Genomic DNA, 71,169 nt, shown 5'->3' on the forward strand with positions numbered 1-71,169 from the left:
GTGAAAGAAAGGAAGAACTGAGTCTCCAGCATGGCAGGGCAAGGGGGCTGGAGTGAAGCTGGAGGAGGGAAGGGTTAGAGGAGAGATTAGGGGGAAGTTCTTTGCAGAGAGAGTGGTGAGGGGCTGGAACAGGCTGCCCAGAGAGGGGGTGGATGCCCCATCCCTGGGGGTGTTCAAGGCCAGATTGGCTGGGGCCCTGGGCAACCTTGTGTAGCTCCAGGCCTGGAGGTTGGTGTCCCTGCCTGTGGCAGGGGGGTTGGAGCTCTGTGATCCTTGGGGTCCCTTCCAGCCCAGCCCAGTCTGTGACTGTATGATTCAGCATGACTCCATGGCTGCTCTCAGGAAGGGCACTGTGGATCCAGCTGCTTTGCAGTGAAGGCCAACAGGCCTCACCTGGTGTGCAGAGGTGAAAAGAAATAAAAACTTCTCATCTTTAGGGGTCCAGGGATGAGCAAAAGGGGTTTTTATCTGCTTGGGAAGGGTGATGCATGGAGCCCCTGAAGTCACTCACCAGTGGTTTTACTGTATCCACTAGCCTGACTCAATGTAAAGTTCTCTTCTAGACCCATCACACCAGGATGGCAGTTTCCCCAGACTGACAAAGCAGCAGGAGTGATTTAATAACCCAGTTACCTCCTCCAGCACCGAGGCAACCACCTGGAGCATGAAGCTGGCATGAACACAGGCTAGACGGAGCTTGCTGGCCCTGAAACCACCCCGTCCTCCAGGTTCAGCCCCAATCCAAGGCCTCCCTGATATGGCCCAGCTGGATAACCCTGCCTAGGAGCTGAGGACATTGCCAAATTGTGAGAAAGAGCACAGAGCCCAGTGAGATAAGGAAGGTAAAACCGAGGACAGAGGGAGGGTTGGTGAGACGTGATAGGTAGAAGCTCAAGTGTGGAAGAGGAAAAACCTCAACGTGGCATAGCAGAAAATCTTAAAAGGGGAGAAAATCCAAACCCAGATAGAAAAAAAACCACCCCAAAAAGACAACCTCTCAGCATGTTTGGCAATAACATCAAGCTGTGCAGTGTGGTCAACACGCTGGAGGGAAGGGATGCCATCCAGAGGGACCTGGACAGGCTGGAGAGGTGGGACTGTGTGAATCTCATGATGTTCAACAAGGCCAAGTGCAAGGTCCTGCACGTGGGTCAGGACAATCCCCAGCACAACAGCAGGCTGGATGGAGAGCAGCCTGAGGAGAAGGACTTGGGGGTGCTGGGGGGAGAGAAGCTCAACATGACCCAGCAATGTGAGCTCACAGTCCAGAAAGGCACCCGTGTCCTGGGCTGCATCCCCAGCAGCAGGACCAGCAGGGTTGGGAAAGGGGGAATCTGCCCCTCTGCTCTGATCTGGGACAGAAACCCCCCCTTGCAGTGCTGCCCCCAGCTTGGGGGTCCCCAGGACAAGAAGGACACGGAGCTGTTGGAGCCCAAGTCCAGAGGAGGCCATGGAGATGATCCAAGGACTGGAGCCCCTCTGCTCTGGAGCCAGGCTGGGATAGTTGGGGTGGTTCAGCTGGAGAAGAGAAGGCTGCTGCTGGGGAGAGCTCTGAGCCCCTTCCAGTCCCTTGAGGGGCTCCAGGAGAGCTGGAGAGGGGCTGGTGCCCAGGGCAGGGAGGGCCAGGCCCAGGGGAACGGCCTTCAGCTGCAGGAGGGGGATGGAGAGGGGCTGGGAGGCAGAAATCCTTCCTGGGGAGGCCCTAGCACAGGGTGCCCAGAGAAGCTGGGGCTGCCCCTGGAACCCTGGCAGGGCTCAAGGGCGGGTTGGATGGGGCTTTGGGCACCCTGGGCTGGTGGGGGGTGTCCCTGCCCATGGTGGGGATGGGCTTTGAGGTCCCATCAAAAGGGGCCAAACCATTGTGGGGTTCTCTGATGGATGATGGCCTCTCAGCCATACCAGCAAGCAGCCAAGGCCTGCCTCTCACCTGATGGGTGCTGTTTGGGCAGCAGAGGCCCTTTGGGTGTCTTTACATGTGGTCTGCACAGCCGTGCAGCTCACTGGGCCTTACCTGTATGTACCTTGCTCACAGAGTCCCTGCATGACAAAAAGCAGCCAAAAAGCTTCTCCAGGGAGAGAATCATACCACAGAATCACAGACTGGTCTGGGTTGGAAGGGACCCCCAAGGATCACAGAGCTCCAACCCCCTGCCACAGGCAGGGCCACCAACCTCCAGGCCTGGAGCTACACAAGGCTGCCCAGGGCCCCATCCAACCTGGCCTTGAACACCTCCAGGGATGGGGCATCCACCCCCTCTCTGGGCAGCCCCTTCCAGCCCCTCACCACTCTCTCTGCAAAGAACTTCCCCCTAATATCTCCTCTAACCCTTCCCTCCTCCAGCTTCACTCCAGCCCCCTTGTCCTGCCAGTCTCTGCCCTTTAACAAGCCCATTCCCCTCCTGTTCCTCTGCTCCCTTCAGGGATGGGAAGGCTGCAGTGAGGTCCCCCCACAGCCTTCTCTTCTCCAGGCTGACCCAGCCCAGCTCCCTCAGCCTCTCTCCATAGGGGAGCTGCTCCAGCCCCCTGAGCATCCCCGGGGCTCCTCTGACCCCTCTCCAACAGCCCCACATCTTCCTTGTGTTGGGCCCCAGCTCTGGACACAGGACTCCAGATGGGGCCTCTCCAGGGCAGAGCAGAGAGGGACAATCCCCTCCCTGTCCCTGCTGCCACCCCTCTGCTGAGGGTTACAAACTACTGAGGAGCTGGGGTGGTGTGTGATTTTTCATTGTATCTGGATTTAAGGTTGGGTGGTTGGTGGTGGTGGTGGGGGGGGGGTGGGGGGGAGGTTGGTTTGCTTGTTTGCTTTTAAATCCATGTCTGAGAGGTGGCAAACAAGAAAAGCCAGTCTGAAGTTCAGAAAATGCTACACACTAACAGGGGAATATTAAGAGCCAAGGGGAAGGGAGCAGGACGTGCTCCAACAAGCTGCTCTGCCTTTCAGGGCTGTGATGGCAGGGCAGGGAAAGTCAGATCTGGGCCAGGTGCTGAGGTGATGTTCTCATCAGAAAAAAATCCAGAGAAGCTAAAGAAGTGGAGAGAAGACAGAGAAAGATTGGGTGTAACTCCAGGGGGATGGCATGGTCCTCAGCACAGCACCCTTCCTTCCCCACTCACACCACAGGTGTCACCCTGTAACAGCAGAGCTGTGGATTTCAAGATGCTCCTGTTTTGGAGAGCAAGGAAGCAGCCAGCCTTTAAAATGATGTCATTTTTTAGTAGTTAACTCTATTTCTTTCCTTCCCCTGTCCCCAGATGGTTCCCAAACAGCAGCAGTTTTAACATGGTGTCACTCAGGTCCAGTGCAAGCCCAAGCAAGGGCACCATTCCCTTCACCAAGGACCATTCCCTTCTCTGTGGGAGGGCAGATGGTCAAAACACAGCCAGCTGGCAGAGCCCAGAGCATCTTTTGCTCAGCACATGGTGAGGCTCTCCTCCAAGCTGGCACTCCTACATACCATTGTGAAGGACCAGGAGCTGCTGGGGATGGCTTTTTGCTGTTGAGGGTCTCCAGTGGCAGATGAGACCCACACACACCTCCTCTGTAAGCCACACAGTTCCATGGAGCTGATGGTCGCTCTCCACACTTCCCACTGCTGCTGCCTTCCTCTCCTTTTCCACGTGGCACCCAGACCTGCTCCTCATGCTCAAAGCTTTCTGCAACAGCCTCTCCCAGAGCCCCAGGCCTAATCTCCCACCCACCCCCTCCTACTCACCGGAGTTTTGGTGATCTCACCCCTGTTCCCTTTCCACCCACCTGCTGAGTTTGCACGCCTTCCTCCCAGCTGTGGATATGGCTGAGCTACAGGAGCACATCCCAGCCTCTCAGGACATCACCTGGAGACACAACCAAGCTCTGGCCTGAGACATGCTGTCCCTTTGGTTTGTGGCTCTGCACAGGACCACGTGCTGGGCACAAGCCTTGGCATTTCTCTAGGCAAGTTAATGTCAGTGGTGGGCATGGATCAAGGGATACCCTACCCTCTCCTCTTCCCTTTCACCTCTACCTGGGCTTCACCACAGGCTTGGTAGCTCAGAGGTGAGTCAGTGCCTAGAGCTTTGGTCAAAGCTGTAGGACAGGGACTGCTCAGCTACTGCAAACAGAGGCACATGAGAACAGGGAATGTCACCCAGACTCACTCAGAAAGCTCGCTGCTTCGGGCAGGACTGATGCAGATGGAGCAGTGAAATCACAGGGGAGGTTTAGGCTGGGTGTCAGGAAGAGGTTCTGTGCTGAGAGGGGGATCGGGCACTGGCACAGGCTCCCCAGGGAAGGGGTCACAGCCCCGAGCTGGGCTGAGGTCAAGAAGCATCTGGACGATGCCCTCAGTGCCACCTCTGACTTGGAGCCTGTGTGGAGCCAGGAGTTGGACTGGATGGTCCTTGTGGGTCCCTCCCAGCTCAGGGGATTCTGGGATTCTGTAAATCCCCTGCACTCTGCAGCAACGTCAAACAGTGTTCAGGGCAAAGAGGTTTGGGTGAAGTGCTGTGCTCACTCAAACCCATCCCTATAGCACATCTCACCCACTGCAGGCTTCAAGGTGCCACACCATGGAGGGTACAGACATGGAAGCTTGGATGCTCCACACCCCACAAAAAATAGCAGCTGAGGAGACAAAGCACAGTACAGAAAAGGCAGGCAGTTCTTGGACTGATCTGTTGGGGAGCAGCGTAGGGGAGAGGGACCTGGGGGTCCTGGGGGACAGCAGGATGACCATGAGCAGCAATGTGCCCTCATGGCCAAGAAGGCCAGTGGCATCCTGGGGTGGATTAGAAGGGGGGTGGTTAGTAGATCAAGAGAGGTCCTTCTGCCCCTCTGCTCTGCCCTGGTGAGACCACACCTGGAATATTGTGTCCAGTTCTGGGCCCCTCAGCTCAAGAAGGACACAGAACTCCCTAAAAGAGCCCAGCACAGGGACACCAAGGTGATGGAGGGAGTGGAACCCCTTCCTTATGAGGAGAGGCTGAGGGAGCTGGGCCTCTTTAGCCTGGAGAAGAGGAGACTGAGGGGTGAGCTCATCAATGTCTATCAGTATGTAAAGGGTGAGAGTCAGGAGGCTGGAGCCAGGCTCTGCTCAGGGGTGGCAGAGACAGGACAAGGGACAGCGGGTGCAGCTGGAGCAGAGGAAGTTCCATGGGAATGTCAGGAGGAACTTTGTCCCTGTGAGGGTGACAGAGCCCTGGGACAGGCTGCCCAGAGAGGTTGTGGAGTCTCCTTCTCTGGAGACATTCAAACCCACCTGGATGTGTTCCTGTGTGATTTAGTCTGGGTGATCCTGCTCTGGCAGGGGGGTTGGACTAGATGAGCTTTCGAGGTCCCTTCCAACCCCTGACGTTCTGGGATTCCCCATGCAGTGGACTACCCACCTCCATGCAGGAGGCTCCCCTCCTCCCTCACATACTTCCCATGTGAAGGTGTACATCCCAGGCACACACCCTGAGCTCAGACTATCAGAAAAGGCATCACAAGCATTAAATCACTGCCAGACACGGGTAACTGCTCGGGAACTCCTGGAGCTGAAGGCATTGGGAGCTTACTAGGTAATTACCTCTCCATACAACAGCAGCTCCTGTAAACTGTTACACCCTAACTGCACAAGCTCTACAGACCTGGGTTTAGTTCCTACACAGTGTCTAAGACTGACAGAGGATGGGTCTTATTGCAGTAAATGGCTCATTTAATGGACCTTCTGCCCTTACGGCACCCATCGCTTGCCAAACTGCACCCCCTGAAGAGGTCAGTGCCTTAGGGCTTATGTGATTCTCTTTCCACAGAATCATACAAGGTTGGAAAAGACCTTTAAGATCATCAAGTCCAACCATTCCCATCCTAAGGTAAACCATATCCCTAAGTACCTCATCTCCCCATCTGTTACACACCCCCAGGGGCAGGGACTCAGCCCCCTCCCTGGGCAGCCTGTGCCACAGCCCCACAACTCTGCTTTTCCCTCCCATCTGAGCTGACCCTGCCCTGGGGCAGCTTGAGCCCATTGCCCCTTGTCCCATCTCCTGTCCCCTGGCTGCAGAGACCATCGCCCACCTCTCTGCACCCTCCTGGCAGGGCAGGGGAGGTGGGGAGAAGGTCTCCCCTCAGCGTCCTCTTCTCCAGGCTCAACACCCCCAGCTCCCTCAGCTGCTCCTCAGAGGATTTGCCCTCCAGCCCCCTCCCCAGCCTGGTTGCCCTTCTCTGGACTCGCTCCAGGACCTCCATGTCCTTCTTATGGTGAGGAGCCCAGAACTGGACCCAGCACTGGAGGTGCAGCCTCCCCAGTGCCCAGTACCCACACAGCCACAGCCCGGGATGCTGAAGGCTGGCTGAAGGGTGATGGGTAGCAGGAACAGGCTTCAACTCATCCTGTTTAAACAGGCACAGAACTCTGTTTTTCCTGAAAAGCAGCAGGAGCAAACACTGAATTTAGGTGACGAACCTGGTGAATTCCCACAGGAATTCAACAGCAGCTCCGGCTTGTTCCCTCCCCCTAAATCCTCCAGTATTTGTATGAGGAACAGGTTTTCTTCTCTTCTGTGTAGCAGCCAGGCTGTCTGGCAGATACTGAGGGAGCAGATTTCCAGCTTTAATAGGAAACCACCCGTTAGCACGATCTGCAGCATCACTGCCAGCAGAACATCCCAGGATCCTCACCTCCAGCTCTGAAAGACCAATGCCACAGGCTTGTCCTGATATTTACACAGCAGGAGAAGCCTCGAGTGACCCAAAACAGTCTGGCACCCTTGAGTTATATTTAAGGCACAATAGTTCCTCATTATTCTTTTCCTTTGCTGCTTAGGGGGAAAAGCTGGCAGCACAGGAGAGCCCCCCCCAATCACAGAATCATTGAATGTGTTGGGTTGGAAGGGACCTTTAAAGGTCATCTAGTCCCACCCCTAGATCAGGTCACTCAGAGCCCCATCCAGCCTGAACTTGAATGTCTCCAGGGATGGAGCCTCCACCACCTCTCTGGGCAACCTGTGCCAGTGTCTCACCACCCTCAGAGGGAAGAACTTTTCCCTAATACCCAACCTAAATCTCCCCTTTTCTAGTTTAAACCATCCCCCCTCATCCTAGGGGTAATCATGGCATCAAACAAAACCACTTGGGTTTTCAGAAAACAAATGACAGCTGCTGAGTTCCATCTTCTCAAGGTCTGTTGGTGCCACAGCTGGGACACGATACTGGGATCGGGATGCTGCGCAGCCACCCCCAGCCAGAGGAGCCCAGTACTGAACCAGGGGAGCTCACAGACATCCCATCAGCAGGGATTCACTTGCTTTCCCTGCCAGGAAGGGTAATCACCTTCCTCCTCTCTGCACAGCCTCCTGGCAGGCGGTGAGCAGGTGAGAAAGGGACGAGATGGGACAGATCCGATGACTTAGAGGGAGGTGGGGAAGCCAGGCTGGAGTGCAGCTGAGTCACAGCCCAGGCGCCAAGCCGCCTCCCTCTTCTCCTCTCCCATCAGGTGTTTCCACAGGTTGGATTAAAACATCCATGTTTCTCACACAGGTAACAGCAGCCAAAGAAATCCATCACAGCCTCTCCAGCTCTCTAAAGACATCGTGTTTTCCTGAGCAGCATCCCAAAGGTTTGAATCCAACACCCAGCATCGCAGCCTGTTAAATACTCCAGAGCCTTCATGGGCTTGGTTTTAAACTGCTGGACTAAAGATGCCCTCTGGGCCAGGCTCAAATAAAAACATACTAACAAAAGTTTTAATAAAAAGCAATCCCAACACTTTGATCAGATGGTTATTTTCTCCCCTCCAAAATCAGGCTGCCCAATTACAGCGACAAATATTTTCCCTTAGACCCCCTGTGCCAGCTTCTGCAATCTCTTTGCAAGAGGGACACAAGTAAGGACCAAATACCAGTATTTTCACAGAAAAACCTTCTGTACCCTTCACTGATTTATCATGCAGCTCTGCACAAGCTGCAGGGTGGTGCACAGACCCTGAGTTTCCACCTGCCCAAGTGCCAAAAGCTACAAGAACTCTGCACCATCCAGAGGAATCACAGGCTGGGCTGGGTTGGAAGGGACCCCAAGGATCACAGAGCTCCAATCCCCTGTCACAGGCAGGGCCACCAACCTCCAGGCCTGGAGCTACACAAGGTTGCCCAGGGCCCATCCAAATTGGCCTTGAAAACCTCCAGGGACGGGGCACCCACCCCCTCTCTGGGCTGGTCGTTGGTTAGAGTGTGGTGCTGGTAACACCAAGGTCATGGATTAATCACCCTACAGACAACAGCTTTTGCCCCTCTGCTCTGCTCTGGGGAGACCTCACCTGCAGTGCTGGGTCCAGCTCTGGAGCCCTCAGCACAAGAAGGACATGGAGCTGTTGGAGAGCATCCAGAGGAGGGCACAACAATGATCCAAGGGCTGGAGCAGCTCTGCTGTGAAGCCAGGCTGGGAGAGCTGGGCTGGTTCACCCTGGAGAAGGGAAGGCTCAGGGAATCTTATAGCCCCTTCCAGTCCCTGAAAGGTGCCTGTAGGAAGCTGGGAAAGAACTGTTCCTAAGTGCATGGGGTGATGGGATGAGGGGTGATGGTTTAAACTAGGAAAGAGGAGAGTAATGTTTATCAGTGTCTGAAGGGTGGGACACAGGGGGACATGGGCAGCCTCTGCTCAGTGTCTGTGGGGACAGGACAAGGGACGATGGGCTCAAGCTGGAGCACAGGGAGTTCCCCACTAATCTAGGGAAGAACTTCTTCCCAGTGAGGGTGAGGGAGCCCTGGGACAGGCTGCCCAGGGGGTGTGGAGTCTCCTTCTCTGGAGAGATTCCAGCCCATCTGGACACCGACCTGTGTGACCTGTCCTAGGGACCCTGCTTTGGCAGGGGGTTGGACCTGATGAGCTCTGGAGGTCCCTCCCAACCCCTGTGATTCTGTGAAAACGAATGTTTGGGTAAGATCTCACATCCAAGTCACTCACACCCCCCCCGCCCAATGGAAAGCCATCCCAAGGAAGAAGATTCTGCACTGTAGTTAAAGAACTTTTTTTAGAGTCTTCAAGGTTTTAATTTGAACAGACATTCCTACTGTGTTCTCAACATATCTACAGCAAAGTTTACAGCCACTTTGTACCCAGTTTTCTCCCCTGACACAGCTATGTGGTTTGAGCCATGGTAGTTTCTCAGATTTTGTTGCCTTTTCCTTAAATATACTGAATACCACAGGGGCTGGGATTCTGTACACATACAGCATACATCTAACAGCAGCACACAACCCCCAGCCCTGGTAGTTCATTAAAAGGTAAATAAAACCTAAAAGAAATCATTCTCAAGCCTGATGCAGGTCCAGCTGTTTGGGCAGGAGTGGGGTTGGGAGTAGTTAACAGCTACACATCACACAGTGCTGTTCCCTGTCACGCACTGGGCAACAGGAGTGCTACCTGGGGACAGGTTTCCCTCTGCCAGGAACCCACCCCTCCAGGAGAGCACTTCCCAAAAGGCTTTAGCAAAGCACATGTTAGACACCAAGATGCTGTACAGTGCAATTGGAGTTCTACCAGATGCAACATGGACAACAGTGCACTTCAACCAGGTCGCCACATTCAAGAGTTAGGTCAATACAATCAAAAGAGCCAAGGTAGGTATTTCCCTTATGAAGAGTGTGCAAGTTCCTTTTTTCCTTTTTTTTTCCCTTTATTTGGCAGAGTATCTGCAGTGATTTGAGCCCAGAGTTTGGGGAAAGGGACCCCTCAGTGTCCAGTGCCTTACACAAGCAGCGATGTGCAAAAAGAGCAGCAGCAGGGGAGGCAGCAAGAGCGTGAGGCAGCGTCAGGCTGGGCTCAGGGCATCAGGGACAGCACCTGGCAGAGCCCAGCAGACATCCCCTCTAAGTGGGAACGAGCCCAACCATCCACATCAATATGGGAATCAGTGTGGTGGACACACAGTTAAGCAAAGAACTGAAGTGGCTCCACAGTATATTCCATCAGGAGCCCCAGGCTGGAGAGCCTGGGAAGCACTGGGAATGAAAAGGCTTGGAGGAGAAGGTGCAAAGAGCCTGGCACAAGGTGTCTGCAAGCTGTCTTCTCCCAGGAGAAGGGCAAATTCCACGTGTGATGTTGTAGGGCTGCTCCAGGTAACGTCTCATGAAGGTTCAGTATGTGCAGGTTCACTTCAGCCTCCAGCTCCTGATGATAGAAGCGATGCAGGACAGAGGAACTGGGCAAGGAATTGCCATGGCTGCTCCCAACACCACTAAGGTTTTCACATGAAGGCCATGATCCACACTGCCACTAAGCCCAGGCAAAAGGACACAGCACTGGGGTGCAAATTCAGGCCCAAAACACAAGCTGAGGATGAAAGACCAGCTCAGCATTCCCTCTGCCTTCTGTGAGCTGTCACAGCTGGTTACCCAATTCCCCCTGGTGCCTGTGGTTCACATGACACACTAGAGCAGCCAGGCAATTAGATCAAACCCCCTCTCTGCTTCTCTATTATTTAGCTCACTTTATAATTACTGTGTTAGGAAATTGCATAACCTTTAAGTGTGTTTTATGTATAGTCTATGATGGGGAAAATAGTGCCTTCTGAATCCTTCCCAATCCTGCCAGTGATAACCCATTTCAGATGCACAGGAACAGTACAAATTCCAAGCCAGAGGGGGATACAACATCCAGGCAGGTGCAGATCCCATCACCATAAAGGGGGAGCAGTAATTTTTAGGGTTTACATTTGCAATATAGCCAGAAAGCAGCTCCAGGAGGTGATGGCTGGAGGTGGGGGGGGGAAGGCATGACCAACTTGCACCTTCTCTGTTACACCAAGCAGCATTCCCTATGTCAGGCTCTCTTTAGCAGACAAAGATTGTCACTCTCCAACTCTAAGAGGAAACTGAGATCACAAGCAGGGGGGAAATTATTCTCCTGCCTTGGTGAATAAGAGTTTAAAAGGAACCTTTTTATTTTTTAAGTGACAAGGACTAAGTTTAGGTTCCTCAGGAATAAAACAATAAGGACTGTAGCAAAAAGGCATCAAGGTTGCACTTCATCACTCCCATGTAACTGTAGAGTTTCCATGGTTATAGAACTTTTAAAAACATATTTAGTGATTATTTTTTTGCAGATGACTCTCCAGATACTGCAGCTGAGGTTCCTCCATTATCACATCTATCCTGATCTGAAGTGGCTTTTAAACCAGCATAAACAGTCACAGAAGCTCAGTTTCTAAGAGAGCAACACCAACCTAATGCAGCTCCATCCACTTCAGTGGAAACTGGCTAAAAGCAAGAGCCCTGGAAGATAATCCCAGCCACATGCACTGTTGTTAAGTCTTCTCAACCATGTTCAGCTACCAATGGAATGGAGCTCAACAAACATCTAGGTGAGTTGGTTTTTCAGACCCACTCATATCTGGCTTTTTAAAGGAGAAAAAAAAAATCACCTCTGGGAAAGTTTGCTTTCATAAAAGGAGCAGATTGCAGCCACAGAAGCAAAGATCAGCTACAAAATACAGAGTTACTTGGAAAAAAAAGCTTATCCCTAAAGTCTTTAAGCAGTTTTAGCAGCTACAAGTGATCTAAACTATTAGCATTCTTGTAGTGTGCCAGCCTCAATCTGCAGCAGCTGCCTGATGTGTTAAGATCACCTTAACTTCCAGCTTCTGCTTGTTGATGCTTCACAAGATCTGTAGTAAGAGAGGAAAAAGTGCACCAGGTGGAGCAGAAGTGTTTCATCCAGCTCAAGTGCTGGTCTTGCACCTTGGTGATGCCATAAACCTGTTGGAGTCCACAAAACCAGCCAGTGCAGTTCAAAAAAAATCTCATGAGGGCAGCTTGGCTCTAGTTAGGAGGACAGCCCTGAGCCACTGCTTTGGAAGTGAACACCACCAACAACTACTTAACCTTCTTGCTTTCCCAGGTAGAATTAAACAAAACCCCCACAAGTTCATCATTCATTCCTCAGGTGATATTTGTCCATGAGGGACAATTCCACCTGAAGGTCATGGCTTCAATATTAGCAGCAGAACCCCTACTTCAGTTCTGTATTGCACTGAAACTTCTTGCTCTGGTTTGGTATTCAGCTTACTGTTCCCAAGCCAATGCTTAACTCAAGCTCAAGTGTTAGATGTGAAGGCTACTGAGAGTATCAAATCAGACTGGCAGAACCTGTAGCTAAGTTATCCCATTTTCTAGGTTTTTCCAGGAAACTAAAGAACTAAGCTGCCTTCCTTACTCTTGGAGAGAGAAAAAAAAGTGCTTTCAGACAAAATGCCTTTACCAATGTGTACCCAACTTTGTATTTTGAATCCTGCTGAGTGTGTTCAGAGTGTTCACAACCAGAAGTAGTCCAAAATAAACCTGAAACAGCCTGTCTCTTGGCCCATCCTGGTCATCCATAGGGTTAGGTCCAGCTTCTGCTGACACTGTGTGCAATTTTGAGACAGAAAAGCTGCCAAGAGAGGACACTGTGCCCAGCTGTGTGTGTCTCTCCCATGAACAAAACAGAAATCCCTCCCAAAAAGCAGGGAGGTACATTGTGTGGAGTGAAGGTTTCAGCAGTGGGAGGACTGAGGGTCAACTGAACCCAGAGGGCTCTGCACAACATGCACTTTCCATGTCTTTAATGGAAAAGGGACTGGAAAGGGAAGCCCTGCCAGCTCACAGGTTCTCCTGCATCCTGTCATCTGTTTCCATCTCTGCCAGCTGCCTCCTCAGGGCGTTCACCTTCGCCTGAAGTGTCTTGTTGTACTTTATAATGTTGATCATTTCTTCATGGGCTTCATCTAGGAACTTGGAAGGCCTGTTCCAACGAAGGAAAACACCTGAAAGCCCAGAGACAGCACAAGTCAGTTGGGTTTCTTGTTACAAGGAGGAAGCATGCTCACAGAATCACAGGGGTTGGAAGAGACCTCCAGAGATCATTGAGTCCAACCCCCCTGCCAAAGCAGCTCCCCAGCTCATATTGCACAGGTCAGTGTCCAGATGGGGCTGGAATCTCTCCAGAGAAGGAGACTCCACACCCCCTGGGCAGCCTGTCCCAGGGCTCCCTCACCCTCACTGGCAAGAAGTTCTTCCCCAGATTGGTGGGGAACATCCTGTGCTCCAACTTGAGCCCATTGCCCCTTGTCCTGTCTCCACAGACCACTGAAAAGGGGCTGGCTGATTCCCCCCATGTCCTATACTTAAGATATTTATAAACATTAATAAGGTCCCCCCTTAGTCATCTTCTCTCCAGGCTGAACAGCCCCAGCTCACTCAGCCTTTCCTCACAGGGGAGATGCTCCAGGCCCTTCATCATCTCTGTCCCTCCTCTGGACTCTCTCCAGGAAATCCCTGGCTTTTTTATCCCAGGGAGCCCAGCACTGGACACAACACTCCAGGTGGGGCCTGACCAGGGCAGAGCAGAGGGGGAGGATCCCCTCCTGTGACCTGCTGCCCACACTCCTCCTGATGCCCCCCAGGATCCCATTGTTTCTCTCAGCCCCCAGGGCACACTGCTGGCTCATGGCCAACCTGTCATCTACCAGGACCCCCAGGTCCTTCTCCACAGAGCTCTTCTCCAGCAGGTCACCCCCAGCCTGTCCTGATTCCAGCAGTTATTCCTTCCCAGGTGCCAGACTCTCCACTTGCTTTTGTTGACCCTCATCTGGTTTCTCCCTGCCCAGCTCTCCAGCCTGTCCAGGTCTCTCTGGATGGCAGCGCAGTGTCCTGTGTGTCAGCCACTCCTCCCAGCTCTGTATCATCAGGTACTTGCTGAGGGTGGATGCTGGTCCCTCTTCAAGGTCAATGAAGATATTAAACAGGACTGGACCCAACACTGAGCCCTGGGGAACACCACTGGTCACAGGCCTCCAGTCAGACTCTGCTCCACTGATCACCACCCTCTGGGCTCGGTCTGACAGCCAGTTCTCAACACACCTCTCTGTCCTCTCATCTATCCCCTGCTCTCTCAGCTTTGCTATCAGGGTGTCATGGGAGACAGTATCAAAGGCCCTGCTGAAGTCAAGGCAGATGACACCCACTGCTCTCCCTCCACCCACCCAGCTGGTGATGACATCACAGAAGGCTGTGAGATTGGTTGAGCAGTTTTATAGCATTATTCCTATTCCACCAGCTCCAAGTAACACCCATATGGTTTGTGCATTTTTTGTTCTCCTTACCCCCCCCAAATAGCATTTATACATACTGAGCCACCTCTCCAAGTTCTCCATTCTATCAAAAAAGTGTTAATAAAAAAAAATGAGACGTTTTCATGCCTTTTCCCTCATTCCTTCTCCCTCAAGGGGGAATGGGTGCAGCTGGAGCAGAGGAAGTTCCATGGGAATGTCAGGAGAAACCTTTTCCCTGTGAGGATGACAGAGCCCTGGGACAGGCTGCCCAGAGAGGCTGTGGAGTCTCCTTCTCTGGAGACATTCAAACCCATGGGGATGTGTTCCTGTGTGATTCAGTCTGGGTGCTCCTGCTCTGGCAGGGGGGTTGGATTAGATGATCTTTCAAGGTCCCTTCCAACTCCCAACCTTCTGGGATACACTCAGACCAACCCATATTCAGTCTCCACCCTGCCATGACAGCCTGCTTGCTTCACTGTAACTTTTTCTCCATCCCAAGAGTTTCTGCAGCAGGGAACCTCCTGCACATGGAACATCCTGGCCACCACAGTTGGTAACTGGGAAAGGAAGTCTTGGTTGATACAGAAACAAATCTTTAGGCTGGGAGAACACCTACAGATCAGGCTGTGCCACTGCAGAAATACTGAGCTAAGTTACAGGGTATTAGGAAGGCTCCAAGCAGGTAGTAGCACATCAAACCTCAGAAGCATTATGCCTCTGGGGATGGCACATGCCAAAAATATTTTGGAAGGAGGTCTCAAAGGACATGAGGCCACCATCAGCTGAGACAGACTAAGGACAGAGCAGAGGTAAAAGGAGTGAAGACTTAAAGTTTTACAAGTAGCCACAAAATACACATTGCCTGCAACAGAAGAGAACTAGCACAACTTACCTTCCCAGAGCTGCAGGCTCTGAGGGGCAACAGAGGGCCAGATGACAAGGCTGTTGGCCTCAAAAAGAGGATTCTGGAATTTGCTCAGCTCTTCAGACCTGTTCACCCAGGACCACAGGGACATCGTCTTCTGTGGCAGCTTCAGTTTGGACCTAAAAAAAACCCCAGAAGAACAAGTCAGCTTTTCCCTCCTGCACTGCAGAGACTGGTTTTCTTTGGTCAGGAGCCCACAAGCTGCCTCATGTGCTGCTAGCCCAGACAATTCAGGGTAATCCCTTCAATACCTCTCACCAACACAGCACAGGGTGTCAACCTGAAGCAAGTTACTCAGCCTGCCTGACTACAATTAGTTAGGAAGAGAAGACAGGGAAATGCTATTTGTTAGTTGGGTGGCAGCAAGCTGCCTTCTGTCCAGATGAAGAATCAGCCACTTCCCCAAAATGCTTCAACTGGAAGGTTTTGAGAGGGACTGAACTGTGTTTATCCTGAGGTGTGGTAGGTCTGCATCAAGGAAGGATTGTTGTGTGAGTCTCCAGGTACATCACAGAGGTATTACCACTGGAATTGTGTGATGGATGTGTCTGATTAGGTCCTTCTGGGGGCTGGAAGCATCAGAGATGAAGCAGCACCCCAGCTGCTGGGTGAAACCCACCTCCCTGAGTTACACAGGGGTGTGTCTGGCACAGATCCTCTTCCTGCTTGCACTAGCACACTGAAGTGCCACCCAGGCAGGAGATTCACCATCCCTGTGAATATTCCAGCCAGGACAAGCTTCACATCAGACTTCACAGGCTTTCTGTGCTCACAGGCTCACATACTCAGATGTGACTGGCAGGTTATTATGTGTAACATTCAACACTCTTCCAAACTTCCTCTTCTTGGTTTCAAGTCTAACTTGGTTTTGCAGCTGACCAGTTCAGCAGCCCTGAAGAAGACAGAAGAGTCTCTTCTACCCAAAGGTTCCTTCAAATGGCCTTCCTTATCTGGAGTATCAGCTCTGTTTTCCTCTTTCTACTCATTCAGTGTTCTTCAGCAAAGCAGGAAACATCAGACATGGTCTTACTGGAGCCAGGAGTCCTGAGAACAGAACTGCCAAGTTCAAAACAGGAATGCAAACCTCTCCAGCAGCTGCCATCTGCTGCAGGAGGCTCCCATCCTCCCCACTCCACCCTGTTTACTACTCCCAGCAGCTCTACTCAGAGCTGCCCCACCAGCACAGCACCTACACCAGACTGGGATTCAGAAGTTAGGTGTTGGTTTGCCACAGTACCTTCAACACCACAAGCTCCTGAGCAAGCTTGGCACAGGGCTGCTGTTACCTGATGAGGCAGACTCCAGCACAACACCATCCTGGTTGCTTCCTTCCAGAGCTGCATCACCTGAGAGCTTACAGGGTTCCCTCAGAACCTCAGCCAGGACAGACTGCCCAGTTCACATTTCTCCATGTCACAGGTTACAACTTAAGAGGGATTTGGGGTTCTTCTGCTCAAGTCATACTGCTGCAGGGCCAACACCACCTCAAACCTGATCGTGGTGCTCACAGCCAAACCATCAAAGCTTTAGCAAGGGGTAACTGTGATGTAGATCCAAAGAAACTGCCACATTTCCAACTCCCAGCAGTTAAACACACGATGCAAGAAGCAAAGGCTTCCTTTCCTGGGGGTTTTGGGACCACCAGGCTACAAAGTTGTGTTCTTAACAGAGAGCAAAGGTAAGAACCAGACCTTCCAGCTTTGGCCTCCTACTACCTTGACCTTCCCCAGGCCTGCATGGACAGGTTTTCTTCCCACAGCTCTGACTTGTGTCATTGTTGAGCTCTAGTGTTTATTCCTTTATGGAAAGGGTTTCTGTGCAACTGACTATAAACTGGTGATGGCTGGAGATTTATTCCCCCACCACCACCCCAAGGCCACACAAGGAAACAGAAAGGACAATTTAAGGTGCTAGCTTGGACTTGGAGGAAATTGATTTCAAACTCCCAACATTGTGCTTCAAAGAGGGACAAGCTCCCTAAGGTTGCAAACTCCAGAACTGCAACAAGAGCAGCTCACCTGTGCTAGGGTGATTCAATGAAATACAGTAATGCTGAACAGATTGATGTAGATTGCAGCTTGACACAATTAATAGAACTTTAATTTCTGGTTTTAAGCATAGATTTGGTTTGGATTTTAGTAGAATATGGCTGTAACTGTGTGAGCTGTTTCATGAAAGCAGCTACAAAACTGAGCCCTAACAGTGCAACAGCCTTGAAGCTAAAGAGAGTGAAGATAGGGGAGTCATAAGTAATGAGACCAACGACCAATTAAGACACAGAGTGTATCTTGTTTTCAGTGAAAAGGGGCTCGTAACTAGTTTGTGCAGGGATGTGTTTTTGAGCTCAGGAATGTGTTTTGGTAACTATGAAGCAAAACCAGAAAGAACATGTGCTGAGGGAAAGGAAGATGTCCAGCCTTCATCCCTGAAGCCCACCAGCAGACCCCCTGAGTGTCACTGAGCATGCTCTACCTGGGAGGAGTTAAAGTGAGTGACTTCCTGGGAATAATTTATGCACACAACCACCCTCATCCACTTGCAAACCTCAAACTAAGACAACTTATGGATTGTTGGAGTTGGGGGGGGTGTTTTTTCACAGAATCACAGGGGTTGGAAGGGACCTCCAGAGACCATGGGTCCAACCCCCTGCCAAAGCAGGGTCCCTAGGACAGGGCGCACTGGTCGGCATCCAGACGGGGCTGGAATCTCTCCAGAGAAGGAGACTCCACACCCCCTGGGCAGCCTGTCCCAGGGCTCCCTCACCCTCACTGGGAAGAAGTTCTTCCCCAGATTGGTGGGGAACTCCCTGTGCTCCAACTTGAGGCCATTGCCCCTTGTCCTGTCCCCACAGACACTGAGAAGGGGCTGCCCATTTCCCCCTGCATCCCATGCTCAAGATACTTATAGACATTAATAAGGTCCCCCCTTAGTCTTCTCTTCTCAAGACTGAACAGCCCCAGCTTATTCAGCCTCTCCTTATAGGGGAGATGATCCAGGCCCTTAATCACCTTTATAGCCCTTCTTTGGACTCTCTCCAGAATATCCTTGTCCTATTTATCCCAGGGAGCCCAGCACTGGACACAACACTCCAGGTGGGGCCTGACCAGGGCAGAGCAGAGGGGGAGGATCCCCTCCTTTGACCTGCTGCCCACACTCCTCCTCTTTTGCTAAGATACAGCCCAATATTTAAAGAGTTCAAAGCACAACCCCTCACCAACCTTTCATTTTCATTGTTCCCCAGGAATGTCCCAAACTGTGAGGCGTAAGCGTGTTCAAAGAGCAGGATGAGGAACTGCTCGTTGAATTCAAAGGAACAAGGGAACTGGCGGAGGATTTGCCACACACAGTCCAAAAAGAGGAGGAACACTGGGGCCTCCCATTTCTGCTTGCTGTTTGAGTAGGCTGACTGGGCACAGCGCTGCTGGAAAGGGTGACCAGCCTGTATGGAAGAAGCAGAGAGAGCATCACATGAAGAGTAACAGGATCTGAGTACATGTAGTATAAAAAAAGAGACTCCTGAGCTACTTCTGTCCATGCAATTATGACTCTCTTCTTCAACTGTAATTTCATCAAGCATCTAGGAAGGAATTGCTAGTGACCACGACCAGCTTTGCTGCTGTTTTCAGGCTAAACAGCCCTGTGTCTGAGCACAGAGTTTTACCACCAGCAAACTGGTGCAAGAAGGCTAGAGATTTGCTGCAAGACTGCAGAGAGAGTTGTGTTTTAGCCTGAACAGTGTTCCCTAAAGAGATGTCCACCCCAAGCATGCAAAACAGGTAGTTCCCCCAAAATAAAAGGCTACCACCAGTCCCCACAGAGTGCCAAAGGTACAGTGACTCAGTAATGAAGCTGCTCTTAAGACAAAAGGCCATGTGCACTGAGCAGGACTGCAACAAGCCCCAACTTGTTTGCTGCCTCTGAGGCTGTTTCTCAATGTACCTGTCACTGGACCAGGCTGCTGCTTTGTCCACTGGAGTTTCTTACCTGGAGCCACTCCCTCACAACAAGAGATTCAAAGCCACGTATGGTCCTGCACCTTGGATCCAAGATAATCTGTGCCAGGGAAGTTACTTGGAGTGTTGAATCAGTTCCTTCAGTCCCATGGACTAACACTGATGCACCTTCCCTGGGAGAAACGTGGAAAGGGATAAGAGTGTGAATGAGCAGGACACATCCTGAGGACTTCTACATCACAACGGGTGCCATTACATCCCATAGACACCAGCATCACTACTGTGACAATGCTGAGGCTTTGCTGGCTCTTTACCCCAACTCCTCTCCCCACTCTACCTGAATGCATGCTGCCTTTTCCACCTGGACCCTCACCAACACTAACCAGAGCTCTCCAGAAACTAAGCCTCTGGTGATGCAATTTCCAGAGCCACATTGACAGGAGATACACAGTGAGATCTCTTTTGGGGCTCCTGCTATTTTGAATTGGTGCCTCTTTGAGTTAGAGCATGAAAGTCCATCCCAAGATTCACTTGTGTCATTTACTGGTTTGCCAAGTACAGAATGACAAGGATGGAAAAGACCTTTAAGATCATCAAGTCCAACCATTCCCATCCTGAGCTAAACCAGATCCCTAAGTACCTCATCTACCCTTTTTTTAAACACCCCCAGGGGTGGGGACTCAGCCCCCTCCCTGGGCAGCCTGTGCCACAGCCCCACAACTCTGCCAGGGAAGAACTTTGCCCTCCCAGCTGAGCTGACCCTGCCCTGGGGCAGCTTGAGCCCATTGCCCCTTGTCCCATCTCCTGTCCCCTGGCTGCAGAGACCATCACCCACCTCTCTACAACTTCCCTTCAGGTAGGTGTAGGTGGTACATGTAGATCATGTACTCTGACATCTTCCCATAAGCACTGCAATAAAGACATATCATTCCCCACCCTGATGCTCTGCAAAACAATACTCAGATTCTTGCTCAAACCCAGGCTTAATTGCATTTGGGCCTCAATTGGGGTTTACTGCAATAAAAATAAGCCAATAAGCCAGCTCAGGACAAAGAAAGAGCCAGTACAGCTTGGCCTCCACAAAGGCAGAAGAGTCAGCGTGCTGAGCAAGGCAGCTTGTCAGAGTGCCAAGCACAAAGGCTTCTCGCTCACCAGCCAGCACAAGTGAATCAGCAGGACAATGTGGAGAGCAGAGGAAGCTCAGTCTGGAGCAGGAGGGTTTTGTACACTGCAAAGGGCCATGTGCTGCCCCACACTCCAGTGTGGACTGTCTGGGACAGCCGACTCCCTCCCCTATTTCTCCATCCTAAGGTCTGTTTGGATACAGCATCATGATCTCATGCACTCACACCTCGAGTGCTGGGTCCAGCTCTGGGCTTCTCACCATGAGAAGGACATGGAGGTCCTGGAGTGAGTCTAGAGAAGGGCAACCAGGCTGGGGAAGGGGCTGGAGGGCAAATCCTCTGAGGAGCAGCTGAGGGAGCTGGGGGTGTTGAGCCTGGAGAAGAGGAGGCTGAGGGGAGACCTTCTCCCCACCTCCTCTGCCCTGAGGGTGCAGAGAGGTGGGCAACAGACAGGTAGCTGAGGTACTTAGGGATATGGTTTAGCATAGGACAGGGACAGTTGGACTCGATCTTAAAGGTCTTTTCCAATCTAGTCATTCAGTGATGTGTTCCTGAGGGAAAGCCTGGATGCATGGCATTAAATGGAATTTACTCCTCTCACTCTTTCCAAACCTTGGCCTAGGGTCTCACTTCTGCCAACATCCTCACACCCAGAGAGGAAATTGACTGCAGGTTGTATTTCTTTCAGTGCAGAGACCCAGCCTAAGCAGCAACGCTTGGGGAAGAAAGGTCAATCTACTCAGCAAGCAGCTCTGCACGTTCCTGTCTGAAGTGGGAAGCATGAATATCCATACCTTGAACCCTGCAACATCTGTCTACAGTCCTACATCTTAAACCCAGCACCTCTGTGATACAGATAATCTTCAGATACTTTCCTCCTCCTGCATGCAGTGGCAGATAAAGAGGCTGCTTAGCCAGGCACGATCACTGAGCCTAACTGCAGGCCTACACACTTGAACACTGGGGTCCCCAGTACAGGAAAGACAGGGAGCTGTTGGATCAGTCCACAGGAGGCCATAATGATGATCAAGGGGGCTGGAGCACCTCTCCTATGAAGACAGGCTGAGATAGTTGGGCTGGTTCAGCCTGGAGTAGAGAAGGCTCTGGGGAGGCCTAATTGCGGCCTACCAATCCTTAAATGGGTCCTAGAGGGAAGTGGGAGAGGGGCTGGTTGTCAGGGAGAGCAGGGACAGGCCAAGGGGCGATGGCTTCAAGCTGACAGAGGGCAGGGGTAGGTTAGATGTGAGGAAGCAATTCTGCACTCTGAGGGTGGGGAGGCCCTGGCACAGGGTGCCCAGAGAGGCTGTGGAAGCCCCATCCCTGGAGATGTTCAAGGCCAGGTTGGATGGGGCTTTGGGCACCCTGGTCTAGTGAGGGTGTCCCTGCCCATGGCAGGGGGTGGGACTAGATGATCTTTGAGGTCCCTTCGAACACAAACCATTCTATGGTTCTCTGAACACTGTCAACTTGCATTTTCCAGCCCCCAGACCTTTAGTGTGCTGCAAGATCTGTCCCATCTATCCCTGCAGCCAATGTAACTGCACCACCCTTGTCAGCTCAGCTCCCACCTCTGGCTCTGAATGAGCCAGGCCAGGCACTAGAGCTGAGCTGCTCTAACACAGCACCAAGTAAACAGGGGAAAAAAGCAAAGCTAAGCTTAAAAATGATGAAATCTTCTATTGTCCCAACAAACCAGAAGAGTTTCATCACCAATCTCATTATACACATCCAGGGAAGAATTGCAGATAAAGCTATTGATCAAGAGCAATCAATTTCTGGCACAGTCAATGCCTAACCAGGCCCTGACAGGGCTTTTAAACACCACACAGCAGCTCCTATTGAAATGCATTAAGGCTGTTTTAGCAGTGATGCTGCACTTGAGCCAACTCACGTATCTGTGTAACAAATCCCTGGCCTGAAGAGCCAGGTTTGCTCTGAGTTTTGAGAAGCTTTTTGTTCCTCAGAGCCACAAAAAAAAATAATAAAATACAAAAAGAAATCATATTGAGAGGCCTCCAATTCATCTTACAAACCCTGGCACCTGACAGCCAGCTTTTGGTCTCCTGCCTGAGGTCTGAAGGCGTTCTGAGGACAAGTTAGCCAAGTCAGCAGTAGTTATTAAAGAAACATCAGGTTAAAAGAGGTCACAAGCACTTACATGGGATGAAAAGCAGTGCTTAGATAGGACTGCTTCAAGAGGAAAAAGCACTGGACCAATCCCTGGGGAAAAACAGGAAATACTGTTGGTCTGTCTCCAGAATATGGAGAATATGGGGTGTTGAAAAGGAGACTGAGGGGAGACCTCATGGGGTCTGTGGCTTCCTGATGAGGAGGAACAAAGGGGCAGCACTGATCTCTCTCCTCTCTTTGGGGACCAGGGACAGGCTGGGAGAGCTGGGCTGGTTCAGCCTGGAGAAGAGAAGGCTCCGGGGGGACCTTTGAATGGCCAACACCTGAAAGGTGCCTGTAGGAAAGCTGGGGAAGAACTGTTCCTGAGGGCATGGATAGGATGAGGGGTGATGGTTTAAACTAGAAAAGGGGAGATTTAGGTTGGGCATTAGGGAAAAGTTCTTCACTGAGGGTGGTGGATCACTGGCCCAGGTTGCCCTGAGAGGTGGTGGAGGCCCCATCCCTGGAGACATTCAGGGTCAGGCTGGATGGGGCTCTGAGTGACCTGATCTAGTGAAGATGTCCCTGCTCACTGCAGGGGTGGGACTAGATGGCCTTTGAAGGTCAGTTCCAACCTAACACATTCAATGATTAGGAAGGAAGAGGTTCTGTGCTGAGAGGGGGGTCAGGCACTGGCACAGGCTCCCCAGGGAAGGGGTCACAGCCCCGAGCTGGGCCGAGGGCAAGAAGCATCTGGACAATTCCCCTCAGTGCCATCTCTGACTTGGCTGGGCCTGTGTGGAGCCAGGAGTGGGACTGGATGGTCCTTATGGGTCCCTCCCAACTCACAAAATTGTGATTCTGTGAAGCTTGCAGCTTAAAAAGGGACTTTCTAAAAACCAACTCACTGTACTCTGCTACCAAAGAGCATTTCAGCTGAGCAGATTCTAACCTAAACCTTCAATAAAAGTAACTAAATTAGATTTGTTGCATCAGACAGAGGAATACACCTGAAGCAGATGATGTAACACCTATTCTTAGCCAAGATTTCCTCCCTCAGGCTTGTACTTCTAAGGATGCAACCACAATTTACTGGAGGAACATTCCTTCACCATGATGAAACACAGTACCTTGCACAGGTATGAGCAAGCCAGGTGACAGCAGCAAAGTTAGGAATACTTGAAGTGAAACCAGAGGTATTTAACAAGCAACCTGTATCCAGTGAATGAGAAATTCAAAGCTTTTGGGAAAAGAAAGACTTACCTGTCAATACACTGAGCAGCTAGACAGGCTGCAGTTAGTATCTCCTTGATGTGAGTCAGCCAGTTGGAAGCTTCCAGTTTACTGAGCCAGCGGTCCATGTTGTGGGACTGGTCATTGCAAGCTTCCACAAGCTTGATGAGGCTCTCCTGCAGAATATTAAACCTTGGGGAAGAGCAAAATATTATTGAAAATTTAAGCAGTAACTTAAGCAGGACAATATGCTTACAGAAACACAGTGATTTCAACATAAAGCATCACTATTTCCATGTGGTTATTCCAACAAGGAGAAACCTACAGAAGTTACAACTCCTCATTCAGCAACCCTGCTCTGACAGGGCACCTGGGACACAACTCTTCACACTGAATCACAGAACCTCAGGAGCTGGAAGGGACCTCGAAAGCTCATCCAGTCCAACCCCCCTGCCAGAGCAGGAGCACCCAGACTAAATCACACAGGAACACATCCAGGTGGGTTTGAATGTCTCCAGAGAAGGAGACTCCACAACCTCTTTGGGCAGCCTGGCCCAGGGCTCCCTCACCCTCACAGGGACAAATTTCCTCCTGACATTCCCATGAAACTTCCTCTGCTCCAGCTGCACCCGCTGCCCCTTGTCCTGTCGCTGCCACCCCTGAGCAGAGCCTGGCTCCAGCCTCCTGACTCTCACCCTTTACATATTGACAAACATTAATGAGGTCACCCCTCAGTCTCCTCTCCTCCAGGCGAAAGAGGCCCAGCTCCCTCAGCCTCACCTCACAAGGAAGGGGTTCCACTCCCTCCATCACCTTGGTGTCCCTGCACTGGGCTCTTTCAAGGAGTTCTGTGTCCTTCTTGAGCTGAGGGGCCCAGAACTGGACACAACATTCCAGGTGTGGTCTCACCAGGGCAGAGCAGAGGGGGAGAAGGATCTCTCCACCTACTAACCAGGCTGAAACCTGCAGCAAATTGTTCAGAACAAGGAACCAAACACAGCTTCCCAAAGCCAGATAGTTTTATCATCCACATAACCTCCTTTAGCTCAAAAGGATCATGACACTCCTGCCAGCAACAAGGCTACAGGGCCATTTCTTCCAGAAGCCAGTACTTCACGGACTCCTTACTCCACCAGTGCAACCCACACAAGGGTGGTGATTTCACCCACCTCTCAATACACTTGTGAATCCTCCTCCACTGAGGATAGTGTGCTTCCTGTTCAAAGCCCCCTCCTTTGGCCCTGGCCTGCTGTGCAACGTTCAGGGACCTGGTGTCGATGATGTAGCCCCGTTTGCCAGGCCGCAGCGTGGCGTTGACCAGCTTCTCGTCCTCTTTGCACCGCCGGCCGTTGGTACCCGTGAGGGGCTGGCTGCTTCGCATCATCACCTGCAGAGACAAACAGCCTTCAGTTAGGGGCTGGAAATGGAAAGGAGGTTGAAAACCACTGATCTCCTGCATGTTTAGGTGGGAAGGGACCTTTAAAGGCCATTTAGTCCCACCCCCTGCAGTGAGCAGGGGCATCTTCACTGCAGCAGGTCAGGCTTGATGGGGCTCTGAGCAACCTTGAATGTCTCCAGGGATGGGGCCTCCACTACCCCTCTCTGGGCAACCTGTGCCAGTGACCCACCACCCTCAGAGGGAAGAACTTCTTCCTAAAATCCAACCTAAATCTCCCCTTTTCTAGTTCAGAACCATCACCATTTGTCCTGTCACTCCATGCCCTCAGGAACAGTTCTTCCCCAGCTTTCTAACTTCTCAGGGACTGGAAGGCCACTATAAGATCTCCCTGGAGCCTTCTCTTCTCCAGGCTGAGCCAGCCCAGCTCTCCCAGCCTGGCTTCACAGCAGAGCTGCTCCAGCCATTGGATCATTGTTGTGGCCTCCTCAGGAGACACTCCAGCAGGTCCATGTCCTTCTTGTGCTGAGGGCTCCAGAGCTGGACCCAGCACTGCAGGTGAGGTCTGCCCAGAGCAGAGCAGAGGGGCAGAATCCCCTCTCTCCATCTGCTGGCCACACTCCTTGTGATGTAGCCCAGGGGTTGGCCCTGTAGGCTGCAGATGCCCATTGGTGGCTCCTGTCCAGCTTCTCATCCATGAGCTCCCCCAAGTCCTTGTCCTCAGAGCTACTTTCAAGCACATCATCTCCAACCTGTATGGATAACAGGTATTGTCCCAACCCAGGTGCAGGACCCTGCACTTGGCTTTGTTGAACCTCATGAGATTCCCCCCCTGGGCCCACATCTCAAGCCTCTCCAGGTCCCTCTGGATGGCATCCCATCCAATAGAGGAACTAGAGCTTTAAACTCACTACATAAAGGACACATCTCTGTAGAGGATCTTTTAGATGCCTGTACATACTGACTGGAGACTGATGAGTTAGATCACTGGGTCTGAACAGCAGGACTGGAGAATGGCTGTAGAGAAACATGCCACTGAAATTCACACAGGATACTCCTGTTTTCCATAGGACCTCAGGTCACTGTAAAAATACTCACAGGAGTGAGATAACTGAGCCTTAAAAAACAACTTCCTCTCAAGTGGGACTCTCCTGGACCTCCAGTTTTTCCTCTGTGGAGTTGCACAAGCAAGAAGAGCTCTCATCACACCACACTTCCACACGCCTCCAGCTTAATCCACCAGGCCCAGACACAGGAAAACACCCTAATCTGCACAGTTTCTTGCACAAAAATGCTTCTCTAGTTCTTCCTACAGCTGCTGCTCTCCCTTGCCCTGAATCCTTCAGTTCTTTTAAGTGCAACCCCTTGCAAGGGCTGAATTTACTGAAAAATAAAACTAGAAATCCTTGAATTTAGCAATCCTTTGGCAGACCACTTCAAGTTACAGGCATCTTACAGGTTTTAACCCTTTAATTATTCCTGTAGTATCATCTTCATGAGCCACTGAGCCTGCTCCCTGCTGCTGGCTCCTTTATAAAGCAGCATTTTCAGGATCCTCCCAGGTCTCCCCAGTTTTAAGTGTTAAAAGCATTTTAAGCACTCAGGTCATTCATATCTTAGAGCTGCCTGCTGGGTACAGTTTTACCCAGTGGCTAGACTAATAAAACCTAGGTCCACAGATTTATCAGCTGAGATTTCTCTTGAGTAAACACCTTTCAATTCAGAAAGCTCAAAGGAGAACACCAAGGGAGCCAGACAGCAGCTCCAGCTACACTGCAGGACTCAGAGCCAGGAGAACAACGTGACAGGCAGTGTTCCTGTCAAGCACCCTGAGCCAAATGCTGTTATATTCTTCACACATGGAACACAAACAATACAGAGAGATAATTGAAGACATCTTCCTCCAACAGTTTTCAGCTGAGCTGAGAAAAAGCAGAAAGTGTGACTTACACAGGAGGTGGATGGGTGATTTTAAAGCAAAGGAAAATAAACCAACCCCAAAGGTAGTACTAAGTCAGGCTAGATGCCCTCTAAACCAAAGCTTACACATCTTGGCAACAGGAGGTGAGAACACATTAGAGCACTTGATTCAGAAGCCTGGAGCTGCAGGTTGGACATCCCAACATCCTCAGAGCTGGTTGCATCAGCAAGAGAGAGAATTACCCAACGGTTTCATAAAGAGCATTTCTTAATTACAGCATATCAAGGCACTCAATTAGATCTTGGTGTTGCACAGACTTTTACCACCTTCTGATGAGCCAAAAGTTTGCTACTCCTGACACATGTTACGCTGACAGGCTCAGAGAACAGATTGTTCTGATCACTCCCACCAGTCACAGAGCAGAAGCTGTGCTGGCTCCGGGCACGTGTGCTGTCATCGTGACTGTGATGAAGGAGACAGCCCACCACCCAGAGACAGGACAATGTGGTCTCTGCCACCCTTCCAGCATGAAGCCTCTTGGCAGGCAAAGCAAGTAAGGGTGCCAGGGATGGCTTTACAAGTCTCAGCTTGTTCTTGCTGCTATGAGCAAAGCTCATGCCACGTACGCTCCCAAGGAGGATTAATAGCTATTTCTAGCTTGGTGGTTACTCATTCCATCACCCAGAACCAGGTTCATTCTGTAGATTTACACAATGAAATATACTGAGGGTTCAGGGAGGGCCATGAAGATGATCAGAGGGCTGGAGCACCTCCACTATGAGGAGAGGCTGGGGGAACTGGGCTTGTTCAGACTGGAGAAGAGAAGGCTGCGGGCGGGCTTCATTGCAGCCTTCCCATCCCTGAAGGGAGCAGAGGAACAGGAGGGGAATGGGCTTGTTAAAGGGCAGAGACTGGCAGGACAAGGGGGATGGAGTGAAACTGGAGGAGGGAAGGGTTAGATGAGAGATTAGGGGGAAGTTCTTTGCAGAGAGTGTGGTGAGGGGCTGGAAGTGACTGTCCAGAGAGGTGGTGGGTGCCCCATCCCTGGAGGTGTTCAAGTCCACGTTGGCTGGGGCCCTGGGCAACCTTGTGTAGCTCCAGGCCTGAAGGTTGATGTCCCTGCCCATTGCAGGGGGCTGGAGCTCTGTGATCCTTGGGGTCCCTTTCCAACCCAGACCAGTCTATGATTGAAGTTGAAAACTAAAACGAACGAGCATCTCATGAACTGTACTAAGTCTGCAGCATGAGCTGGGTGGCTTTTTCCCCCCTCATTAAATGAACAGATTGACACACTTCCCTCAGATACACCCATTACTCAACCACCACTTACCATCCCATTCTTCTTATGGTAATAGCTGAGGACTGGGAAGCGACTGCCCTGGCGAAACAGGGCAACTTTCCGCAGCGCTTCGTCGTCGATGGATTTGGGGACAAAGACAACTGGAGGGTAGGAGGGACAGACAGAGAACTCCTTGTTGATGCAGCTCAGGCGCCATTCGTCTGTCTGAGAAAGATAAGAACACATAGGTTTAGGGGAAAACAGCCCAAACCAGAAAATAAGCAACCCAGAATGTTACTGCTAGATCACAGCGTGGCAGGGAAGCTGAATTTTCATAGTCATGATCACACACACACAGAGTAACACTGGTGATCTATCCCATTCCATAGAGTCCTAGAATCATCCAGGTTGGAAAAGACCTCTAGGATCATCCAGTCCAACTGTTCCACTACCACCTCTACCACTCACTAACCATGTCCCTGAGTACCCCATCCAACCTCTCCTTGAACACCCCCAGGGACAGTGACTCCACCACCTCCCTGGGCAGCCCCTCCCAATGCCCAACTGCTCTTTGGGAGAAGAAATGTCTCCTCATTTCCAACCTGAACCTCCCCTGGCACAACTTGCAGCCATTCCCTCTCCTCCTGTCACTGGGTATCTGAGAAGAGGCTGAGCCCCAGCTCCCCACAACCTCCTTTCTGGGAGTTGGAGAGAGCAAGAAGGTCTCCCCTGAGCCTTCTCTTCTCCAGGCTGAACACCCCCAGTTCCTTCAGCTGCTCCTCCTCACGCTTGTGTCCCAGCCCCTTCCCCAGCTTCACTGCCCTTCTTTACACTACAGATGAAAGCTCAGTTTTCCCTGTTGGCATAAAGGCTTTTGGGCATCCAGGAATCCAGACCCTCTGTAACAGCATCATGACATTAATTACATCAAATCCAGCATCACACCCTGTTTCTAGCAAGAACCTGGCTGAAGAGATGCTATTCAAGAACAAACCAGTGCACTCCTCATCCCCTGCCTCTCAGCTACTGCATTACAGAGTAATGAAGCTATAGCCCTGTCAAGTCTTTTTAGCATCCATTAACAGATCTGTTGACCTATCAGCTTTCCCCCCCCTGCACACCTCTTGATGCTGCCTGCAATTTTAACCTCTCCTTGCAGCAGCTCCCAGAAGCTCACTCACTGCCAAGCTTAGAAGCCAGCTGACTGGTTCTTGAGGTGCAGAACTTGAACAGCAGTTCCCCATCTGATTTATCCACATCCTTGACAAACAGCACAAAATAAGCCCACATGGCCAGAAATGGGTGACTGTGGCTTTTTTCAGACACAGCAGGCAGCATGTCTGGAGTACACTCTGTGACATAACTTCAAATGCTTCCAGACACCTTCAAGCTCATAGGATGCAAGAACATGGTACATCTTGCCCTCAGCGAGACCCCAGGGCAGATTAAGGGGCATAAAGGTTGATTTCTGCAGGTAACATCTGCTCAAACCTCTGCCTGTGCTGAGAGCAGAGCTAGCCACACTGTCCATAAGAATAGCAGCAGCCAAGAGGCAAGGATGTCCACCAACTGCCAATGGTAAAGCTGCTTTTTTGAGGTTAAAATGGCAATTTAACATTTCCAGCTCTGTATTACATAAACCACTTCAGCTGTTCTTCTGAAAGCTCCTCCTGGAACCAGCAACACAGCACAGAGATCTCCTCACAAACTCCTGTTACGTAATACTGCAGCTTCCAAGAGCCAAAGACTTGTGAAAGCAGCACTGACTGTTGGCACCCTCCAGCCTCACAGGCACCTGGCATGAGAACTCAGGCTACCCAATACCCAGGGTCAGCCACAGGACTTGGCTCCACCTCAGGCAAAAGCAAAGGTCACCAAGCAGCCTCACTGATGAGTTATCACTTAATGAGGTCCAGGCTGGATGAGCTGTCACTGTCCCAACTGCAGCATCCAAAGCCAGCCTTCATGGAGGGCTTGCTTCTTCTGGTACCACACCACTGCCCACTGCATTAAAGACACCATCCAGGGACAGGATTTATTCTCCCCCCCTCCCCCAGAGGCATAAAGCAGAACTTTGGCTAAAGTTTGGCAGGAAGCTGAGCTCATGGGCATCAACTGCACCTCCCATGAGTGCATCCTTATCATGTATTCTTCATGGCCAACAAAACCTGCTGGCCAGAGGCCTTGGTGAGAAAAAATGAGCCAGAAAGAATCACAGAGTCACCAAGTTGGAAAAGACCTTTAAGATCATCAAGTCCAACCATTCCCATCCTATGCTAAACCATATCCCTAAGTACCTCATCTACCCATCTGTTAAACACACCCAGGGGTGGGGACTCAGCCCCCTCCCTGGGCAGCCTGTGCCACAGCCCCACAACTCTGCCAGGGAAGAACTTCTCCCTCACATCAAATCTGAACCTGCCCTGGGGCAGAAAGAGAGAAACCACTACAACATGTTTTGAACTTAACAGCAGATTTAACTTCTTAAAAGTAGCAGCAGAGTAAGAGTCAAATTCACCTGTAAAAGCTCCAGACACAAAGAAATTAATGAAATTTAAAAGATTTTCTAGAGGAACAGGCAGCTGCTTCCAAGGTGGACTTTTTGTTTTAGCTCCTAAGCACTGGCATGACACAGGAGAGAGAGAGCAGGCAAGACCTTAAGTAACTCCTTTTGTGAGGTGTTCTCTATAGTGGGAAGCATTTTTGTGCTGCTGCAGCTGGCAGAGACCTCACACAGATGCCACAGAATAGCTTCTGTTCTTTTACATTCCCTCTCCCTTTTCCTTTCCTGCACAGACTTCCCACCTCTTGCCTTACACCTTCTGACTGGTACCTGGTTATACAAATGGAACTGGCTCACTGGTCCGCAGGAAAACTAGAACCAATTTAGAAAGGCTTTCTGGCCATGAAGGTTTTCTATCAGGTGAAGAAGCTGACCTGATTCAGAACCCTATTCCATCATTTCAGTAGATCTACAGCACAGGATGTGGAGCACACAAGGCAGCAAAGTTGTCCCTTGTGGTGGCAGCCTAAGAAAAAGATGCTGGGATGGTGGAGTCTCCTTTTCTGGAGAGATTCCAGCCCCAGCTGGATGCTGACCTGTGTGACCTGTCCTAGGGACCCTGCTTTGGCAGGGGGGTTGGACCTGATGATCTCTGGAGGGCCCTTCCAACCCCTATGATTCTGTGACTGACATCAAGAAGAGCGACTGCTACCTGCATTCAGTACCCTAACCAAGCAGCCTTGCACGGTCCGTGTTGTAAGCTTATTTCATTATTCATTAGCCTCAGAACAGCTTCTCTGAGCATCTCTGTTTTGTAAAAAGCAGCTGTGCTCCCAGATGTGAAGTTAAACTGCCTCTGGCAATCATATGAAAGGTGGAGATGAAAGAACTTTGAACCACGTAAGGGAAGGCAGCTGGTCACAGCCATGCCTTTAATAAGCCAAAAATTAGATATATTTTAATAGCTTTTTGAGGTGTCTGTGTTAAGTTTGAGATTTTATATAACAGAATCACAGGGGTTGGAAGGGACCTCCAGAGCCCATGGAGTCCAACCCCCTGCCAAAGCAGGGTCCCTAGGACAGGGCGCACAGGTCAGCATCCAGATGGGGCTGGAATATCTCCAGAGAAGGAGACTCCACACCCCCTGGGCAGCCTGTCCCAGGGCTCCCTCACCCTCACTGGGAAGAAGTTCTTCCCCACATTGGGGGGGAACTCCCTGTGCTCCAACTTGAGGCCATCACCCCTTGTCCTTTCCCCACAGACACTGAGCAGAGGCTGCCCATGTCCCCCTGTGTCCCACCCTTCAACTATTGATACCCATTGATCAGATCCCCTCTCAGTCTCTTTTCTCAAGGCTGACAGAGTACAACTTGTTTCCAATGAAAAAGGATGCATGGATACAGAAAAACCTGATAAACTACCAGGCAGGGTGGAGAGAAGGCAAAGTCAGAACTCCCTGGGATGCTTTTTTGATAGACAGGCTGCCACTGATACCACCAGTGTGAGGAATGGAACAGTATCCACCTGACTTATGTCCCACCTTGGTAATTGAACTCTGCCCATAACCTCCTCTCCTCCCCACTTATAACAGGAGACAGATGACACCCTCGTATCATCCCATCTACTGTTCCATGGGAAGGAGGAGGAGCCTGGCAGCAATTAGCACCATTTCTCTTCCAGTGCACAGCTACTCCTGCAGAGATCCAGCTAACCCAGCTTCACACTGCTACCACACAAGAACCAGATGGTAGTGAAACCCAACAGCTCAGGTCTCTTCCTGGCTTCTACTTGGGGTATGCCTGCAGTTTGGAAGAAAAAACTGCCATTCCTAACTGGAAGAGTGAGGTTACAGCAATCCAACTGTGCACAGCAGTAGAAGAGGGAAGCTGGAAGGACTGCAGTGAGAGAGGAGAGGTGGACATCATGTTCAGACATCACCAGGTAAGTATGTTGTGTGAAACTCAGAGAAAGTACCAAATTAACACTTGTTTCTCCCAGAAAGAGGATCTGTACTATGGAATTACCTTTCTCTGATTCCTTAGTTAAGGCCAGAAGCAGCAGAGGAAGGGGGTGCTGAGCAGGAAGGAGGACTCCAAAGAAAAGAGAAAGTGGTCAGAAGTATTTTCTTAAGCACAGTGTAGGATTAACTTACATTTCTGCTTCTCTTGTCCTAGTACTTGTTCAGACATACTAATTTTCAACTGAAAGGCTAAACCAACCCTTTCCTACCTAAAGCTTTCCTTGCTAGGAGAGGTCATTTCCCATAAAACAGCATGAAATGATTCAAGCTCTACTAAGAAGCCTTAGAAGAGAAGTCAAGAAGCCAGCAGGGACCTTGAAGTCTCCTGCAAAGCAGCAACAACAGAGGCCATTCCCATGGAACCAGCAGAAGGCAATAAGCCCTGTTACCAATGGATTGGGGATGGACAAGAAGCATTAAGGACAGAAGCAAGTAAAGATTGATACTTGACTGGTAACACCAAAGTATGGACTACCCACACCACTGCAAACTGAGCCCAAAAGGAGAAAATTCAGGATGGTTTTGTTTTTTAAAGAAGCTCCAGGACAGAAGAGAAAGCACAGCTGAACTGTCCAGAACCCCCAAGCTCTTTCCTACAAAGAAATGGAAAGGGAAAAAGAATGAAGAAATTGAATTTTGTGACAATGAAACACCTTTAATTACACCCTTAGTGTATAAACTTCTCAGAGACTCTACTGAACTTTGAGAAGAAACTGAGTTGGAGTCAGTTTGCAGTATCCTGCAGTTGTAGGATTTGGCTGAAGGGAAAACAATTAGCTCTTCTCTGAAAAAAAAAAAAAAGAGAGATGAACTCCCTTGCATATACTTTAATTTCATCCAGCCACTCACCAGTAACACAGCAGTATTGCAAAGAATATGAATTCATTGTATTTATTTTACCCACATTTCTCTTGACATACCTATAGCCAATCCAGATTTGACATACCACCCCCAGGGCTGTAAGCAGCAAGGTACTACACACAGCCAAAACCTGGATAAGCAAACATCAGGGTTACAAAGAGCAGCAAATAGTAGGGCTACAAAGATGATTAAAGCCCTGGGGCATCTCCCCTGTGAGGAAAGGCTGAGTGAGCTGGGACTGTTCAGCCTGGAGAAAAGAAGCCTGAGAGGGGATCTGATCAATGGGTATCAATAGCTGAAGGGTGGGACACAGGGGGGACATGGGCAGCCTCTGCTCAGTGTCTGTGGGGACAGGACAAGGGGCAGTGGGCTCAAGTTGGAGCACAGGGAGTTCCCCCGCAATGTGGGGAAGAACTTCTTCCCAGTGAGGGTGAGGGAGCCCTGGGACAGGCTGCCCAGGGGGTGTGGAGTCTCCTTCTCTGGAGAGATTCCAGCCCTGTCTGGACACCGACATGTGTGCCCTGTCCTAGGGACCCTGCTTTGGCAGGGGGTTGGACCCCATGGGCTCTGCAGGTCCCTTCCAACCCCTATGATCCTGTGATTAACTACCCTGTGCATCTTCTGCTCCATTTATATTTCTCTACAGTACCTTCAAAGTCTCACCTCACAGCCCAATAGTTCAGAGCCCACAGGCACTGGGGAGTTTCCACTGATACCCAGTGAAATGCTGAGCCCATTTCTTCACACAATTTAATTCCCAGCTGAACTGCTCTGGGCTTACTTTGGATTTATCACAACAGCAGTTCACAGGAAGACACCTGACAAAAGCCCTGCTGCCCTGAAGTCTGGGTTATTCCCCAAACCATAGGAATAAACAGCCAGCACACACCCCAACAGCCATCAGCAAGTGACAGGCTACTGAAACTCATGAATTCCTCTGATTTCTTTATGTAAAATGATAGTTTGCTAAATGGTTCTTCCCTTAACACCTCCAGGGATTAAACACAAGAGTGTTGTGACACTTCAGCAGCCCCCCTAATGCTGGTGCAGAGCTGCAGGGGCAGAGCCTGCAGAGCATTGCCTCTAGAATTTGACAGCAAACAGTAGATGACATGTTGTCAGTGGAGTGAAGTCACACAGAGGGTATGAGTGCTGGGAGAAAGACACCTTTGGCACAATATAAGGCAAGAAAAAAGAGATAAATTATCATTATTATGCATATATTACACTATAATATTTGATTTTTTTTAAAGTATTGCCTAACATATATAAAATCTCAACTTTCATAGTTTTCCTTTGCCATTCTAGAATGCATCAGAGTTTTGAAGCTACTCTCCTGTAGCAGACAAATGTGGAATTAACACATTACTAGAGCTGCAGTGAGGGTGAAATGCTGTTTGACAAGTTGTTCCCATACTGGGGAAGGTAAGGCAGAACAGATCCAGAAGGATGATTTAATGGAGAGGGAGGTAACCTTCTGAACCCCACTCATTTGACTTGCAGGAGAATTAAAAAGGTCAGGGACTTACTTTTTCTAGCCTGTCATGTTAATAGTTTCATTGTAGAACAGGAATTATTTGGCCAACAGTATTTTTTTACCTGTTGTTCAGGAGAAGCCATGTGAATGTGGCTGTTACCACCATTTCTTTTAAAAAGGAGTTACAGCTGAAGTTTTGGGTTAAAAGCCAAGAATTAATCACCAGCTGTTAAGACATGGCATATTTTAAAGAAATTAATTGCTACATTTGAAATGTAACACTGCAAAGTAATTAGGATTTGAATGTAAGCCTTCCAAGGAGCATCTGTTTGGAAAGGCAAGAGATCCATGAATAAACCTCTGAAAGAAGGGGAAAAAAATAAAGCAGCCTATCCCTGGACCTGTGTTAGCACCTGCATCCATGTGCTGGTAAACACAACCAGCAGAGCCATCTGATTCCTGAAATCCTTTAGCTTTCAGCTACACACAGCAAGGAAAACATGAGCAGAAGCAGAACCACCTCCTGCAATCTTACATTGAGCTGTGAGGGATTTCCTCCTGCTGCCTTCAATCCTGCTCTCCTACTCCTCCCTTCCTACCAGGCAGCACTTCAGCTTCTGGTTGAAGTGCCCACAGGCTTCCTCTGCTGAGCTGGGGAAGCACCTCCTGCTTTGTCTTCAAAGAAGAGAGCACTCTGATCCCATTTGACTTCCCCAGCTGAAATTCAAACCAAAACTGTGGTGCTAGTTCTCCTGACAGGTCAGTTTGTCCACCTTTTGATGGTGGATGGAGGTGAGATCTGTCAGTATTGCAGTTAGGAGACAAAAATGGAGAGATCCCCCCCAGTCCTTTCATTTCCTAGTGATTTCATCACATGAGTCTGGCCAAGCTAATCATATTATTCAGTTATTAGTCATCAACAGGAAGCAATAAATGCTGCAAACAAGCTGGGCTGCCCATAAAAAGAAAACAAATCGATGTTCTTTGGTGCTGTACTAATGGATGTGGTCTCAGAAACAAAGATGATGCAGCAAGAGCATGTATTCCATGTGTAACAAAGACCCAGGACACAGACACACTAACCCACAGCATGATTAAACCAGGCAGGCTCCTGCAACAGAAACAGCTCCCACTACATCTAGCTCAGCATTCTAAACCCAAGTGGGATTAATGGATACAACAGGCAACTTCACAAGGACATCTCCTACCCTACAGGTACCAAAATATCAAGGTGGGCTCACAGCATCTTGGAGAATATGACTGGAAAGTCACAGAATCATGGGGGTTGGAAGGGATCTCCAGAGATCATTGAGTTCAACCCCCCCTGCCAAAGCAGGGTCCCTAGGACAGGTCACATAGGTCAGAATCCAGATGGGTCTTGAATATCTCCAGAAAAGGAGACTCCACACCCCCCTGGGCAGCCTGTCCCAGGGCTCTGTCACCCTTACTGTGACAAGTCCCTGTTGTCTGAACACTCCCAGTATTTCCCCAGTGTAGACTAGAGAGAAGAGTGTTTCAGTTGGGTGTCTTTATCTACCAGCATCTTCCTGGAGAGCTGAGAAACCCTTAGCAACTTTGAATTCATTCTTACAACAAGGAGGGCCATCCCCAGGGGACAAACACACTTCCTACCTTCATATCCTCCCAGGCAGCTTTTAAATGGGCCTCCAAAGTCCTTTTGTAGAAGGTAAAACAAGTGCTAAATGGGACTATTTTGTGCATGAAACACAAGTGTCTGATGTTTACAGAGCATTCCAACACCACTCACCTCCCACCCAGGCACAGAACAGCTTATTTTGCCATCCAGGATTTCCACTCCAGACACTGCAGGGTGTAACACTTTGAGCTCCTCACACAAACATATCTGAGCACCTCTGCAAAGCCTTTAAGATCCAACTTACCAGTGAACTGAGGAGCTCAAACTCTTGGTCAGGCAGGAAGGAGCGCCAGCCGTCCTCAAGGATCTCAAACATGGGGCGGTAGAAGAAGGGGTACATGAGGGTGACAGAATCCAAAGTGGAGAGGGCCTGTGCAGGAGATGAGGAGTAAACAGCTCTTTAATTCATGCAAAGTGCCATTTTATACTAAAAAAAATGCACAGCAAACTGTTTTCCTTTAATCATAGAATTACAGAGTGGGCTGGGTTGGGAGGGACCCCAAGGGTCACAGAGCTCCAACCCCCCTGCCACAGGCAGAACCACCAACCTCCAGGCATCCACCCCCTCTCTGGGCAGCCTGTTCCAGCCCCTCACCACTCTCTCTGCAAAGAAATTCCCCCCAATCTCTCCTCTCCCCCTTCCCTCCTCCAGCTTCACTCCAGCCCCTTGTCCTGCCAGTCTCTGCCCTTTAACAAGCCCATTCCCCTCCTGTTCCTCTGCTCCCTTCAGGGATGGGAAGGCTGCAGTGAGGTCCCCCCACAGCCTTCTCTTCTCCAGGCTGAACCAGCCCAGCTCTCCCAGCCTCTCCTCACAGGGGAGCTGCATCAGTGATGCAAATTTAAGCCACCCAAAAGTATATAGCCATGAAGTTTGAAATCAAATTTACCTGCAGGGTAGGTTAACACAGGTAAAACAACCCAAAAGCAGATGATAACAGACAATCTACCTGGGGCTTGTATGCACAGCATCACTTCTGCACACCAAAGGGTGGGAGAGGCACAGGTATTAACACCCCATGTGATTTTACCTGATTGCTAACAAAGCCTAAATTCAAGAAGTCACTTAATGTTGGTTGAGTTTCAGATGTCTGAGACAGTCTCATCTGGGTTTGCTTTCTCACCCTCCAGTATGAAGAAGCCAAGCTTCATTTTCCCAAATGCAAGATCATGCCAAGAAGCACGTTTGGTTTTCTTCTTAAATCCCCAATCACACCTACAAGCAACAAACCCTATTTGAACAGCTGAAAGGAAATACCCCACAAACCTCATCTGCCTTCCAGAACACCAGTGAAAACCTTCCTAACTGGGGCAAAAAAACCCCTCACCAACAAAACCAAACAGCAAAACTGGTTTTGATCAGATGAAGGTCTGAGAATGTAGATGTTACTTATTATGAAGCCTTACCTCAATAGAGCTAGCAATGTTCAAACACTCCTCCATTCCAGGGATATCCAGCTGAATAATTCGTAGATCTTTGCATTTTATGATGATGGTGCCCAGGGAGCCCACAAACCTAGAAGAAAAAGGGTCTTTAGAACAAGTTCTTCTATGGTACAATGATGTTCCACAGCTCATCCCAGAACTTACCCCTACAAGACAAAATTTGTTTAGTAATAATTTAACAATATATTTTTTCAAAGAGCCCCAGGAACAAAACCACCCCTTTTCTTTGGTATTTGCAAGTTGTGTTCTGCTTGTCCTTTTCTTTAAATTCCATCTGCTACATGGCAGCAAGTGGAAGTATAAGTACTACAAAACAGAACAGGTTTTCCTCCCAGCTTTGCTTTAAAACAGGAACAAAAAGGTATGCTCAGGTTATTTTCTGGCAGCACTGCAAGCTTCAGCTTCAAGCTTCCAGTTTCACTGCAGTAATGTCTTGAAACTTTGAGGATTGTTAAACAGATCTGAGTTGGGTTTAATTTTTAAAGCAACATACAGGTTGCCCAAAGACGTGGTGGAGGCCTCATCCCAAGGTCAGGCTTGATGGGGCTCTGAGCAGCCTGAAGATGTCCCAGTTCACTGCAGGAGGTGGGACTAGATGGCCTCTAAATCAGACTGGTCTGGGTTGGAAGGGACCCCAAGGATCACACAGAGTTCCAACCCCCTGCCATAGGCAGGGACACCAACCTCCAGGCCTGGAGCTACACAAGGTTGCCCAGGGCCCCAGCCAACCTGGCCTGGAACACCCCCAGGGATGGGGCACCCACCCCCTCTCTGGGCAGCCCCTTCCAGCCCCTCACCACTCTCTCTGCAAAGAACTTCCCCCCAGTCTCTCCTCTAACCCTTCCCTCCTCCAGCTTCACTCCAGCCCCCTTGTCCTGCCAGTCTCTGCCCTTTAACAAGCCCATTCCCCTCCTGTTCCTCTGCTCCCTTCAGGGACAGGAAGGCTGCAGTGAGGTCCCCCCACAGCCTTCTCTTCTCCAGGCTGACCCAGCCCAGCTCCCTCAGCCTCTCTCCATAGGGGAGCTGCTCCAGCCCTCTGAGCATCTCCATGCCTCCTCTGACCCCTCTCCACCAGCCCCACATCTTTTTTTTCCATGTCCCTTCCACCCTTCCCCAGTCTGTGACTCTCTGATTTCACTCTGCATACCTTCTGCTCCTCTGGTTTTAACAAGTTTGGTCTCTGGTACCTGCAGCCCCACAGAGCCACCTCCTCAGAGAGGTTCAAGCCTGACCAATGGCTCCAGTCAGCTCAGGAGAAACCCTGCCTGTGGAGCAGCAAACACAGCACACAGGCGCCCTCTCCAGACTCCTGACAGGAGGATGATGCCTGAACAGCAACCCACGTGTTTTCTTTACCTTAAAACATCCCCCTTCAGTTCACAAAGCAGCGAGCTAAGGAAGGGAAAGCAGCTGGATCAGCTCACACCCCTCAGCAGTGCTTGCAGTAGCCAAGGGGCAACACAGGAGGGAGAAGCTGGAAAGATGGGAAGGACCAAGATGTGGTCCCTCATGGTCTAATCCTTGGTTAGACCCCCTTGGGTGGCTTCCCCCACACTACAAAAGGTGCCTGTGGCTTTGGTTTGGAATTAACACACCCAAAAGGTCATTATCTGCTACTCCTGTGCAAAGGGCAGCATGCAGAACCAGCTCTAGCCTGGGTAGTGCTGGAGGAAGAACAGGGAGGTTCTGCCACCCCAGCAGAGACAGGCTGTGCAGTGCCACAGATCCCCAGGGCAGGAACACACTGCAGCTATGGAACACCTGCACAGCCCCAGGGCTCTGTTTCCTGAGGCAAAAAACCCTATAGGAGATCACTAGAGATTGTTCCACTTCACCAACCCTGGGGGTCACATTTAAGTTGCTAAAAAAACCCCTAAAATATACATATATATCTTGAAAAGCAGTTTGATGAACATCCAATTAGGGAATCCCAGAGTGGTTTGGGTGGGAAGAGACCTCAAAGCCCATCTACTCCCACCCTCTGCTATGGACAGGGACACCCCTCCACCAGCCCAGGGTGCCCAAAGCCCCAGCCAACCTGGCCATGAACCCAGCCAGGGATCCAGGGGCAGCCCCAGCTTCTCTGGGCACCCTGTGTCAGGGCCTCCCCACCCTCACAGGGAAGGATTTCTTCCATATGTCCAATCAAATTATACCCTCTTTCAGTTTAAACCATTCCCTCTTGTCCCATCACCCCACTCCCTAATCACCAGCCCCTCTTCATCCTCCCTGTAGCCCCTTTAGGTACTGGAAGGCTGCTGCAAGGTCTCCCCAGAGCTTTCTCTTCTCCAGGCACTCACATCAAGCAAGCAGGAGAAGGTATTTTATCAACCTGGCACAGCATCACAGTTGTTGTGCACTATTAACCTGAACCAGTGCCAAACTGGACCTTTAAGGGTCTTGTAATGCCATTCTCTGCAGCACTGAGGAGAACACAGTCCCATCCTGTTATGTGCAGGGCTTCACTGCAGCTACAGCCACACAAAGCTGCTCTCAGGGAAGGAAATATCTACTCCAGAGAGCTTCTAGAAAGCAGGGGTGGTGCTAAGGGCTGGGAGTATCTGCAGACACAGCCAGCTCTGTTATAAATCACACAGGGAGCTGCTTGCAGTGCACTGCCCCCCCTCAGCAACAACTCAGAACGTTCCTTGCTTATCTAAGAGATTCTAACTGCAACTGAGCTCATGAAAAAGATGAAAGGGAAACAGAAAAGCTCCTCTGTTGTAACTTTCAAAACACAGCTACAGCTGGCTTAGCACAAACAGTGAGGGGGACAAGGTCAAAACACCCTGGTGACTGAGCAGGACTAGATGGGAACAGATTTCCTGAGGGTTTCACCACCCTGATCCTCTCCAGCCTCAGGCCAAGATGAACTATTTCTCCCCAATAAACTTAAAAACTTAAACCAGCATCCAGTGCTTCACCCATTCTCAGGGGCAACCTGGTGTTTTCAGTTGCTGCTGCTTGATTTGTCTGAGCCTTGCTGGCAGAAAGGAAATCTAAACTCCAAATCACCTTCAAAAAAGTGAGGAAACTCAGGGGACTGACTTTGTAATTAATAAATTAAAACTATAAAGTGTTATGAGCAAAGTGAACCAAGGAGCAAGGGGAGGAAGTAGAAAACAATGACTGGGTGAGATGGGAGTGTCACTTGATGAGGGGCTGGAGGAGTGAGAGGATGATGCTGTAGGAGACTGATCTGGGGGCTGAGAAATCCACCTCTGGCATCAGGTTTGCTGGGTGACCCAAGGCAAATGGCTTCATTGGTGCCTCAGGTTCCTTCTCCACTGAATGGTAGTAAAGGCCCAGCCTTTGTAAAGGGCTTCAAAAGCTGCTGATGGAATCCACTGTGCTTGAACATCAATTCTCTGACTCTGTATCTGACCAACACCCTCTTCCACTTCAGATGCAAAAGGCAAATACCAGTATCCAACCAGAACAGGAATCAATCTGCCTGCATCAACACTCAGCCTGCAGCTCTGACTGCCCTTCCTCCTCTCCAGATAGAGCCACAGAATCACAGGGGTTGGAAGGGACCTCCAGAGATCATCAGGTCCAACCCCCCTGCCAAAGCAGGGTCCCTAGGACAGGGCACACAGGTTGGTATCCAGACGGGGCTGGAATCTCTCCAGAGAAGGAGACTCCACACCCCCCTGGGCAGCCTGTCCCAGGGCTCCCTCAGCCTCACCGGGAAGAAGTTCTTCCCCAGATTGGTGGGGAACTCCCTGTGCTCCAACTTGAGCCCATCGCCCCTTGTCCTGTCCCCACAGACACTGAGCAGAGGCTGCCCATGGCCCCCTGGGTCCCACCCTTCAGCTATTGATACCCATTGATCAGATCCCCTCTCAGGCTTCTTCTCTCCAGGCTGAACAGCCCCAGCTCACTCAGCCTTTCCTCACAGGGAAGATGCTCCAGGCCCTTCAGCATCTCCGTAGCCTCCTCTGGACTCTCTCCAGGAGATCCCTGGCTTTTTTATCCCAGGGAGCCCAGAACTGGACACAACACTCCAGGTGGGGCCTGACCAGGGCAGAGCAGAGGGGGAGGATCCCCTCCTGTGACCTGCTGGCCATGCTCTTTTTTAACACACCCCAGGATCCCATGGGCCTTCTTGGCCCCCAGGGCACCCCGCTGGCTCATGGCCAACCTGTCACCCACCAGATGCAGACAGGGGCCGCCCGAGTCACAAACCACCCTCAGCAACCGCTTCTCACCCCGCGGCTCGGCACGGAGAGAGGGGGGGACCGGCGGGGACGTACCTCTTCTCGATCGAGTCGATGTTGGAGTGCAGCAGCCACAGCTCCTCAGTGTTATCCTGGCGCCGCGAGGAGAAAATGAGGTGATGGCCCGTCAGGCACAGCGTCCCCTCCACGGCCGGGAAGAACGGGCGGTGCAGGACGACGTTATCCGCCCGGGGGGTCTTGATCAGCTCCGCGAACTCCATGGCTGGGGTGGGGGGGGGAGATAGGGAGGGGGGCACAGGCCCGGGGAGGCCTCGGCCGCACGAACCGGGGGGAATGGGGGATGAGAGAGGGACGCAGCTTCACCGAGGGACCCAGGGAGCCGCCGCACAGCCCGGGCCGGCCTCGGGATGCTCCGCCAGCGGCAGGCGGGCGGTGCCAGGCCGGGGCATAACCCCAGGCGGGGGGTGCTGCCTGCCGGAAGCCGGCCCGATCACGGGGGTGGGGGATGAGGCGAGGGGAAGGAGGTACCGCGGGTACCGGGCCCCCGGCGCGGAGAAGGCCCAGGCCCCTCGCAGGGCCCCGCTCCCCGGAGGGAACGGCCGGCGCCTGACACAGCGGCCGCGCCGCCCAGGGCCCAGCGGCCGGAGGGCACCGGGCGAGGCGGGGGACGGGGGCCCCGTGCGGCCGCTCCCAGGAGCCGCCCCGGCCCCGCCGCTCGCAGGAGGCGCCCGGCGGAGCGGTGCCGGCCGGAAGCTACCGGGCCCTTCCCCGGATGTTGGGGGATCACGTGACGCGGCGGAACCAATCCCCACTCGCTGGTCCCGTCCTTCACCGGAAATAGTGGCGCCGCAACGCGCCCGGCGTGCGGGGGGGTTTAAGTGCAGGCGGGCGGGTCCCGATTGGGGGGTTGGGCGGAAAGAGGCGGGGCCGTGCGGGAGGGGAGCCATTGGGAATGGGAAGAGGGGGCGGAGCCTGAGGCAGGAGGGGGCGGAGCCTGAGGCAGGAGGGGGGCGGAGCCTGAGTCGGGGGCGGAGCCTGAGGTAGGAGGCGGGGTCAGGGTGGGGGCGGAGCCTGAGGCGGGGGCGGAGCCTGAGGCGGGGGCTAGGCGGAGCCTGAGGCACGAGGCGGGACGGAGCCTGAGGCGGGGCGGGGGCGGAGCCTGAGGCAGGAGGGGCGGAGCCTGAGGCGGGGCGGAGCCTGAGGCGGGGGCCGAGCCTGAGGCGGGGGTGGAGCCTGAGGCGGGGCGGGGGTGGAGCCTGAGGCGGGGGCGGAGCCTGAGGCGGGGAGGGGTGGAGCCTGAGGCGGGGCGGGGGTGGAGCCTGAGGCGGGGGCGGAGCCTGAGGCGGGGGCGGAGCCTGAGGCGGGAGGCGGGGCGGAGCCTGAGGCGGGGCGGGGGTGGAGCCTGAGGCGGGAGGCGGGGGGGAGCCTGAGGCAGGAGGCGGGGGCGGAGCCTGAGGCAGGAGGGGGGCGGAGCCTGAGGCGCGGGTGGAGCCTGAGGCGGGAGGCGGGGGCGGAGCGCGGGCCGGGGTCGGTTCTTTGGGGCGGAGGTGGGTCCCCCCGGGGCTGAGTCGCTGCGGCGGGACGTGCTGGCGGCCGGTGCTCCGGAGCCTCCCTGGGGCTGCCGGTGCCGCTGCCCGTCCCTGGGCCGGGGAGGCGGAGCCGAAGGGCCGGGGCCGGGGGCGGGGGCGGGGCCGGGGCCGGGGCTGGGGCTGGGGTTGGGGTCCGCCCGTCACACCGTGCCTCGGCCGCCCCTTCCCCCCCCGGGGGTGGGGGGCATTCCTCACCCCCTCCCCCTGCTGCACTGTGGGGTCCCACCCACAGCAGACAGTCCCCCACGAGCTTCTCCAACATGAGTTCTTTCCCTTGGGGCTTCAGCTCTTCCCCAGCTGCCCCAGCGTGGGTCACTGCTATGGGGCAGTCACCAATCACAGTGTCTCTCAGTGTCTCAGGCCCAGACTGCTCCAGCCTGGTCCCCCACGGGGTCACAAGCCCCCCCAGCAAACCTGCTCCGGCACAGATCTCTCTCCCCTGCTCATCTCTGTGTCTCTGTCCCTCCCCACGGGCTGCAAGTGCTGGCAGGGGTTTGCTCCAACGTGGGTCTCACCTTCTCCTGTGTGTCTCCCCCTGCTCCAGCGTGGGGCCTCTCCACGGGCTGCAGGTGGGGCCTGGGCCTTGTCCATGGGCTGTGGGGGGACACCCGCTCCACCATGGGTTTCATCACCCACACTGTAAAGAAATTATTGCTTGTATCTAGTCTGAATCACTTCTTTAGCCTAAACCCATCACCCCTTGTTCTATTGCCACAGACCCCACTAAAAACTTTGTCTTCATTTTATAAGTCTCCTTCAGGTGCTGGAAGGATGCTATAAGGTCTCCCTGGAGCCTTCTCTAGCCCAACTCTCTCAGCCTGTCTACAGAGCAGAGGTGCTTCAGTCCTCTCATCATCTTTGTGACCTCCTCTGGGCTTGCTCCCTTAGGTCACAAGAGAATCAGAGAACCCCAGACTGGTGGGGGTTGGCAGGGACCTCTGGAGATCATCCAATCCAACCCCCTCCCAAAGCAGGTCATACAGGATCATGTTCAGGTGGGTTTGGGATCTCTGCAGAGAAGGAGACTCCCCAGCCTCCCTGGGCAGCCTGTCCCAGGGCTTGGGCACTCAGAGAGTGAAGTTTTTCCTCATTTTGGGATGGGCCTCCCTGTGTTCCAGTTTGTGCCCATTGCCCCTTGTCCTGTCGCTGGGCACCACTAGAAGACTCCAGCCCCATCCTCTGGACACCCCCTTTAGATATCAATCAGTGTTGATGAGACCCCCTCTCAGTCTTCTCTTCTCCAGGCTGACCAGCCCCAGCTCTCTCAGGGCTTCCTCATACAAGAGATGCTCCAGTCCCTCATCATCCTCCCTACACTGAATTCTCTCATTAGCTCCATGTCTTCCTTGCCCTGGGGACCCCCGAGCTGGAGGCAGCACTGCAGGGGGTTCTCTGTCCCAGAGTGGAGCAGAGGGGCAGAATCCCCCTTTCCCAGCCCTGCTGGTCCCACTGCTGGGGATGCAGCCCAGGATACAGGTGGCTTTCTGGGCTGTGAGCTCATGTCCTTCAGCCTACACTCCTTGGCTGTCCCCCTCTGGTTATACCACCCTGTGCATGATCCCAGACCTTTCCCTCATCAAAGGGGATGGCTGCAGGCTGTACCTGCTTCTTTCCAGCATGGGACATCCCATCACACTGCCAGCATCCTACAGCTGATGGTGGGGATGCAGAGCCAAGTGTGTGTAAGCTCAGGTGCTCTTCCCCACATCGCTGCAGTAAAGTACACCCCTCGTTAGGAAAGTCAGAGAGCTTGGGCACAGCTCACATGTCAGCACTGAATTTGGGGGCAGAGGTGTGGGCAGGGATGTGTTTTGCAGCAGCTGGCCCTGACCCAGGCAATGCCAGGGAGCAGCCCAGGAGTTAAGCCGCCCAGGGCTATTCCCACTCCTGTTTGGAGGCCAACAAAGTCGTAACATAGAACATCCAGACTAAATCTGAGGTCCAGAGGAGAGGTCCTGGCGTGGGATGGTTCACTAGCAGATGGGTTTCACCAAAACCAGCAAGTTAGCAAGATCAAAAAGGCAAATTCAGAGTGGGTAATGCTGAAATTCAACATTTACCCTGAGACTGAGAAGGGCTGACATCAACCCCCTGTGCTTCCAAGCAACAGCGAACTTCTAAGCAGTGGGAAGAAGACAAAGGACTCTTCATGCTGACAGCAAAGACCAGAAATCTCCCAAAAAGGGGCTTTGCTGGCTGTGTTGGCCATGGCTGCTCCCCAAAAGCAGATGCTGGACTGGGTGGGTGGATGTGGGCTCTGATGCAGAACCACAGGTCTCACTCACCTGGAGAAGCTCCAATTCTTTAAGCCTCCGTCTTCTTTATCTCTGAAGAAGAACAAAGTGTGAAAATCAGGTCATCAGACATTTCTAGGACATTTTCTGGGAGGAGATGAATGGCTGTTTGGTACCATTCTGCACCACGATTGCTTTGGTGGAGCAAGTTCAAGGTTGCTCAGTCCCCACATGATGGAAACAGCCTGGAACTATCTGTGCAGATGCAAACAGGCAGCTTTTGATGACAGCCTGTTCTAGGCAACTGCACAGGAGAAGGATTGCCTGGGTGTTTAGATACAGTGACCTGAATTTTTATACTCACCTCTTGTGGTGAGTTCATCCTGAGATTGTCCAGGCTGTTACTTGGAGGTCTTATTAATGCTGGCAGCTTAGGTGATCTCAATAGCTGAGAATGATTTGAAAGTCTAATTAATGGCATTTGCTTCTCCTGGATATATGCAAAGGTATTAAGGAAGATTAACTCTCCCCTTACAGCAATTTGCACTGATCCACATCATCAGCCCCTCCAAAAGAGAAGAGGGGTCTCTCCCAGGTCTGGAGTCTTGTGAGTAACTTAAAATAAAACCCAAGCTTGGACTGCTGCTTTCAGTCCAGTGCTGAGACAGCCTGGGAGCAGCACAGGACCAATCTTCCCCCTCTGCTCTGCCCTGGTCAGGCCCCACCTGAAGTGCTGTGTCCAGTTCTGGGCTCCCTGGGATAAAAAAGCCAGGGATCTCCTGGAGAGAGTCCAGAGGAGGGACAGAGATGATGAAGGGCCTGGAGCATCTCCCCTGTGAGGAAAGGCTGGGTGAGCTGGGGCTGTTCAGCCTGGAGAGAAGAAGACTAAGGGGGGGACCTTATTAATGTTTATAAATACCTGAAGTATGGGATGCAGGGGAAATGGGCAGCCCCTTTTCAGTGTCTGTGGGGACAGGACAAGGGGTGATGGGCTCAAGTTGGAGCACAGGGAGTTCTGCACCAATGTGGGGAAGAACTTCTTCCCAGTGAGGATGAGGGAGCCCTGGGACAGGCTGCCCAGGGGGTGTGGAGTCTCCTTCTCTGGAGATATTCCAGCCCCATCTGGACACCGACCTGTGTGCCCTGTCCTAGGGACCCTGCTTTGGCAGGGGGTTGGACCCAATGATCTCTGGAGGTCCCTTCCAGCCCCTACAGCTCTGTGAGTCTATGAATCCTTTCTGGGCACACTGGGAAGTATGAATCCAGGGCTGAAAACAAACTCCCACCTTCAGTGCACGAGCAGGACTATTATAGTGCTGCTCATCTGTGCAGTTTATCCTGGCTGAAGATGAAAAGCTACTTGACCGTCCCTCACCACGCACAGTGGTGCTGGATTGATCCCTCTGTGGTTCAATAGGGAGGGCTGCTGTTTTGGGGGTATCCTCAGCTTCAGGAGAGGAGCCTGAGGTCTCCATAGATCTCCCTCACAATCAACGTATGGGGAAGTGGAGCACCTCTCCTGTGAAGCCAGGATGTGATAGTTGGGCTGGTTCAGCCTGGAGAAGAGAAGGCTCCAGGGTGACCTAATTGTGGCCTATTAATTGTTATAGGGGTCCTAGAGGGAAGTGGGAGAGGGGCTGGTCACCAGGGAGTGCAGGGACAGGCCAAGGGGCGATGGCTTCAAGCTGACAGAGGGCAGGGGTAGGTTAGATGTGAGGAAGGAATTCTGTACTCTGAGGGTGGGGAGGCCCTGGCACAGGGTGCCCAGAGAGGCTGGGGAAGCCCCATCCCTGGCAGAGTTTTAGACTCATTTCTGCTCCCATAAAATGAGGATCATAGAATCATAGAATGGTCTGGGTTGGAAGGGACCCCAAGGATCCCAGAGCTCCAACCCCCCTGCCACAGGCAGGGCCACCAACCTCCAGGCCTGGAGCTACACAAGGTTGCCCAGGGCCCCAGCCAACCTGGCCTTGAACACCCCCAGGGATGGGGCACCCACCACCTCTCTGGGCAGCCCCTTCCAGCCCCTCACCACTCTCTCTGCAAAGAACTTCCCCCTAATATCTCCTCTCCCCCTTCCCTCCTCCAGCTTCACTCCATCCCCTTGTCCTGCCAGTCTCTGCCCTTTAACAAGCCCATTCCCCTCCTGTTCCTGGGGTCCCTTCAGGGACGGGGAGGCTGCAGTGAGGTCCCCCCACAGCCTTCTCTTCTCCAGGCTGACCCAGCCCAGCTCCCTCAGCCTCCCTCTGCTGATGGAGCCCAGGATCCCATCGCTGTTCTGAGCTGCAAGAGCTACTGCTGGCTCATGTTAAGTTGCTCATGTGGAGCAGGCTCCTTCCTCTCCCATATTGCAACACTGCCTGGCACAGTGCAGCCCTGATACCAGTCAGTGAACATCACTGCTGTCTTCTGATGGATGGAAGTTGTACAGGACACCACAAAGAGTACAGCACATCTCTTGTGCAATAAAACCCCCACTTGCCTACCAACATTTTCTGTTGGTCCTGCACAGATTATCTCATCTTGCCTTCCCAAACCCACAGCTGCTGCTCCCCAATGGAGAAGAAATACCCCAGAGAGGCTCTGAACAGGTATTTGGGAGGATGCATTTGGTTCAAAATAAGAGATAATGTGTTAATTGAGGCTTGCCAGCTGCCACACACTGGAAGCTCTTGCCCTCATAAAGTTTCCTAAGAAAAAGTCCCCCAAGCAGTCAGGAGTAGGTGTTAGGGAAACATTTTTCACTGAAAGAGTTGTCAGGGACTGGAACAGGCTGCCCAGGGAAGGGGCTGAATCCCCACCCCTGGGGGTGTTTAACAGCCGGGTAGATGAGGTACTCAGGGATATGGTTTAGCACAGGACAGGAAGGGTTGGACTCCATGATCTTAAAGGTCTTTTCCAACCTTGTGACTCTGTGTGATTCTGTGAGTAACATGCACATCTAGAAAGTGTCCAAGGAGAAGGAGATGCAGAGAAATCAGGACTTTTTTGCCAAACACCCAGAGATTCCTCCTGCCAGACCCCTAAACGCCCAGCCATCTGCTTCCCTCTGCCCCATAACGTGTCTTGAAGAGTTTTCCAAGAGCCTTGTCTGGCCTCAGCAGGAGAAGAGGCTCTTCCCTCCTCTTCCTTTCCCGTCTGGAGAGCAGGGTCAAGAATGCTGGGGGGTCTCTGGCCACTCTTCCCACATCTCCCTAAGGGACCCCAGGGCATGGGGCAGACCCTGTGGAAGGGAAGTTCCTCTCCCTGCTTGCACACCTCCCAGATCAGAGGCAATTACCACAATTTTAGGCTTTTCAGCTAGCAAGCTCTTCTCCTTTACATGTGCTCACACCAGCAGGGTTTTGCCTTTGGAATCCAAGATGTAATTGGCTGCAGAATAGCAGAGAATCACCCTCCATATGCTGCAGTCCCATGACCATTTGCCTCTTGGCTGAGGACTAGTATTTTTTAAGGCTCTATTTGCTTGTTTTCGTTCCTGAAATAGATTGTAATCTCATTATCCAAGCATCCAGCTGCTTTACCCTGCCATGTTTCCCTAGGAAGGGGAGTGAAAGAGCAGCCAAGCACAAGGTAAAGGACGTTTATGGTTGAAAGTCATCTGTGATTGCAGTAACCACATCCACAGTGATAAATCCAAGGCAGCTGTGAGGCCAGCTGGCTTTGCCAAGGTCTCCTGGCTCCCCAAAAAAGGATCCCTACTATTAGTCTGCGGATATTAGTCCCTCTGCTAACTCTTGAGCTCTACCTAGGAGCCAGTTTGCCCAGACCAAAAGCATGCTGGGGGGAATATGCTAAATTTCATGTCTTAGGCTGGTCCTGGCACTGCTTCTTTTTGTGGTGTGGATCACAGAATCACAGAATCATAGAATTGTATGGGTTGGAAGAGACCTGCAGAGATCATCAGATCCAACCCCCCTGCCAAAGCAGCTCCCTAGGACATATCACTCAGATACGTGTCCAGATGGGGCTGGAATCTCTCCAGAGAAGGAGACTCCACACCCCCTGGGCAGCCTGTCCAAGGGTTCTGTCACCCTCACTGGGTAAAAGTTCCTCCCCATGTTGGTGTGGAACTCCCTGTGCTCCAACTTGCAGCCATTGCCCCTTGTCCTGTCCCCACAGACACTGAAAAGGGGCTGGCTGATTCCCCCTGCATCCCCTGCTTCAGATAATTATAAACTTTAATTAGGTCCCCCCCTTAGTCTTCTCTTCTCAAGGCTGAACAGTCCCAACTTACTCAGCCTTTCCTCACAGGGGAGATGCTCCAGGCCCTTCAGCATCTCTGTCCCTCCTCTGGACTCTCTCCAGGAGATCCCTGGCTGTTTGATCCCAGGGAGCCCAGCACTGGACACAACACTCCAGGTGGGGCCTGACCAGGGCAGAGCAGAGGGGGAGGATCCCCTCCTTTGACCTGCTGGCCACACTCCTCCTGATGCCCCCCAGGATCCCATTGTCTCTCTCAGCCCCCAGGACACACTGCTGGCTCATGGCCAACCTGTCATCAATCAGGACCCCCAGGTCCTTCTCCACAGAGCTCCTCTCCAGCAGGTCACCCCCAGACTGTACTGATTCCAGCGGTTGTTCCTCCCCAGGTGCCAGACTCTCCACTTGCTTTTGTTGAACTTCATCCGGTTTCTCCCTGCCCAGCTGTAGCCAGGAGGTCTGGAAAAGAGAGGGGTGGACAGCAAACCCCTCTCATAGAGAAGCAAATGAATTATTCCACTTGTACAAAACCTTTCTACAGCAGAGAGGAGGGGGATGAAGCTGATTTATATGTGGTTTTCCACTTAATATCTATCAGAGTGCACAGCACCTCCTGAGAGCTGCCATCCACAATCCTTCACCGAAACCCATCCGAGATACACATTCCCCCCACAAACCAGGCTCATCCTCTTGACAGCTGGAAGGAGGGAGACTGCAGGTGTGGGAGAGCTTCCCAGTTAGCTCTCCTGAAACCACAGCAACGTCAAACTGGGGGTTTGGCAACCAGAGAGTGAGTGGGCAAGTCTGAAGTCAGACCGCAGGAGGAAGGAGGCTGGCAGGATGTGATGGAGCAGACATATGTACCCAACACTGCAGGCACGAGTGTTCCTTGGGTCTGAATCTCCATAATAAATTATTTTTAGCAGATTTCTTACTGTTTTTTTCCCCAGGAACAGCCACTTTCTGGTGAGGCATTTCTATTTTGTCATAAATAATCATGGGACACTGCATATTGTCCAGAAATTTAAGTTTTCTGGGAAAGCTTTTTGCCTTCTCCATCCCCAGTTTGGTTCTTTTGTTTGTTTGTTTGTTTTGGGGGGGTTATTTTTAGTTTTTTGTTTGTCAGTCCAGGCAATGAAAAGAGAACCCTGTGTTTGTTTTCTCCTCACTTTGGGAAAATCCTTTTTTTGTCGTGGAATTTGCCAGGCACACTCAGCAAGGATAAACCTACAGGTCTCTGTGCCCTGAGAGTATCTTGTGGGCTGGCCATCTGAGACACACAGACAGCTTGATAGCATAGTTGTATGCAATTATTCTGAGTAAGAACAATTGGTCGGGTACAAACTGTCTCCAGAACTCCCCAGCACTGATCAGTACCCGTGCAGGAAGGGCAGGATGTCTGATAGCATCTGTGTTTGGCTTTCCCCCCCCCCCTGAAATTTTTTGAGGGAGGGAATTACTCAAAAAGTACTGAATTCCAAAGAAAACATCATTGAATCACAGACTGGGCTGGGTTGGAAGGGACCCCAAGGATCACAGAGCTCCAACCCCCTGCCACAGGCAGGGACACCAACCTCCAGGCCTGGAGCTACACAAGGTTGCCCAGGGCCCCAGCCAACCTGGCCTTGAACACCCACAGGGATGGGGCACCCACCCCCTCTCTGGGCAGCCCCTTCCAGCCCCTCACCACTCTCTCTGCAAAGAACTTCCCCCCAATCTCTCCTCTAACCCTTCCCTCCTCCAGCTTCACTCCAGCCCCCTTGTCCTGCCAGTCTCTGCCCTTTAACAAGCCCATTCCCCTCCTGTTCCTCTGCTCCCTTCAGGGACAGGAAGGCTGCAATGAGGTCTCCCCACAGCCTTCTCTTCATAGAGGAGCTGCTCCAGCCCATCTTCATGGCTCCTCTGACCCCTCTCCAACAACCCCACATCTTTCTTGTGTTGGGGCCCAGCTCTGGACACAGGACTCCAGCTGGAGCCTCACAAGGGCAGAGCAGAGAGGGACAATCCCCTCCCTGTCCCTGCTGCCACCCCTCTGCTGATGGAGCCCAAGATCCCACTGGCCACTGCATGGGGGTCTGATAAATACTTCATGTGTTGATGTGCCATGACTTTATTTATTAGGTAGAAGCTTGGGGTTCTATGAGAGTTCAGCTCTGGATGGGATTTAACATTTGGGGGGCCCTGAGAACTCTCAGTGTGGAGGAAATAAAAAAGAGAGAAAGATAATTTGGTGTCAGAGAAGAGAAACCCCTGTGGTTACAAAGGTTTTCCATGAGACAGCAGCATGAAAAGAAGGGGCTTTAATGAAATGATCTTGACCCACACATGGTTTTAGGTAGAGACATAATCAGACAAGACATTTATACAGTGGCTGCAGTTTGTAACAGGGGCAACTGTGGTTTCCCTGCACCACACAAGAAAGCATCACGTCACCCAAGCAACCAGGGCTCTTCTTCTACCCCATTCTGAAAGGGCAAACGAGGACAATGTGAAGTGAAAAACCAGATTGGTTATGAACTGAGTTTTATTAGTAGTATTTGAAAGCTGTGGTGCTTTGAAAACATAGTTCTGGGTGCTTTTCCATAGGATATGTGTTGGGATCTCCACGTCCTAGGAGGTGCATACTTTGTGGTAACTCTTATGTGGCCATAATCTTGAGTATAGGAAGTCCCACCTAAACATGAGGAGGAACTTCTTCACTGTGAGGGTGGCAGAGCCCTGGGACAGGCTGCCCAGAGAGGTTGTGGAGCCTCCTTCTCTGGAGACATTCAAATCCCATGATCCCGGATGTTGTCCCATGCAGCCTGCTTGAGGAGATCCTATTCTGGCAGGGGGGTTGGACTGGATGATCTCCAGAGGTCCCTGCCAGCCCCAATCAGTCTGTGATTCTGTGATTAAGGACTTCAAACGTAGGTACTTGGGGTCTGACCAAATTCAGGGAATTATCAGGTTGTTCCTGAGAAGAATGCATTGTGAATTGCCTGTCCAAGGGTAGAAATTAATCTATCTTCAAAACCAAACCCTCCTGGATGTGATGGAGACTTGATGAGGACTTCTGCCTAACAAGGCACAAATGGTTTAATGCAGGAAGATCAGAGCTGGTGAAACCTGGCAAGGTGCCCTGCAAGGAATTGCAGCCTGTTTAACTGTTAGTTCACCCTTACAGAGTGAACAGGCTTGTTGTGGTTATGTTAAGGGACATGAGAATGAATTTCTTCCCTCTTCATAGTCTCTGTGTATCCAAACATGATGGTTGTGACACAAATACCTCTGATACAGCTGTGGTCCTTCATCACAGCCCTGATGGACAGGGATGGAAGTCTCAGATGAAGTGTTTTCTGAAGACCATATTTCACAGTGGGTTAAACAGGCAACACCAATGGGACCTGAGAACCATTTAATCAACCTAGAGAGGGACGGTTTACAAGGGCTTGGAGGGATTGGACAAGGGGGAATGGCCTGAAGCTAAAATAAGGTAGATTTATATTAGATCTGAGGAAGAAATCCTTCCCAGGGAGGGTGGTGAGACCCTGGCACAGGGTGCCCAGAGAAGCTGGGGCTGCCCCTGGATCCCTGGCAGGGTTCAAGACCAGGTTGGATAGGGCTTTGGGCACCCTGGGCTGGTGGGGGGTGTCCCTGCTCATGGCAGGGGGTGGGAACTAGATGAGCTTTGAGGTCCTTTCCCACCCAGACCAGTCTGGGTTTCTATGAACTCCAGGATGGCCTTTTGATGCTCAAACCCACCAGCACAAAAATCTGACTCAGTGTTGCTTCAGTAGGCAGGGGAACTTGAGAAGCTTTGGGTTTCATAGACCCAGTATGAGCCTCCCCAAAGAGAGGAGACAGAGATAGCAAAGCCAGCTCATGTATAATTCAGAAAGAACTGTGAACATCCTGTTTTGGAAAGCAGGAGAGGAGCAGCAGCAGCAGCAGCTGACCAACATCTTCCTCTACAGACCCTCCTTGGCCACCAAGTCAACCTGAGGCAACATCTCTATCACAGAATCACAGAATCTCCCAAGTCAGAAGGGACCCATAAGGACCATCCAGTCCAACTCCTGGCTCCACACAGGCCCAGCCAAGTCAGAGCTGGCACTGAGGGCATCGTCCAGATGCTTCCTGACCTCAGCCCAGCTCGGGGCTGTGACCCCTTCCCTGGGGAGCCTGTGCCAGTGCCCAACCCCTCTCCCAGCGCATCAGCCACACTTCCCACAGCTGCATCTTCCTACAAATACCCCTGGATTTGTGCACATTGGGTTACAGTATGTACTCTGTACATTTCACTGTGTGCCTACAGGTCCTGTAAACTTCACAACCAAGGAAAACAGTTTTAGTCAGGAGCTGGAACCACACGCTGCTGTTGTCAGTTCAGCAGCGACTGCTCGGGTTGTGCAGAGTATTTCAGATCAAATATGAACAGGATGAATTAGGGTTTGGTAGGCTGAGTGTCTGGTGGCTTGAGGCTATGTCTGAAGCATTGCTTGTCAGGGAAAAAAGGGGTGCTCAGCGTGGGAGTAAATGTTCTCTCTGTTGGATGGTCAGAAGTGAAAATCTTTTCCTTCAGAATCCAATTAATGGTCCCAGTTAATAGAGAACAAATAGCCAGAGTACCCATGCTTCTATATGACAAAGAGATTAGAGAGAGGGTAGCCCAGTGGGGTCAGCCACGCTCTTACTAGCTGAAATGCCTTTTGTTCCACTCCCTGTTGCAGGGAGCGTGGGAAATTTAGAGCGATGACTTGTCATTTCAGAAATCAAAAAGGACACAGAGAAAGAGAGCCCTGGAATAAAGTCCAGCTGTGCTGGAACTCGCCAACAGTGCTGAAGCAGAGGAAAAAAACCTCTTTAGCCCTAAGATCAGAGGCAAAGCGAGGAGGATGCTGTAGTTGGATGGCTTTGTGGAGAGCATCGGGCACAGCCAGTGGATGAATGCTTGGCTGTGGTGTTCAGGTAGAAGTAGGGCCAGTGGATGGAAAATAACTGGGAAATAACTCACTGTCTGTCAGTCCCACTGAAGGGGAGAGCGTGATTCAACACCATCCTTCCTTTCCCTCTCTGCTCTGCCCTCCGGAGGCCCCAGCTGGAGTCCTGTGTCCAGAGCTGGGGCCCAACAAAAGGAAGATGTGGGGCTGTTGGAGAGGGGTCAGAGGAGCCACGTTGATGCTCAGAGGGCTGGAGCAGCTCCCCTATGAAGAGAGGCTGAGGGAGCTGGGCTGGGTCAGCCTGGAGAAGAGAAGGCTGTGGGGGGACCTCACTGCAGCCTCCCAGTCCCTGAAGGGACCCCAGGAACAGGAGGGGAATGGGCTTGTTAAAGGGCAGAGACTGGCAGGACAAGGGGGCTGGAGTGAAGCTGAAGGAGGGAAGGGTTAGAGGAGAGACTGGGGGAAGTTCTTTGCAGAGAGAGTGGTGAGGGGCTGGAAGGGGCTGCCCAGAGAGGGGGTGGGTGCCCCATCCCTGGGGGTGTTCAAGGTCAGGTTGGCTGGGGCCCTGGGCAACCTTGTGTAGCTCCAGGCCTGGAGGTTGGTGGCCCTGCTCGTGGCAGGGGGGTTGGAACTCTATGATCCTTGGAGTCCCTTCCAACCCAGACCAGTCTGTGATTCTACGATTCTTCCCCAAACTCAGAAAAGCAGGGTGAAATAGAACTTCTCAGGAGCCTTTTCAGTCACTGTAAAGTTTGAGAACAGCAAACACCCTGTTTGTTACAGTTCAGAGCGAGAAGAAACAGAAATAAATCACCCAGGTGAGTATGATCTGATCTCAGAGTGTTATGCAGGGCTCCAAGAACAAACAGGCAAGCCAGAGTACAAAGGAAAATACATCACGGGTTCTCCGCTGAGTTGGTTTCAACAGACCGACCTGGCGGAGTTGGGTTGCTTAGGAAAGAGGAGGCACCAGATCTCCTCAAACAAGCTTCAGTCAAGAGCATTATTAGTTAAATGCTCAGAAAAAGCTGCTTTAGATGAAGCAGAGGGGATTGATAAAGGTGGTGTAAATTGGCTGAAGTGTAACCTTGAAAGGGAAAGTGTCAGGAGGGAGGGAGGTTACAGAGAGATCTCCACGAGGGTTGTTCTGAGAGCAGAAATCCAAGTGTGAAACAAGAACTGGGCCCAAAGCTGTTGATACAGGAGAAGATTAAGGGAACACACATCAAGAACTGGGTTGTCATAAGGGCTGGAGCTACAGAAGTGAGAGTCACAGTGTAAAAATTAATGAGATTCAGACTGTCCAGTTGCTCACGGTGTGAAATTGTTGCTCGTGTGCCAGAGGAGTAAAAGCAAACTCTGGTCTTGCAAATCATAGAATGTGTTGGGTTGGAAGGGACCTTTAAAGGCCAACTAGTCCCACACCCTGCAGTGAGCAGGGACATCTTCACTAGATCAGGTCACTCAGAGGCCCATCCACCCTGACCTTGAATGTCTCCAGGGATGGGGCCTCCACCACCTCTCTGGGCAACCTGGGCCAGTGACCCACCACCCTCATATTGAAGAGCCTTTTCCTAATACCCAACCTAAATCTCCCCTTTTCTAATTTAAAACCATCACCCCTCATCCTATCACTCCCTGCCCTCGGGAACAGTTCTTCCCAGCTTTCCTACAGGCACCTTTCAGGGACTGGAAGGCCCCTATAAGGTCTAAATACTTGGTCACAGGCAAAAAGAAGAGCTGTGTCAGGCTGCTCACAGCAGAGCTCTGGGCAAATAATTTGATGTTGCTGTGGAGAAGGGAAATGGAACAGAGCCATCGAAGTCTGGACAGAACCAGAGCTGAACTCATGCCTTCACTGATGTCTTTCTTGTACTGAGGAGCCAAAAATGAGACACAGGACTCCAGATGCTGTCCCCTAAGTGCCAAGCAGAGGGAAATAATCACTTCCCTTGACCTGCTGCCCGTGGCTTTGCTGATACAGCTCAGTACAAAGCTGGCCTTCGCTGCTACAAGGATACCCTGCTGACTCCCACTGAACTGTTTGCAGTTGGTGATGCTACTGGAAAGAACATGTTTTGGATAAACATGTGGATTTATGTAGTGAAATGTAGGGAATGTCACCTTGAGGGAAGGTAAGGAGGCACAGCAGCGTGGCTTATCAAAGCTGTGAGCTGGGGAGTGATTCAGTTCAGGGTACAAACACCTTCACAGGGGGATTATACCAAAAAACAAATGCAGCTGTTTAACTGAGCAGATGAAGGCACATCCTCCTGATGCTTCCTCTTACTTAAACATATTCATTTGATATTAGGGGGAAGTTTTTTACAGAGAGGGACTGGAACAGGCTGCCCAGAGAGGTGGTGGGTGCCCCATCCCTGGAGGTGTTCAAGGCCAGGTTGGATGGGGCCCTGGGCAACCTTGTGTAGCTCCAGGCCTGGAGGTTGGTGTCCCTGCCTGTGGCAGGGGGATTGTAGCTCTGTGATCCTTGGGGTCCCTTCCAACCCAGACCAGTCTATCATATTAAACTTAAGAAGAAAGCTTAGTTCTTAAGAGAGTAATTATTAGTAGGAGTGGTGATGTCTTAATTTCCCAGTGATCTTCAACTCATGACAGGATACTTTTCACCAGGGAAAAATTTCAGCCAGAGTGCAACTTCATGGCTTGTGAAGTCCAGAAGATCTGATAGGATTTAGCCCTTCTTCTTCCTTTTTTACCTACAGATGTGATCTTAGCTAACCTAGACTGCACCTATACTCTACAGTGCTGTACTCCTGAATGGTTGGCACAGTCCTGGGACCTGATGTGTCCCAGGACAATGAGCCACACAACTATCCCAAGTGTGAGTTCAGGAGTTACCACAGACAAAGGACCATGCCCAATGGGCATTTTGGATAGAACCACACTGGTTTTTGGAGCTGAGAGAGTTTAATGCCACGGCATAGCTCGCCTCTGAGACCTGCTGCTGTGTAGTTCATGGCAAAGGAAAATGTTTCAACAGCTCAGCAGAAAAGCAGGCAGCAAAGATGAACCAAGGCTGCAAACATCCTTGCTTCCACAGCTGAGAGAAGTCATCCCTTTGACAGCTCCTGGCTGTGCAGCATAAGGTTCAGCTGACTTAGACATACCAAGGACTTGGCTTCAAATTTTCAACGGCAGAAAGCCAGGGGAGAGGAGTCAAGCCATCCCAGCTCCCTTAGCTGCCTTGCTCTCTATCTATCTGAGCCATTCACCCCCTTGTCTTTCCCTTTTTAGGATTTAAATGAACCAAGAGCAGTGAAACAGGGGTGTCCTCTGGGCACTGTGAGACTCAGAAACAAATCACATCTCACTGGAAGAACTAGGTGTGGAACTAGACAGTGGAAGGGTTTCTCAGATAGCTCACAGGTATTTCAGGACATCCTGGAAAGGCAATAAGACACAACAGGGCAGGACAAGGCAGTTTTCTTACTGCTCTCCTCCTTTGAAAATGTGCCCAACATAATCTAATACAGCCAAAAAAACAACAGGTCTAGCTAAAAACCAGCAAGGACTATCATTAGTTGGATAATTTGTCTCTAGTGGCAATGGAGCTGCTTTCTGCAACTGCACCCAGTGCATCTGCCTGTCCTGAAACACTTAGTTAGCAGGAACATGTGAGCCTAATTAATCTGGCAGTGACCACTGCTGCTAGAAATCCTCCCTTCCCTAATGCTCTGAAGTAGGCTGGACCAAGTTCATGTTCACTGCTAGGCATTTTGGGAAAGGTTTACAAAAACTGGTCCTGGGAAGGTAAAGAACAAGGGGAAATAAGCCCAGGTTTGTCTTGTGATGATGGACTATACATTTCTTGTTAGAGCTCTTGAAAATATTCAGTTTACTGGCACAGAGGCAGCCCCTGTCAACAATGCAAGGATCACAGAGGTCACTACACCTCCCAGGAAAAAGCTGGAAAGAAATAAACCCCATGAAAACATCACTAAAAGGTGATGGATCTGCCTGGGGACAAACAGCTCCAGAATCTCTGGGGGGAAAAAACAGTGAAAAAAACACTGAAAAAAATTGAAATGTTTTGTGAAGAAACATAAAAAAGATCCTTCCCCTCCTCTGTGGGCTTTTTTCCAGCCCTGCTCTTCCTTCCGTGGTGCTGAGCTCATCAGCATCCCCCAGCAGTGCTTTCTGTCTTGTATCCATGGGCTCATCCAGCTCTGTATGCTGAGCTGATGTTGGCAATGAGTAATGGTGTTTGAATTCATATGTGAGCAGCTCAAAGGAGGGATCCCCTGTTGAACCTTTAGAGGAGCATGCATGCTCAGCATCTTCAAAATCAGCTCTGCACCTGAAATAATAATAATAATAATAATAATAATAATAATAATAATAATAATAATAATAATAATAATAATAATAATAATAATAATAATAATAATAATAATATCATCCAGATGTCTGTCAAGAAGATAAGAAGCTGCTTGGTGTAAGAGTAACGATTTCTTTCCCTTCAAAATTCCAGCAAGTTGAATTCTTAGTTTTAGAAGCTTATGAATGGTCAGTTGTGGAAATGAGCAGAGTTATTTCCCTGTATTGTTCATGGGAAACAAGGGAAAAAATAGAGTGAAGAACAGGAAAAAGCAGTGACTGGAGGAGGAAGGTAGGAGGGTGTGAACAGGTGGGGACAAGGAGCTGCTGGGGAGGCATAAAAAGAGAGATCATAGAATCACAGAATCACAGAATCACAGGGGTTGGAAGGGACCTCCAGAGATCATTGAGTCCACCCCCCTGCCAAAGCAGGGTCCCTAGGACAGGGCACACAGGTCGACATCCAGATGGGGCTGGAATCTCTCCAGAGACGGAGACTCCACATCCCCTGGGCAGCCTGTCCCAGGGCTCCCTCACCCTCACTGGGGAAAAGTTCTTCCCCATGTTGGTGCGGAACTTCCTCTGCTCCAACTTGCAGCCATTGCCCCTAGTCCTGTCCCCACAGACACTGAGCAGAGGCTGCCCATGTCCCCCTGTGTCCCACCCTTCAGATATTTATAAACATTAATAATGTCCCCCCCTTAGTCTTCTTCTCTCCAGGCTGAACAGCCCCAGCTCACTCAGCCTTTCCTCACAGGGGAGATGCTCCAGGCCCTTCATCATCTCTGTCCCTCCTCTGGACTCTCTCCAGGAGATCCCTGGCTTTTTTATCCCAGGGAGCCCAGCACTGGACACAACACTCCAGGTGGGGCCTGACCAGGGCAGAGCAGAGGGGGAGGATCCCCTCCTGTAACCTGCTGGCCACACTCCTCCTGATGCCCCCAGGATCCCATTGTCTCTCTCAGCCCCCAGGACACACTGCTGGCTCATGGCCACCCTGTCACCCACCAGGACACCCAGGTCCTTCTCCATAGAGCTCCTCTCCAGCAGGTCACCCCCAGCCTGTACTGATACTGACGGTTGTTCCTTCCCAGGTGCCAGACTCTACACTTGTTTGTGTTGACCCTCATCTGGTCTCTCCCTGCCCAGCTCTCCAGCCTGTCCAGGTCTCTCTGGATGGCAGCGCAGTGTCCTGTGTGTCAGCCACCCCTCCCAGCTCTGTATCATCGGGTAGTTGCTGAGGGTGGATGCTGTTCCCTCATCAAGGTCGTCAGTGAAGATATTAAACAGGACTGGACCCAACACCGAGCCCTGGGGAACACCTCTAGTCACAGGAATGGGGAAAGCTGGAAAGGGGGTGGATGATTGACAAGGCAGAGCCTGGGAAGAGTTTTTCCCTGGTTTACTCTTCAACAATCTGAACACAGAAAATTGATGGACACCAGAGACTGTATTAACATTTGTCCCACAGCAGGTTTCCCAGGTGAGAAGACTCTGAAGGTGGTAATTCCTAACTTTGACCTTCCAGCTCTCTCCATCCCTCCTCTAGCTTTCCTAGCTGCTGTGGTACCTGTGTGAGCACGAATTAAAACAAGATTACAGCAAAACTGTGCAGAAAAGGCTCATGTCTGAAGACCAGGGGAAACCTTGCTGTGCTGGGGCCAAAGAACAACACTTGTCAGCGATCAAGCCAGAGACACCGGTGCGGAGAGGTAGACTCCTGCCACGACCAGCGGCAGGGTAGGAGGAGAAACCTGAGCAAAGCCACCTCCACGGAGGAGCTGTTTGCTTGGCGGCCTGTGCCATGTCACCCCGACCCGCTGGTCCCGCTCACAAAGGCAGCTGGCAGCCAGGCCCATGCCCCAGTGGGCCTCTCCTCACCCCTCGCCTCGCCGGGCGCTGGCAGCAACCCGGACACGCGGGGGCAATTCCCCCTCCCCCGGATCCGGCTGCGGGTGTGGCAATGCTGGGCACAGCTCCGCTCCACCCAGCGCCACGCGGGGCTGCTGATGGCAGAGCTGCTCCCCAGAGCAGCAGGAATTGGGGCTGGGGGCCATTCTGATGAGCTCTGGGTGCTGTCTGCACGGCACAGACACAGTGGGCACAATGGGCATACGGACACAGAATCACAGAATCACAGGGGTTGGAAGGGACCTCCAGAGATCATCGGGTCCAACCCCCCTGCCAAAGCAGCTCCCCAGCTCATGTTGCACAGGGCGGCATCCAGATGGGTCTTGAATCTCTCCAGAGAAGGAGACTCCACACCCCCTGGGCAGCCTGTCCCAGGGCTCCCTCACCCTCAATGTGTAAAAGTTCTTCCACATGTTTGTGCAGAACTCCCTGTGCTCCAACTTGCAGCCATTGCCCCTTGTCCTGTCCCCACAGGCTCTGAAGACGGGCTGGATAATCCCTCCTGCATCCCATGCTTAAGATACTTACAGGCATTGATTAGATCCCCCCTTAGTCTTCTCTTCTCTAGACTGAACAGCCCCAGCTCACTCAGCCTTTCCTCACAGGGGAGATGCTCCAGGCCCTTAATCATCTCCGTAGCCTCCTCTGGACTCTTTCCAGGAGATCCCTGTCCTTTTTATCCCAGGGAGCCCAGCACTGGACACAACACTCCAGGTGGGGCCTGACCAGGGCAGAGCAGAGGGATGATCAGAGCAGAGGGATGATCCCCTCCTTTGACCTGCTGGCCACACTCCTCCTGATGCCCCCCAGGATCCCATTGTCTCTCTCAGCCCCCAGGGCACACTGCTGGCTCATGACCAACCTGTCACCCACCAGGACCCCCAGGTCCTTCTCCATAGAGCTCCTCTCCAGCAGGTCATCCCCAGCCTGTACTGAAACAAATGGTTGTTCCTTCCCAGAAAACACAATGGATACACGGACACAATGGACACACAGACACAAGGGACAATACTGGGGCATCAGATCCTTCGTGATGAATGGTTTTCAGGGTGCATCCATCCCTGACCAGTGCACTGGCCATGAGGTTCAAGAGTCTCCCTCAAACATGAAAACTCTGCAATGTTTTAATGAAATCACAGAATCCCAGACTGGTTTGAGTAGGAAGGAACCTCAAAGCCCGTCTAGTCCCAACCCTGCCATAGGCAGGGACACCTTCCACTAGACCAGGCTGCCCCAAGCCCCATCCAACCCAGCCTTGAACCCTGCCTGGATCCAGGGGCAGCCACAGCTTCTCTGGGCAGCCTGTGCCAGGGCCTCCCCCTCCTCAGGAAGGATTTCTGCCTCCCAACCCCTCTCCAGCTGCTCTCCTGCAGCTGAAGGCCATTCCACTCAGCACCAACCCCTCGACACCAACCCCTCTCCAGTGTTCCTGGAGCCCCTTTAGAGACTGGAGGGGGCTCAGAGGTCTCCCCAGCAGCATCCATTCCTGACCAGTGCACTAGCTGTGAGGTTCATCAAGGATCTCCCCCAATGTGATGTTCTACGACATTGTCATCACATTCATTTGGCTGGGTACTGTGTCTCAATTTTGGTTGGTTTTTTTCCCCCCCAATATTGATCATGGCCTAAAGGAAATGAAGAAAAAAAAATAGCTTATGAACAGGAGTTAATAAATTTCCAGTTACCATGGTGATGGTAGGAGGACATCTCAGAAAGCTGTTCCGAGTCCTGAACTATCCAGGGTCTTCATTAACAAATTGCATAATGGAAACAAAGACTGTGCTCTCTGAATTTGCAGACAGCAGGCTGGAAGGGACTGCAGCATGGTGGGGGGACACTGGAGATGATTGTGATTCTTTCTGCAAAAGACAGGGCCAATTGGGTGGGGAAGGTGGAATGAGCAATGTCTGGCAGTGCAGCTATTCTGCAGGAGAGGTGTGGGGCTGCAGTGGGCAGCAAGGTGCTTGTAATGATATAATGCCATCCTGTTGTGGAAAAGGCAGAAATCGTTCTTTCTAATAAAAAAACCCCAAACCCCAACAGGGATTTCCCTTGTCAGGCATTTAAATGAATCCATTTATTACTCCAACCCACCAGAATTTCAGGTAGTAGGTATGTGAAGATGAATTGGAATAGTTGGAGAAAACCTAGGGTGGTTATAGGACCAAACAAAGAACGAAAACTGTGTCCAGTGCTGGACTCCCTGGGATAAAAAAGCCAGGGATCTCCTGGAGAGAGTCCAGAGGAGGGACAGAGATGATTAAGAGACTGGAGCATCTCCCCTGTGAGGAAAGGCTGAGGGAGCTGGGGCTGTTCAGCCTGGAGAGAAGAAGCCCCAGAGGGGATCTGATCAATGGGTATCAATAGCTGAAGGGTGGGACACAGGAGGACATGGGCAGCCTCTGCTCAGTGTCTGTGGGGACAGGACAAGGGGCGATGGGCTCAAGTTGGAGCACAGGGAGTTCCCCACCAGTGTGGGGAAGAACTTCTTCCCAGTGAGGGTGAGGGAGCCCTGGGACAGGCTGCCCAGGGGGTGTGGAGTCTCCTTCTCTGGAGAGATTCCAGCCCCGTCTGGACACTGACCTGTGTGCCCTGTCCTAGGGACCCTGCTTTGGCAGGGGAGTTGGACTCAATGATCTCTGGGGGTCCCTTCCAACCCCCTGTGATTCTGTGACTCTGTGATAATGGGAAGTAAAAGAAAAAGGGGCACTTGGACAGGCTGGACCAAAAGGACATGGAGATGTTGGAGCAGGTCCAGAGGAGGCCACAGTCATCATCTGAGGGCTGGAACACCTCTGCTGTGAAGACAGGCTGGGAGAGCTGGGCTGGTTCAGCCAGGAAAAGACTCCAGGGAGACCTTAGAGCTCCTTCCAGTACCTAAGAAAGATGGAGAGGCACTGTTTACAAGGACATGGAGTGATAAGACAAGGGGGAATGGCCTGAAGCTAAAATAAGGTAGATTTATATTAGATGTTAGGCAGAAATCCTTCCTGGGGAGAGCAGTGAGACCCTGGCACAGGGTGCCCAGAGAAGCTGTGGCTGCCCCTGGATCCCTGGCTGGCTTCAAGGCCAGGTTGGATGGAGCTTTGGGCACCCTGGTCTACCAAAAGCTGTCCTTGCCCATGGCAGGGATAGTACTAGAGGGACTCAGATGTCCCTTCTCACCCAAACCAGTCTGGGATTCTATGATTCAATTATCCCATGATACTGTGATTCTGTGGCATCTACAGTTCCATACATTTTGGGTAACAACACACAATAAATCTTAACAACTGCACCTTTGTTAGTAAAGTCAACATTACCAAGACCCACCATACAGTTCTGAGGCAAGTGGGCATACACTGCCCACATCCATAGTATTAAACTCTTCCACTCAAAGGAGGGTGACCACATCCCAGCCATGTGTGAGCTCATACCTGTCCCATGAAGAAACATGAAGTGTGGTGGGAAATGTGTTTGCAAAGCTGTCAAGTGGCTTCAAAAAGAAGCATGGTGAGGGCTGTGCTGAAAATTTACCAGTGGGACAGCCAGTTTGCTGCCCAAAGATCATCCAAGGCTACCACTAAACCATGTCCAATCTAAACCTCCTCTGGCACAGCCTGAGGCCATTTCCTCTTGTCCTATTGCTTGCTACTTGGGGAAAAAGACTGACATCACCTGGCTACAATCTCCTTCTAGGCAGCTGTGGGTAAGGTCTCCCCTCAGACTCCTCTTCTTCCATCTAAACAACCCCAGTTCATTCATCCACTCCTCACAGGACTTGTTCTCCAGACCCTCACCAGCTTCATAATTCCCTACAGAGAAAGGACCTGCCTAGCGTAGTGCCTCCAGTCTGACACTGATAAATAGCTGATGCTTAGAAGAGTGGAAGAACATGGTAACATACAGTAGCTTATGTTTGTGGACCCATCCAATTCCAGGTTTGGGATTGCTGAGTTGGATATGGATCCATATCATTGTGCTGCATGCCCCTCAATGGATTTTGATGGAATCACAGAACTGTAGGGGTTGGAAGGGACCTCCAGAGATCATTGAGTCCAACCCCCTGCCAAAGCAGGGTCCCTAGGACAGGTCACACAGGTCAGCATCCAGATGGGTCTGGAATATCTCCAGAGAAGGAGACTCCACACCCCCTGGGCAGCCTGTCCCAGTGTTATGGAATTTTATGGAACTATAGTATAATACAGAGAGGAAGGGAGCACTGATGGTTGTTTGGACCAGCCAGCTGCTCAGAGCAGAGCAAACTTCACAGTTAGGTCGACTGCCCTACCTGCTTTCTGAGCCCATTTACAATTTCTTCCTCCCCACTATCTCTAAGTTGCACCATCCCACTGTGCTCAGTGTGAAAGAAGAATGTCTTTGTTCAGTGCATCATGCTTCTATATGTCATCTCCTAATTCTCTGGTTATGAGAAGTGGAGAACCCTAGTTCTGTATTGTTGGGATGCTTACAGTGTTGACACACTCACACACTTGTCTCCTCCTACAGTGGAAGAACCCCAGTATAATTACTATCTCACTGCCTGAAAAGAAGTCCCCACCTTTCACCATCCTGGTTACCAGCCTTGGTACCTCTTCTTGTCCTACTCTACGTGATCAGAGGCAGGGACACCAGCAGCATGCACAGTGAGCAGCCTGAAGTACCCTTGAAACCATTATGGGGACATGTTGATCTTTGCCAAAGCCCATTCCAGCCAATCCTGACACTCAGTTTTCCTTTCTGACTGCCTCCAAACACTGATGTGACTTCTTTTCTCCCTTTGAGACCACCTCTCTCCTGGAAGGTGAACGTTAAGTTTCCCATCACTGAGTCTCATTTGCCATCTGCTTGCACAGTACTGAGACCCCTCTGCCTGGCAGACTCCTTACATTTCATTTCACTTCTCTGAACAACCTTCCATCAGCACTGGGGGTCAGCTTGAGACCCCAGAGCTGTCTTGGGGGTGTTGTGAGGAAGAGGTGATGATTGAAGTGTCTGCAAGTCATCAGCTCATCCAGGCTCTTGGGAAGAGTCTTTCAGCTCCAACACTCCTGCCCATCATAGAATTATAGAATCATAGAATGGTCTGGGGTGGAAGGGACCCCAAGGATCACAGAGCTCCAACCCCCCTGCCACAGGCAGGGACACCAACCTCCAGGCCTGGAGCTACACAAGGTTGCCCAGGGCCCAATCCAGCCTGGCCTTGAACACCTCCAGGGATGGGGCATCCACCACCTCTCTGGGCAGCCTGTTCCAGCCCCTCACCCCTCTCTCTGTAAAAAGCTTCCCCCTAATATCTCATCTAAACCTTCCTTCCTTTAGTTTTAATCCTTTCACCCTTGTCCTGCCATTATCTACCCTTCTAAAAGGGTAGATAATGTGGGGTAGATCAATGGGGTGTGGGGGCAACAGGCTACATCAAACGTGGTGTTTGATGAATTAATCAGAGGGATTTTGCAGTCGTGGGTCCCAAGTTGGTGAAACATGAATGTTGGGTCCTTTCCAAGGCAAAGCTGCTCACACCAGAGCCCCTCTCAGCTTGTCCAGCCCCTCATGGTGACAGACCTAGACAACAGAGGGAGGGTTATCAGTGCACTGTGGCCATGGCTCAACCCTATTGCATGCAGTTGCATCCCTGCCAAGGGTTGGGAAAGGCCTGAAGCCTTCTGATATGGATCTTGTTTCCCATGAGGTCCCTTTGCCCCAGCAGATCTGTTCTATCTGCTCCCCGCTGGGTCCTGTCACACTGGCTGCTTTTCACTTGAGCTGGGTATTGATACCAGATCTGGGGAGAGCTGAGTTTTGCCAACACACCCAGGTGCAGGGTGGAGGGGCTGGCAGTCGTGCTGTGCGATGAACCATGAGAGGTCCCGTGAGCAACAGGCCCGTCCTCCAGAACCCTCCTCTCTGCTCAGAAACTCACTATAAATATGAGGATCCCCAGCCTTGCCACTCAGCAGCCTTCAGCTCCAGCTCCAGCTCCCTCCAGGCCTCCTCTCTCCAGCCTCACTGAGGTCCCAGCTCAACTCCAGCCATGAAGTTCCTCTACCTTGTCTTCGCTGTCTTCCTACTGGTCTCCTTGGCTGTCCCAGGTAAGAGGTTGAGCTGTTTTCAATATGGGAGAATCAGAGGGATGGGGGTCAGAGAGGGCCATGCATGACAGGCAGCTTGAGCACACAGGGTCTTTATTGGCTTTAAAGTCTGTGGATTTGCTGTGGCTGGTCCTTTGGGGCATGCAGATGGGTGCTGGTCTCCTGCAAATGCACAGATGACTTGATTGCCCCAGGTTGTCAAGACAAACGTGTAGTATTTTACTATAAGAGGCACACTGAGTTGGTTTAGATGCTTTGGAAACCTTCTTAGCCAAGGTGAGCTGGGCCCTAGTGTAATGATACTGGCTATGGAGCACTGAGGGAGTGCTGGATGTCTTCTACAGACAGCAGCCTCCTGTGTGTTTCCTCTACTCAGCTGATGCCACCCTTTTTTTGTCAAACCAGTTCTGAGTGTATCTTCAGGGTCCAGTCCCCTTGCACCTTTAATCAGCAGCACTGTTACCCCTCCAGTTCCTGGTCCTCATCTCCCTGTTCAATGAACAAAAGGGAGACTTTGGTCTCAAAAAGGTCCCCAGTAAAATATCCATTCACTCTGGGCATCAATTCCCAGGTATTTTAAGCCAACAGTCTCCCACTGTGGTGCTTAGTGTTTGGCACTCAAACCTCTTTCAGCAGAGGCAGGGCAAATTTCTGGTTATCACAGGAACTGCCAGCTGTGACAACTTCCATATCTTTTGGAACACCAACTGAATTATTTCAAACTACTTTGGTGTTGCTTTTGCTCTGAGAACACTGATCCTTTCCCTTAAACATCTTTATGCACTCTGCTTTTGGGCTGTCCCTCCAATGGGCAACTTGGGTGCTCTCCTTGGGAGCATCTCTTTCTCCAGCTCCACCTATGCCATCAGCTGGCCCTGTAGTTACCAGCTTAGGTGGTGGGGAGAAGGATGCACAAGGTGTTTCTCAGGCTTGTGCTCCTCAAGGTCCCTTCTTGCTTTGAGGCTGGGCTTGGGCAGGAGCGGTGGATGCCTGGGAAGCTGGAGCAAGGCCTCCCTAGGAGCAGGGTCTTGTCCTCCTGACCACTACCATGCTTAGGTGATGGGAGACAACGACAACAGGGCACAGAAACACCTCTCCTGACCCAACCCCTCTCTGTCTCTCCCTTGCAGGCTATGGGAACGTGAGGAAGTACTGCCCCAAGGTGGGCTACTGCTCCCGCAGTTGTGGCAAGGCGGATGTGTGGTCCTACTCCTCCGACTGCAAGTACTACTGCTGCCTCCCACCTGGCTGGAAGGGGAAATAGGAGCTGAAGAAGAAGCCCCTGGGGAAGAGGAGGCAGCGCGGTGGCTTTGGGAGCAGCTTTCTCAACTGTCCAACCCAACTGTCATCCCCTCCTCTTAATAATGAAAAAGAGAATAAAAAGGAGATGTAACTCTGGTGTGTGTGGTGTGGTTACTCATGTCCCCAGGATCCCACAGAAAGCATTAAACAGGTTCTCCAAACCCAGCCCAAAAAGCCCATGAGCAGGACTTGTCTCAATTTTGCACAAAATCTGTAACATAAGTGCTAAACATACAGAGTTCTCTGTGTTCCACACAGCAAATTCAGCCACTGGTGGGTGAACACCATTTGGAGTAACACCCTCCTGGATGTCCCTTTCCCTCACAGCAAAACCCATGTGTCTTAATGTGTGGGAAGGAGCCTGGTTCTGTCCTGGGGCTGAAAAAATCAATATCTGAGGTCCTAGTAAGAGTGTTGTTACCATACTTGGGTAATGAGCAGGAAAGGATGGGTGCAGTATTTCACACAGCATCTTCCAGAGATCTTCTCTAGAAGGATCTTTGGGAGAGCATCATTCCTGCCCTCTAGTTTCTAAAGGCCTCCCTGCTGAGACCACATACAAGAGCATCTCTTGGAGTCTTTCTCAGGTGCCTGCTGTGGGCATCCAGCAGCCCTGGCAGGGTCTGTAAAGGGGCTATTCACAGCAGCCTTTTCTGCTGTGATGGTTATACCCATCCTCATCTGTCTTGGCCTGTGAAGTCAATGTAGGTACCTTACATATAGAAAACTGGGTAACTGTCATTTTAATGATGTTCTGTTCCTAGCTGTGGTTTTGTGAGTGCTGATAATGATCAGGCCTACTGAAAACTTGTAGCACCTGAAGGTGTCCCTGGATTGTGGGGAGGAAGTGCCACAGGGCTGGAGAAACCCAAGAGTTGCAAGGGAACACAATGAAACAAAGCAGGGATTGGTGAAATTGAAAAATGCAGATAAAGGGACCTAAAAGGGAGCATTGAGACACCATCCAGTGAGAACCAGCAGTTACTGAAGATGTTTGAGGAGCTACCTGCAAGCATGATGCACCCACACTGGCCTGTGGCAAGCATCCACCTCCTTCTCTTCCAGCAAATACACAGCCAGCTTGAATAAAGCCAATATGATTTCATGGAATCATAGAATCACAGGGGTTGGAAGGGACCTCCAGAGATCATCAGATCCAACTCCCCTGCCAAAGCAGGGTCCCTAGGACAGGGCGCACAGGTCAGTGTCCAGACGGGGCTGGAATCTCTCCAGAGAAGGAGACTCCACACCCCCTGGGCAGCCTGTCCCAGGGCTCCCTCACCCTCAACAGGAAGAAGTTCTTCCCCACACTGGTGGGGAGCTCCCTGTGCTCCAACTTGCAGCCATCACCCCTTGTCCTGTCCCCACAGACACTGAGCAGAGGCTGCCCATGTCCCCCTGGGTCCCACCCTTCAGCTATTGATACCCATTGATCAGATCCCCTCTCAGGCTTCTTTTCTCCAGGCTGAACAGCCCCAGCTCACTCAGCCTTTCCTCACAGGGGAGATGCTCCAGGCCTTTAATCATCTCTGTCCCCCCCTCTGGACTCTCTCCAGGGGATCCCTGTCCTTTTTTATCCCAGGGAGCCCAGAACTGGACACAACACTCCAGGTGAGGCCTGACCCTGCTTCTGGAAGCTGCAGGTCAATAATAGGGTGGATCCTGGTTGTAAGATGATTATTTTTACCCATTACTTTCTTCCATCTCTTATTTCCAGTGAAACACAATAACTTCCACAGAAACATTTTAAAGGAAACAAGCTGCACTCATGGAGCAAAACAAAACCAACCCCCAACCCCACCACCTTCCCCACAAATCTGGAGTTACGTCTGGTGCTGCACATTTTAAAGATCTGTCTTGTCTTGTAGTGACAGTCAGTGCATCTGCCCTGGAAGAAAGAGGGATGCCAGGCATAATGAAAACGTCTGGTCCAATGATTCCTGTTAATATGCCCATCTGCTTCTCGGCCGCTCGTGCCCACGGACGATGGGAGGCAGCAGTCGGGGCAGAGCCTGTGCAGGCACTTTTCCTTTTGGTTGCATGGGGATGTGGACCTTTCTAGTTGAGTGCAGTCTGTATAAAGAGCAAAGCAATGACCTGTCAGGGCTTTTCCTAGTCGATGCTTCGGTGAGGCTGAAGGGTCTCTGCAGCTCAGATTTCGCTCTCTGAACGGCACGTACCGGTCTCGGGGCATCTGAGTCAGAATCACAGAGTCACAAGGTTGGAAAAGCCCTTTAAGATCATCGAGTCCAACCATTCCCATCCTATGCTAAACCATATCCCTAAGTACCTCATCTACCCGTCTATTAAACACACCCTGGGTGGGGACTCAGCCCCCTCCCTGGGCAGCCTGTGCCACAGCCCCACAACTCTGCCAGGGAAGAACTTTGCCCTCCCAGCTGAGCTGACCCTGCCCTGGGGCAGCTTGAGCCCATTGCCCCTTGTCCCATCTCCTGTCCCCTGGCTGAAGAG

At 51.5% G+C, this 71,169-nt stretch overlaps 1 protein-coding gene across 1 annotated transcript; it reads right to left on the bottom strand.

Moving 5' to 3' along the window:
* Positions 1 to 12,463: 12,463 nt before the first annotated feature.
* Positions 12,464 to 42,387, bottom strand: MTMR9 (myotubularin related protein 9; the record flags this gene model as incomplete). The annotated part of the gene is made up of 10 exons (XM_084261374.1): positions 12,464 to 12,758; positions 14,938 to 15,089; positions 18,189 to 18,409; positions 18,955 to 19,096; positions 23,420 to 23,581; positions 24,559 to 24,776; positions 28,037 to 28,210; positions 36,748 to 36,873; positions 37,908 to 38,016; positions 42,203 to 42,387. The coding sequence occupies 10 exons, from the start codon at positions 42,385 to 42,387 to the stop codon at positions 12,595 to 12,597; spliced, it is 1,653 nt and encodes a 550-aa protein (XP_084117500.1). The 3' UTR covers positions 12,464 to 12,594.
* Positions 42,388 to 71,169: the final 28,782 nt, after the last annotated feature.

This window comes from Gallinula chloropus (assembly GCF_964237585.1).
Source record: "Gallinula chloropus genome assembly, chromosome: 3".
Classification (NCBI taxonomy): domain Eukaryota; kingdom Metazoa; phylum Chordata; class Aves; order Gruiformes; family Rallidae; genus Gallinula; species Gallinula chloropus.